General features: G+C 37.9%; 1 protein-coding gene across 2 annotated transcripts; it reads left to right on the top strand.

Annotated features, from left to right (window-relative positions):
- The first annotated feature begins 12,946 nt into the window (after positions 1-12,946).
- On the top strand, positions 12,947-44,704 carry LOC131219226 (DNA topoisomerase 1 beta-like). 2 transcript variants are annotated; one of them, XM_058214265.1, is made up of 16 exons: positions 12,947-13,128; positions 15,445-16,882; positions 17,546-17,740; positions 31,024-31,104; positions 32,341-32,400; positions 32,556-32,650; positions 32,759-32,915; positions 33,046-33,171; positions 41,812-41,892; positions 41,998-42,088; positions 42,180-42,313; positions 42,521-42,589; positions 42,702-42,791; positions 43,497-43,600; positions 44,017-44,185; positions 44,314-44,704. In XM_058214265.1, the coding sequence occupies exons 2-16, from the start codon at positions 15,473-15,475 to the stop codon at positions 44,380-44,382; spliced, it is 2,931 nt and encodes a 976-aa protein (XP_058070248.1). In that variant the 5' UTR covers positions 12,947-13,128; positions 15,445-15,472; the 3' UTR covers positions 44,383-44,704. The 2 variants fall into 2 exon arrangements, with proteins under 2 accessions (XP_058070248.1, XP_058070250.1); XM_058214267.1 differs by lacking the exon at positions 15,445-16,882 and having other exon boundaries at positions 12,950-13,128.
- Positions 44,705-72,089: the final 27,385 nt, after the last annotated feature.

Genomic DNA, 72,089 nt, shown 5'->3' with positions numbered 1-72,089 from the left:
CTAATCATGTATATAATAACATTTTTGCACTAAGTAGTTTGTGAAATAGGCGTTGAAGTCGCTTGTTGAGGGAGTGTTGATATTCTGCAAAATAGGCATTAAAGTCGCTTGTTGATGGAGTGTTGGATTGTGAGGATCATGTATCATCTTATCATAGCATTTATACACTTAACAACTAGATTAGAAAGCTATAAATATATGTATATATATATATTTGTATGTATGTATGTATGTGTGTGTGTATATATATATATATATATGTATGTTATCCTTACCTACGCTTGATTATGTTAATAACATGCGTAACTTAGGAAAATGAAACCACTAATTTAGCTACTCACTCTCACTTAAGATGGTGTTTTAAAACACCAACCATATGATATTATTGATGCAGGTACCATCGAGATCTCATATGGGCAGGCGTTGATCAACTCATTTCACTGATGTGGCCTTTTGGAGTTCGTTTTGGACATGTTTATTTTGCCTCGTGTAATGCCCATTTAGGCGAACACTACCTTTGGAATTGTACATTTTGAATATTAACCATATATTTATAGGTTTAGTTATCTTTGCTTAACTTTTAATGCTATTAATTTATATCTAATCTGATTATTGATCATAAGTGAATGTTAAGCAGATTGCACAGGCACTTAGGAACTCACTCATTGCATTTTTACTAGGTTCATACTCAAAAACTCGGGACTAGAGTTTCTCTACTCAGGTGCCGATTTTTGGGGCAAGAAAAATCCACCTTCTCTCCCTCCTCTTACTCTCTCTCTCTCTCTCTCTCTCTCTCTCTCTCTCTCTCTCTCTCTCTCTCTCTGAACAATTTAAGGCATAAATTCGTGTGTAAAAGGGAGCTACCCAATTTAGACCTTTTTAAAGAACTAGATGAGGTGTAAATGACCCTAAAGGCCATATGGTAAGTATGTTAACCCTATGAGATATTATTTCTCATCATTGGTCCCCCTGGAAGGTATAAGGGTCAATCTAAGGCATGGGATAGGTGACCCACTTGGAGATCTATGTTTGGACACAACCACCCCAATAATCAAACGCGTTGATCAATGGAGAAGGTTCCAATTTAGTTCAATGGCCACCGATCATCAATCGGGGCTATGACTATTCGGATATGCGCAGGGTAATAATGTAATTTACTGTCTTAAGTTTAATCGTGATCTTATGGTCTAAAAGTCACAACTTCAACAAAGAGTAGAGGGTGAACATTTAACTTAAGTTTAGGTTATCTCTTACGGCATTCACACATTTCACACACTTGGCTTGTGAGCCCAAGTTAAATGATTTTAGATGTGATCTTGGCTTAATATTCGCGATGGACATTAAGCCCAACAAGACGAACATTTTTCTATAGTTTCTAGTTTAGTGGACCATGAACGCACAACCAGAACTAATTCTGTTAATCGAGATATTTCTGGAATAACTTAAACTTTGGGATTTCTCGTGGATAAGGATTAGCTAAGTTCGTGATGCTACCCATTTGTGATCAGCAAAAATGAGTATTCATCTCTAATTATCATAAATATGTCAATTCTAGTGTAATTAGAGCATTTAGTTGGGCTTGTATAACCCTCTGATTGCTGTACTCGTGTATGTAATAAGGTTTCCTATATGAAATTTTATTGGACGTTACAGGGCTTGACCTGGGATATGAGATAAATGGATTGATTCACCATGTTCTATCAGTTCGAGCTTTTAGAGCAAGTAGTTAATTGTCCTACGTCAAAAGTGATATTAAAGCGGGAGGTCTCGTGCTCGAGACTCCTCACTAGGGGTGATGCAGGAGAATTTTCACATCGAGCTCAAGTGGGGTGGCCTGTGTAAAGAAGGGGCACACTCGGGGTGGGCGGCCCATGTGAACCAAGACCCATGTGAAGTGGGGCCCATGAGGGGTTGATCGAGGGCCTGACTTGGGCTATGATATAAAGGGATTGATTCACTATACTCTATTAGTTTGAGCTTTTAGAGCAAGTGTTTAGTTGTCATGCGTCAAAAGAAAGATCAAAATGAAATCCTCATAACTAATATGATTGATCAGCATGAGGAGATTATGAAGCACAAGAAATATTGTTGTCATGAGACACGTGCCATCATGCTTGGGTAAAAGTTGTTACATGACACATAGCAATATAGGAGAGGCCATACGTTCCATGATAGCCTAAAAAAGAAGTTAGACCATTGTTTTAGCTTATGATGATGTTTCTAATGACACATTGTAGAAGGCAAGTGGATGCACACACATAAAGCCAAACACGAAGAGGGAGCAGATTAGGTGTTACCCATGTATAAAGTTGTACACGAACCAAGTTAGCATGGTTAGCTCACTTGACTTGACTCGAAAAAGATCGATTCAACCAGTTCGAAACTAAGTTTGAGCCGAGTTGAGCCAATTTTTTTAGCTCGAAAAAATTTCAAGACGAGTTCGAGCTTGCTCGAGTTCGACTCGACTCAGATCAAACCCCCACTCGAATCGAACTCGGATCGAACCAGTTCGATGACTCGGTTATTTTGATATTGATGTTGCTCACCAAGTGTTTGATGAAATGACTCAACGAAGTGTCGGCTAGTGGTGAGGAAGGGTTGGATATGAATCAAATACCCTTGTATCTTGATTTTGATTTTGCCTACTGAGTGTTTGATGAAATACTTGTAAATTATTGTTATTATTTTACATATCATGAGAAATTGAAGGTGCACTCCATGTGTTTGAGAAAATGCCTCACAAGCTCGATCTTGGCTCGAACTCGGCTCGAACTGGCCTGAGTTATTGACCGAATTGAGCCGAGCTGGCCAGTCAGGCTCGAGGACCGAGACGAGCTGATTTCACGATGGGGTCAGCGTATCACCTTAATGAATATGTTGTATATCCATGCCATCCATCCATTTTCCCACTCATTTTAAGATGTGATCTTAAAAAATTAAGTAGATCCGAATCTCAAGTGGACAACATCACTAAAAACAATGAAACATTTTGTGGGCCACAAAATTTTTATATAAAGATGATCCTTGTATTTTCCCTGCATCTAGGTCTAGCTAACCTTATCAATAGGTTGGATGGCAAATAAAAATTATGATAGGCCCTAGAAAGTTTTTAATGGTGGGAGTTCAATCACCACTGTTGCTCGTGGTGTGGTCCACTTGAGATTTCGATTTGCTTAATTTTTGGGACCACGTCCTAAAATGGTCTAAAAAATAGATGGACGATATAGATATACAACAAATCATCAAGGTGAGCCCCACAGTAAGGGTAACACACGCTAAGGTGTTGCCCGAATAACACCTAATCCACTCCCAAGTTGAGAGCTCTAATACGCACAATTGGCTTTGGCAATGATCAACAAAAATATATAGTGCGATGTGATTGACCAAGTGCATCTGCAAGTAAGATTATTATTGTAATTCATGGAAGATTATCTCTACATGAAGACATGATCAACTCTGTTTACTTAACAACTGGCCAATTGAAAGAAAATCTCATGAACTCATCTTGAGTTAGAATTGTAATCGACCACATTCGTTAACTAGCCAATCAATTAAGAGAAGATCCAGAAAGGTGATTCCAATACGTGTCTCCAACAAATCACCTCATACGTTTATAAATTTAGCAGAGAATGAAGAGCTTGGGGTCTCATTCTACTCCAATATACGCAACACTACTCTTTTTAATTCAATGCTACCTATCCTTTGTCCATCGTGGACACTTATCATCATCATCATCATTATTATTATTATTATTCAATCTAACTCCTCCACTGCCAAGCCAATGTAATGCTACAAAATCAATATGAATTGAGTATATTAAAAAAAGGTAGTTATGAACCCTATATTTACGACTACGTCGTTAAACCTAAGAAGATCTCTAGGCCTTGAACAGATGGCCAATGGGGCCCTCTTGCCACATGCCTGGAGATTCCACTTGACCATCTTATAACAAAGTTCAACCTACTTACGAACAGGTTATCATTTATCTACAGCTTTCATGCTATAAAGCTCAATCAAGTGCTAAACAGACAGTCATTCCATGACAGCCTCCCCCCATAGAGTTAGGATCTGAGCAATGAATGGATAGTCGTTCCCACAAATATCTCTATCTCACCACAAAGTGAGAACCCGAACTTACAGTTATCACGCCACCTACCTTGGTTGAGTGCCAAATGGTTGATCGTCTAAACAATGATTAACATCCCCACAAAGGTCAACTATGCAAGGGTAACGAATGGATTGTCATTACCTAACAATTGTCTCATCATGAAACCAAGTTATACGACGAATATGTTGTCAAAGTTCCGCATGTCATCTGTTGCTTTGCCATAGAACCTGGTCCTACGCAACAAAGAGACAATTGCCACAACAACTGTCCAACTACGAAGCCATCCGAGAGACAAACAAACATCCACCTTTCCACGATCTATGATTGTCTCCCATAACAAAGCCCAACCTACAACTAACGGATTGTCGTTCCTAATGATTGTTTAGCTATGAAGCCAATTGAGCATGTGATCCAACCTTCATTCCTAATAATTTTCTTATCACAAACAAACAGTTGTTTCCAACAACTGTCTCATTACAAATTTACAAATATATTGTCCTTAGTTATCCTTTTTTTTATTTTCTTTTCTTTTCATTTTTTTTTTCAGCCAAGTGTATTTAAAACTCAATTACTTAATTGAGTGACTTTAGATTAGATTCACGAGCTGTTTAGCATCTCTTTTAATAAGAGCTTATCTATTTATTAAAAAATAAACTCTTATTTTGAAAATAGACTACAAAGCTCTAATTTTATCACTTAATGTTTTAGAAACTAGCAAAAAAGCAATTAAAAAATAAGTGATGGAAATGTCACTTTTTTAAGAGCTTATTTGGCTTCTGTGGTAGATATTTTTGGCTAATTTTTTAACAAATTTGTCCGTAAACTTTTTTGGTAATTTCCATCTTGCCCTATTCTCCTCTTTACAATCTCTAAGGTGAGCCCACATGATGAACAACCCATATTGAAGGTGGGGCCCACATGATGAACGACCCACATCATGGTGGGACCACATAATGCACAATCACATCAAAGGTGGGCCCCACATGATGGATGGTCCATATCAAAGTATGGCCCCACATGATGAACAATCCATATCAAGTGGGCCCTACCTAATGGACGATCCACATAAAGCTGGAACCTAAATGATGGATGGTGGACATTGAAGGTGGGACCAAAGAAGGTGGGACCACATGATGAACGACCCATATTGAAGGTTGAGCCCCACGTGATGGACGGTCCGCAGCAAAGGTGGGACCCACATAATGGCTAGTGGACATCAAAAGTTGGTCTCACATGATGTATGGCCCACATCAAAATGTGGCCCCCCATGATGGACTACCCACATCATGATGGATGGTTCACAACAAAGCTAGGACCCACATGATGGATGGTAGACATTAAAGGTAGGCTTGCATGATAAACGATTCATATTGGAGGTGGGGCCCCACATGATGGATGGTCCACATCAAAGGTGGGACACACATGATGGATGACAAACATTTATGGTGGGTCCACATGATGGATGATAGACATTTAGGTGGGTCCACATGATGGATGGTTGATATCAGAGGTGGGCCCACATGATGAACGACCCATATTGAAGGTGGGGCTCCACATAATGAATGGTCTACGTTAAGGTGGGCCCACATAATGGGCAAAGTGGGCTTCACATGATGGATGACCCACATCAAAGTGTAGCCCCTTATAATGGACAATGCACATCGAGTGGGGCCTACCTAATGGACGGTCTAGTTACAAGGTCTTGCATAATGGACAACTGACATAAGGAAGAGTATGAAACAATAAGAGAAAGATCATTGTCTTCCTCAAGTGATTAAAACCTTAAATGCACGAAGAGAGTTTTTGAGTCCACAAATAAAATGAGAGATAATTCAAATATTTTATTAAATAATGTGTGAATGATTTCTCAATCACACTACGTACCAATAAAGAAAACTCAAATCCTAATTCAAAATTATCCAAAATATCAAAACTCTTCTAAAGCTTTTTTCTCTAATTTGTTTAGAAGTTACCCGAAATAACAAAACTCTTTTAAAGCCTAATTTGCTAAAAATAGAAATGTCCAAATAATCCTTACCGGAGCATTCCTAGCATTATTACAAGTAATTAAAAAAAAAAAAACACAAAAATCCTAAAACTTTAAAAATAAGGAAATACAACAAAAATGTAAATTACTAAAAATGATAAAATTTCCTAAAATCACAATTTTGAACCGGAAGCAGCATTTTCCTACGAAATCACGACCTATTATGTAGGTTGGTTGACCATGGAACCATCATTATATAAATATCGATAGGTTATGCATTTTGTGATGATGTTTGGCTTAAAAGTTATGGTTCTTTTATGGTTTAAATGAAAATTATTCCATATTTGAAATGAATTTCTTCAAACCAGACATACTTGAGACGTAGTTATGTCATGCCCTATATAAGACTGTGTACGATTCTAATGGATTACTTTCACTTTGTCTAAATTACTTTTGGTCTAGCCGTGCTAGGAATGCATCTTTAGCACGTCCTATATCATTCTCTCCACTTAGAAAGAACTTGTCCTAGAGTTATTAATGGACTTGACTCATGATATTCATAAAGGTCTATTACATTGAAAGTCCATTAGATCTTCATGTTCGTTGGAAGATCAACAATAAAGGCATTACATTGATTTTCCTAAGTACCAGAACATGACCTATCTTCTTATTCCTTAACTTGTTATATATTCCAGTGGGAAGCATTTCCTTACACTGGTGAACAAGCGCATTATTACCCACTTCAAGTACCTTTTAACACCAATGTTTATCCGCTACTTCCTTATACTTAGCACTAGACACTTGTGACTTCTTGGGCATCAACAGGGCTAGCATAACACACAAACTCATGCTCTCCCTCACTAGACCCTTACGAATCAATTCGTCTACTTGCCCTTGCAAGATCTCGCATTTTTTCGAACTTATCTGATAATATGGGCAATTAGGTAAACTTGCCCCTTAATGAGATCAATATGGTGTTGGATAATATGCATGGGGGGCAACTCATCGGGAAGTTCATTAAGCATAATCTCCTTGAACTCTTGCAAAAATGGGTTTTAGTTCTTTGGAATGTTCATGTGTTCTACTTCTTTTCCCTTTACAAGTAATGCATTGATCTTCCCTATATCCTTAAGATTCTTTGACAAAATTTCGTCTAGTTACGAAAGACCACTCCCCCACTTTAAAAGTCTTGGGTTGGTTTTCTATTTCCATAAGGGTAAGATAATCTTTATACTATCTTTAACAAAAACAAATATATTATCCTAGACTTTATGCGTGACATCAACATCAAATTGTTATGGTTGACCAGGTGGCATGTCACAACCCTCCATATCAACTACATTGCACATTACTTTGTTCTTATAGTATTTATCAATGGAGAAGGGAATACGACATTATTCAATTACTTTTATTTCTCTGACTTTCTTGATCCATCCAATTGTATACAGAAAGGGGTGTTTCTCTATCTTCAGATGCAGCTTTTCCACCATAGTCTTCAACATGATATTTTTACCGCTCTTGCCATTTATAATTAGATTACAGATATTTTGGTTCACAATGCATTTTGTTCAAAAGATGTTGAGCCACTAAGGATCTATCTCTTCATTCAGCATGTCCCGCAATTCATCACCAGTGTCGCACTACGAACATGATGGTTGCGAGCTCCATTGTCGGTCTCATGATGCTCATTATTATGATAAGGGTTTGTCCTAAAGCTCTTGTTAAACGATCGATCACTGCCCACTGTCCTTCTATGGCTTGGAGATTCCCTCGCTGGAAAGCTCCAAATGTTGTTGCTACTGTTTTAGGATTGTTCCCTGGAGCACCGTCTGTGGGGTTGTTGCTCGAACCATTGTTAGATTCCATCGAATCGAGGAAAAGCCTCATTCTGATACCAATTAACATATGGAAGAGCAAGAAATAATAAGAGAAAGATCACTGTCTTCCTCAAGTGATTAAAACATTGAATCCACAAGTAGAGTTCTTGAGCCCATAAGAATATAAGATAGAAAGTTCAGATATTTTATTGAATAATTTGTATATGATTTCTTGATTACACCACTAATAGAGAAAATCCAAACCCTAATTCAAAATTGTCCAAAATAATAAATCTCTCATAAAGCTTAATTTCCTAATTCATTTAGAATACTTGAAATAGAAAAACTCTTCTAAAGCTTAATTGCCAAAATAGAAACGTCCAAATAAACTATACTAGAGCATTCCTAACATTATTACAAGCAATTTCCAAAAATGTTGAAAATCCTAAAACTCTAAATATAAGTAGATAAAAAAAAAGAAATTACTAAAAATAGATTTTTTTTCTAAAATCACAATTTTAAATCGGAAATGTAATTTTTCATACAAAATGGAGGCGCATGACCTACCATGCAAGTCTATTGACCTCAGAACCATCATTCCCAAAGATCGATAGGTTGTGCATTTCATGACGATGATTGGATCAAAAGTTTCAATTCTTTTATGATAAAAACTTCGAAGATAATTATTTCATATATAGAATGAATTTCTTCAAACCGAGCATGTCTATGACCTAGTAAGGTCATGCCCTATGTAAGTTTGGGTTTGATTTTGCCAGAGTACTTTTGTTTTCATTTGGGGTTCTTTTGGTTCAATTGTGCTAAGAATGCATTTGTGGCACGTTCTACATTAACAACCCATATTCGCCTAACATGATGAATGATCTACCTAGACGGTGTACCTCACACGATGGATGGTGGACATAAAAAATGGGCCCCACATGATGGACAACCTATTTAAAGGTGGGGCCTACACAATGGACACATTAAATGTGGATTCCATGTGATGGGTGTAGAACGTTGAGGGTCCCCATATACAAGACAATTAGCATTGATGACGGGCCCCACATTGGATGACTTACATCAAGGTGGGTACCATATAGACTATCAAAGTTCAGCCCCTAACAATGAATGGTCCACATCTAAGACGGGCCTCACATGATGGACGACCCACATTGAAAGTTTAGCTCACACAATGGATGGTCCACATTAAAGGTGGGCTCCATATGATGGATGATCCACATCCAATGTCTGACATATTGGATGGTCCAAATATCTTAAAACATGAAGATTGTAGCCATCCATTCTTTTGCCATTTGGGGCACGGTCCATCTATGGTGAGATCCACCAAAATAACTGTTTGGATTAATCTCATAATGGAATTGTTAAAATCTTTAAAAACGATGTCAACCACTCCTATAAAAGCTCTTATTTGAACAATTTACTAAACATGCTTATTTTAAATAGGAGATTTTTTCAGTTTTGAAAAAGTGATTTGATTAAATTAGCTTATTTAAAACAAGAGCTATAACAAAAATAAGCTTATCAAAATATCTCTTATTTGAAAAGCTTTTATTGGATTAATGCTCAATTGGGGAGTTTGCAAACAGGGGTAAATAGAAAATGGAATTGGAGGTAAATGAATTGAGAGTAAAAGTCTTACTTAGTTTTGTTTGGATGCCAGTAAATGAAATGCATTTGAAATCCAAATATTTTGTTTGAATGAAAGTAAATAGGAGGAATTGGAATATATTAAAAAATTTCAATATATTCACATGGATATACATGATATCCCAAATCAATTTTAATATATCTAATTATTGTACATAAATGATAGTTAATAAAATGATTGTAATAAGCCTATTAAAATATATTCTTTAGCCAAAAATGAAAAATTTTTAAGCCTTGGGTGGGCCACAAACATAAGGATCACAAATAAGCAGCTTGCCAATGCTTTTTAACTGCCCATTTAGATGGGCAACCCTTTAGATGGTTTGGATAATTCTGTTAGTGTGATTTTAGTGATGTGGCCGGTAATTGAATTGTTTCAGAGTATTATTAGTATGTCATGTGTATGGCGGACATGTGCATAACGCCACCTTTTTTAACTCATGTGACTCTCCAAGGGAGCTTAAAAAAGGTATTTCACTCCAATTTACTTTTAAATCCTCTCTCATACAGAGAATTTCATTTACATGCCCATTTACTCCCATTCCATTTCATTTCCATATATTTACTTCCATCTAAACACACGTTAAATATCATTTACCTTCATTTATTCCAAATTCCTCCTGTTTACCTCCATTTACTCCCATCCAAATAGCCCTAGAGTAGAGATGCCAAAGGAGCCTTTTAATCTTTTTAACTATATCTTTTTTTCTTTTTTTTTTTTTTTTTTTTTGAAATGTGTAAAGCTCGCATGATTTTGCATAATTGTTGGCTGGGTGGTCAGATTGATCTCTACATATCTTAATTTTATTATTTTGGTGCCTAAGGTCATAAGGCGTGTGGTCTAAGTTGAGCCACTATTGGCTTTGTTGTATTTTAAAATAAAAATGTGTTTAAAAATTCAAAAATATCCTTTCCCCCTTTTTATTTTTTATTTTTTATTTTTATTTGTTTTGATTTTTTAATTTTTGATTTTATTTATTTATTTATTTATTTGTCTTTTAGTATGGCTCTCTTGTCCCACATCATAAATGACTAAGAAAAACATCAAGTTTATAAGATGAACTTTTTCACCGGGCTTGAGTCCCCTCTCAAGGGGCATGTGAATTTGGTCCAATGAGGGCTATACAATTAGCTCTAAACTATGCCTTTGACTACAAGCATGCACACGTAGAGGCGGGTCATGGTTGTATGACGTGCACGCAACATGCTAGGCCGGGTCTGGATATGGGTCTATGTGCGGACTGAGAGTACACTCGCCTAATAATTTCTCCGTTAATCATTTTTCAAATTCATTCACTCAAAATCGTTTATTTCTTTCTTTGGTTCTCTGGTTTTTTTTTTTTTTTTTTTTTTTTTTTTTTTTTTTTAATTTTTAATTTTTTTACAACTGAGTTTGCCGCTAAGTAGGGGTGTATACCGAGTCAAATTGGCCTCAGCTTGACTGGGTTTGGTCAGCAGGCACCCCCAGCTTGTGTTCAGCTCGGCTGGGTGACCAAGCTATCATGTCTAGCTTAACTCGGCTAGGTCAGTAGATTGGACCAGTTCGAGCCAAGTTTGAGCTCGAGCTTTCGAGCCGAGTTCGAGTTCAAGTGCTTCATGTGGGTAGGGCAGCCAACGGCCGGACTGTCGAATGACAGCAGGAGGAGGGCGAGCAGCATGTTGCAAACGGACAGGCATTGCAGGAGGAGGATGAGCAGCAGAGCAAACAGTTGGGTACGGACCACTAAAGACCGGACAACGCAGGGTGATGGACGGGTAGGCAACCGAGTAGGGCGACGACGAAGGGTCAGTTGCCGGTTGAGCAAAGATAGAGAAGAGAGAGAGAGAGAGAGAGAGAGAGAGAGAGAGAGAGAGAGAGAGAGAGAGAGGGTCACTAGTCGGGCGGAATATTTTTTTATTTTTATTTTTTTCAAACAAAAGAGAAAGGGTCAAAGTGATTCAGGTTTTTTTTTTTTAAAAAAAATTTTAAAATTTTTTAAATACCATATGACCGAGTCGATCCGAGTCGAGCCAAGTTCGAGCTATATATCTAACCGAGTCGAGTCGAACTCGGGCGAACTCGAACTCATTTTTGAGCTCTAAAAACTACCTTGACTCAGATCGAACTCAACTTCGAACTAAGCCGAATCGAGCTTTTTCAAGCCGAGTCGAGCGAGTTGACCGAGCTACCTTGGTTCGTGTACAACTCTATCGCTGAGTCAACTCATTTTGGTCTAAGTTCTGCATGATAGTTCGAGCCTATGTATAGTGAGTGCATCGTTAGGGACAAGTCAGTGTTGTTATATCCTGAAGGCCAACCGCTGACAAATTTGATTTCAAGCCGCTCAACCACACAGATGATTACTTCATTCAATTTTTTAGTTTTTTTTCTTCAAATTTCTGAGTATTATTTTCAGCAACTATTTTCCAACAGGCTTTGGCATACCTGGCACACAACATGTGTCATCGATTGGAAATCAACTGCTTGTATTTTTTCAATTTGATCGTAAATCTTATTAATGCATGCCACATGGATAGGTGGTGATCTCAAGGTGAGAGGAATGACACGCAGGCACTTAAAAATTATATTTTGGGATACAATTAACTCGAACGAAACCGTCCACAACGATAGGTCCGATTTAGATGTACCATGATTCAGAAACCATACTTATGTTATTCTTAGAATTGTTCAACTTATCTGATATTTGGAGTCTTGAGATAGGAACGGTGGGTTCTACATTTTCATCACTTTAGCCTGTGTTGACGTATGGCACGTGTTCAACATCCGGGTGCCCGCGTACCAAGCTTCGCCTGAGTATCGTAACTCTTTTACCAATTGCTGCCTTTCCTTCAACCTTTAACGAGAGCTTCTTCACCCTGCTCTTCCAGAAACGCTTTCTTTCTCAACGTGTCACTCTTTTGGTTTTAATAATCCAATTTTGTTTTAAAGGTCTGTGGGGACATGTGTACACGTCACCATCCATCTAATTTACATGCATGTTAATCCAAACCACCCAAGTGGTGGACCCCCTGTGGATGGTGCTATATACGCTATACGCTCATATGACATCTTAACCATCAAAACACCACACGTAAATGTGAGAATGACGGGCAAAATACATTGGACAAATTAGATGGCTAGGATCGACTAATGGGTTTGATTGTCTTGGGGCATATTCCATCGAGAACGATGCCCTTGATTTGTACGGTTCAGATTTCCGGACGCGTTGGCCGTGTGTGTGCAGTGTGGATTTGTTGCTCAACCATGAGAGAATGGTGTCCGTACAAATCATGGAAATATCGGAATTGCCCTCATCCATTACATTAGAGACCAAAAGAGGTTAGGGACATTTTGGTCAATTTGCCTCTATAACATCCCCTTCCAGGCCTCAAGCCCATGGCTGCTGCTTCCTTCTTCCTCTCTCTACACTCAACCCCAGCGCCCATCGGCTTTCTTCTCCCGTTATAAGCTGAAAGCCAGCTACGTTGGAGCCATTGATCTAAAGATTCCAACGAAGGAGTGAAAGAACGATCGAGGTGCTCGTGGTTGAAGGCGCACGGAAAAACAGGTTAGGGTTTTCAGTTTTCATCGTATCTATCCAAAAGAAAAGATTAGTTTTCTTTTAATTGTGGCCCAGTTTGGATGGATGGATCGTGGTCGTTTATCATAGGATCTGGGAAAGCTAAAAACGGTAGGAAACTATCCACGGTCTGGATCGTTCGACGTTCGATCCGGAACGGAAAATGCTACACCATCTGTCCCCAATCGATGCACTAATGAATCGTGCTTCCTTCTTATTCCTTCAATGTATACTGCTGCCATTCTATGGATATTCACGTCCTGTATATTGAGTTTTATAGATTGAAGTGGTATTCTTTCTCAATTTGTTGGTATTGATTTGTTTTCTTGGATGAGAATAGCAAACATATTAGTAATGGCATTGTTATCGCACTTCCTTTTCTTTTTTTTTGGCTTTTTTTATTTAATCATTTTGCAATTACGTCTTTGTTTTGTATTTTGTTGCTGCTAGAATTTGTGCTTCCATATAAAAGGAGTATTTCGACCTTTTGGTAATGTAAGTCTTTTCCTATGAATACAGACCGTCTCCTTAATGATTCGTATCTTGTGGCACTAATTGGTAGTGTAGGATCTTCTTGTGTTGAGGATTTTGGAGGCAAACACCATCAGTTGCATATATAGTCTGACCAATGTTTTTGATTGCCAAATGACCTCAACTTGAATCGATATTGTCCCCTAAATAACAGTGAATTGATTTATTGCAGTGAACCTCAACAACGAAACCTAAATAATAAAAATAGTAGGTTCATGGTGGTGATAAACAGCGAAATGGAAACCATTGAAGAAAGGATATTTTGAAGGGGAGGACTGCCATGCAGGAACCTCAAGTTTGAAAACCCTTGTTTTTTTTTTTTTTTTTTCTTTATTAGATTGGACTAGTGGTACTTACCCAGGCAATGTCGTGGACAAATAAAAGCTTAAATTTGAGGTGAAGGAAGCCTTGATGGAAGACCCTTGGAGCTTGCTGAAGTTCTTTTGCCATGAAATTCATGATCGAATGTTTGTTGAGTGGTCGAAAGGAAAATAGAAAGGTGTTTGTTGATGAGAGTTTAAATTAGATTAGATAAGAATAAGGAGGTAAATCAGATTAGATGAGAATAAGGAGGTTTAGATTAGAATGGTGATCAATTAGAGAGAGAGAGAGAGAGAGAGAGAGAGAGAGAGAGAGAGAGAGAGATTCCAAAATGGTTATGTAATGGTCATTATGTAACAGTGAAGGTGGCAACCGCTACGCGATGCGATACGAGGTCATAACAGCCCCATGATGGTCTTGAAATGGGGCCAAAATAGTGTTTTTTTATTTTTTTATTTTTTTAAGAAGAAAAAAAAAGCTGCAACGGCCATTATGGGGCCGTAATAGCTTTTACAACTAATATCATAATGGCAATGGTGGTGGCCGTTATAACCACCATTACTGTTATGGAATACCTTGATGAAGAGACTAGAATCTTTGCAACACCTTAGAAATCATGCCACAACACCTTAGAAGTCATGGCACAACACCTAACCTCTGTGGGCCTATTGTGTTTTGTGTGTGACATCCAGTCAATTTGTTAGGTGAGGCCCCTCCTGTTTTCTGTACAGAGTAAAAGTTAGCCCGATGTCAAATTCAGGTGGACCACACCGTAGGAAACAATATACAGTTATGCTTAAAAGCTCTAAGTTCGTGCTGTATGGCTGGCTTAAGTTTTGGAGCTCCCTTTATCCTGGTGTGGCGCGCCTGGTGAGCGGTTTATATGGAATATGCTGCCTTGTTGGTGCCCCCTTTGCATTGTCTCCTTTGGTTTCTAAGCTGAGGATCGGGCCTTTTTTTAATAATCGATAACTTTATAAAGAGGCCATAAGGCACAACAAGAGAAAGAAAAAAAAAAGAAAAATACAAGTACAAAAACAACCCACCCCAACGGTCAGGACCCCCAATCCCTAAGCGACAAAAAGACCTTCCGAATCGTGGACCCCAAAGTTCCACCTCTGTCCCTGAGACATCTATCGTTTCTTTCCAACCACATCCACCACAAGACTGCCAAGTCCAAAACAGCTCTTCCATTGTCATTGAACTTCATTTTTCTTCTCCTTTTGCATTTGCATCATGTCCAAATTACTGTCCATGTTTTCTATTTTGTCCAAGCTTAATACCTGCTTCCATATACTTGAGCTTCTTTTTTTCATTTCCAGGACAAATTGTGCTAGTTATGCATTGTGTCTTAGCTTTGGAGTAACTCTGCCAATTCAAAGAAAGAAAGGTGTTACTTTGTGCTTCACTAATGCTTTGATGCTTGTTATTTTGCAGCTCTACCATTTGCAGATGATGGTATAACACACAGCAGATTGGAATGATGGCTGTTCACGGTTGTGTTAATCAAAATCTTCTTGATGATGATGATGATGATACACCTTTAGTTTTTAAAAGGAATGGCCCGGCATCCAGGCAAAATCAATTGAATTCTGCACTAAAGAAGCCATCATCTCAAAGGCATGATGGATCTTCAGGAAGGCCCATTTCTGATGCACGTGCTTCTGATCGTCAACACTCCAATTTGCCAAAGACTAAGATGGTTTCACCTGCGAAGGTATCAACAGAAAGGTCTACTGTTGCTAATGCGAAAGCTTCAATACCTGTGAAGGTATCAACGGAAAGGTCTACTGTTGCTAATTTGAAAGCTTCAATACCTGATCGGCCAAAATATTCATCAGTACCGAACTCAGCAGCTTATAATAAGGAAAAGAAGCCTCTGGATAAGTCTCCTGTTAAATCTGCCGTTGATCCTGATGAAGATTCTGATGATAATATACCATTGAGCTCTCGAATGCCTGCAGCAGGTCAAAAAAGCAATTCTTCCCATGTTTCAAGGGATCACAATTCATCTATTCCAGGTTCATCCATTCCAAGAAAGACAAAAACCATCATTAATAAATCCGCCGATGAATCAGCAGATGAGAAACCATTATCGTCCAAGATATCAAAAATCAGCATTAAGAAGTCGGTCGATGAATCAGCAGATGAAAAACCATTATCTTCCAAGATATCAAAAATCAGCATTAAGAAGTCTGCCGATGATTCAGCAGACGAGAAACCATTATCTTCCAAGATATCAAAAATCAGCATTAAGAAGTCTGACGATGATTCAGGAGATGAGAAACCATTATCTTCTAGGTTATCAAAGCCTGGTGTTGGTGCATCTACTAAAATCTCATGTGACTCGGATGACGAGAAACCTTTGTTTGCTAAGTTTCAGCAAAATGGTTACAGCAAGAGGGATTCAATTTCAAAAAACGAACAGTCTTTGAAGTCCAACACAGGGTTGAACAAGAGGCCAGCAAGTGAAATCAATACATCACCCCCATCTTCTTCTGTTAAAAAGCTAAAAATTTCTAGTTCCTCTTCATTCGCGAAAGTTAAGCAAGAACCTGAAGTGAAAAAGGAAGAAAAAATGGATGATGAAGACCACATTCCGATCGCACAGCGAATGAAAAAGTCAGTTCCCTTAGATAATCGATCATTCTCAAAGAAACCGACTAAGGTTGTTTCTTCTTCGTTCAAGAAAACAACTAAGAAATCAAAGAAAGTGATGAAGAATTCTAAATACTCCAAGTCGATGAAGGTGCCACCCGGCTCTGGTGGAGGTCAAAAATGGACAACCTTGGAGCACAATGGTGTCATTTTTCCTCCCCCATACAAGCCTCATGGGGTTAAGATGCTCTACAATGGGCAGCCGGTTGATTTAACTCCTGAACAAGAGGAGGTGAGACTCATGATCTGTAGCTTGATTTGGTCATTCATCATTTTCCTCTTGTCGTGAATTTCTTGTCATGTATATGCATGTAATATCTTATGTATATGAGACAGGCTCACGTCCAACCCATTGGGCTGCTAATTTACCATGCAACCAGCAGGAAATTTCCATTGTGTCATGTGTGCACTACATCTTCCCCGTCTGAAAGTTTGGACCCACCATGTTGATCTCTTCAAGCAAAAATCAGAACTATCCACACATTGAGTGGGCCACCTTATACGGCTTTGTTATATCTGCTTTGCTTCTATCCATTGTTTTCAATGATATGGACGACCTGATGAGTAAATTGGGGTACCTTTTTTTGCTTAAGGTGATCCTTATGCTGTGGTCAGCCTAGTTGGGATATGTGCACTGGTTGGGTGATAACTTATTGTCCAACTGATTGGTTGTTTTCAATGATATGAACTACCTGGCGAGTGAATTGGGTTACCTTTTGCTCAAGGTGATCCTTATGGTGCGGTAGGCCTAGGTGGGATATTGTGCGCTGGTTAGGTGATAACTTACTCCCTCCCCCCACTGCCAAAAAACTGGTTGTATGAGATCCTTGCATCGTTTACCATCAAATGGGAATGGTCATTTGTTTTGTATCTCATGAAGCCTTTGGTTTTGCAGGTAGCAACAATGTTTGCTGTGATGAAAGACACAGAGTATGCAACCAAGCAGACATTTATTGATAACTTCATGAATGACTGGAGAGTGATACTTGGCCGGAATCACGTAATTAAGAAATTTGAGCTCTGTGATTTCACCCTGATCTATGAGTGGCATCAGAAGGAGAAGGACAAGAAAAAACAAATGACTACAGAAGTGAGTCAAGCTGCCCTCAATCACTTTTTAAAGTAGACTTAGTAAGGGATCCATGTATCTTCATGTGATGAGTTGATTATGACACTGCTTTCTTTGGAGTATTAGTTCCTGAATTAGTAATTTAGATTAAAAGTACAGTGTTAAACTTCTGTTGATCCTATGGCATTTTATCTCAACCTGGGGCAATTATAAACTATGCCAGTAAGCAACGTGCAATGTGCTTGCACATGCTCAGAATTTCACTTAGAATGGACATGCATTCACAACTTTCTTTTTAGGTAAAATGTTTCTTAATGTGATCTGTGATTCTTTGTGATTCTTTGTTATTTGTTGCTTCTTTTGTGGCTTTTATAATTCTGGAAGAATCTTTCAGTAATATAAATGGATTACTTTGGTGCTGCAGTTCTTTACTTTTAAGTTTTTTCTGTAGGATTTCTCAGGAGCCATGGAGGGTTTAAGGCTTTGAGCCCATAGCTGAATGGTAGACAGCCCGTGTTATAACACTGAGATCTCGGTTTCAAACCTAATCAGAAAAAAAAGAAGAAAAAAAAAGAAAAAAAAAAAGAAACAGAAAAAGAAAAAGGCCCATGCTTTGCAAAGGATCTGTATTATTGCTAAAGAATCCTAGCACTAATATGAAGCCTTTTACAACTCTTCAGAGAAAAAAAAGAACCAAAGCATTTTATATCTTTGTAACTTGAATAGCCACTGGGGTGGAGAACAGAATGCAAGACACGGTAGCTTTGGAAAACTGTTATTTGGGGTCATCTAAATAGTCCCTACTGATTAATAGATTTTGAATGAATAGAAGCTTGCAGGAAAGATCATCAGGCCTGACTCCAAACCTGAGCAAAAATGATAGATGCTGGTGGAAATTCAGAGAGGATGGTTCATTCTCTGTCAAATCATTCTATAGGGTGATTAAGTGTGGTGAAAGAGTGGATTTGCCAAATCAGATTGTACTGATATAGAGATTTCTGGGGTCATCAAGAGTTGCTGTTTTTGGTTGGTTGGCCGCAAAAAGATAAGTCCTTACCATCGATCAACTTCGGAATAGAGGAATGGTTATCACAAAAGTGTGTAACTATGTATGTAAGCAGATGAGTCCAAAATCTTCTCATTCACTGCATAGTCTCTTCCATCATCTGGAGAAGGCTAATGCATATGGTTGAATAGCTTGGTGATGCTGTAATCTGTATCCTCCTTTTTCCAATCCTAGATGGGTTCGGTATTTGGAAAGAAAAAAAGGTTTATGGAGATTGGATATTCTCGCAATGGTCCGTATGGGGAGATTGAGTTGGAAAAAGCTGGGTGATGCTGGAATCCACATCCTCTTTAGTCCAAGCATAGAGGGGTTCGGTATTATGGAAGAAAGAAGGTCTTATGGTGATTGCTATTCTCTCAACATTGTGGTCCATATGGAGGGAGCACAACAACATATATTTCAACCAATAAATCAAAACAGGTGGAAATTCTATTTCAAAGAGCTAATAGGCAGAACAATGTTCTAGGTTAAGGGGTTTTCGTATTTAAGGGATTTAGTATGGAAGATATAAAGGCTTGCTTGCAGGCTAATGTCATGCCCTTAGTGGGGCAGTAAGCTAAGTCCCCATCTTTGCATATCTTTCTATATGTGATGTCTTTACTGGTTTCGGTGAAGTCAATTGCCATTCAAAAAAAAAAAAAAGGAAGAAGAAGAAGAACAAAAAAGGCATAAACTATTGAAAGTGATGTAGAGACATGTGATGGCTTAACCATAAATGCATGTATAATCAGGTTGAAGAGATTTAAATAATAAAATTAATCACTAACTATTATCAATCATGTCGATTAAGCAAATCTCAACATGGATGAAATCATTTTGTCAAGATCACGCCCCTTAGCATAAAATCACGTAAACAGTAAAAATGGAGGACCTAAGGATATGAGGATATCCGTGATTTAGCATAAACCAGTCCACAATCAAGTTTGGATCCGATTCTCTTGACTATCCATCCCTCTTTTTCGTTTAAACTAAAAAGGGATATCCAGAGATGAATGAAAGAGATGGGTTCGAGATGAAAGAGTACGAATTCTAGGGCATCAAAGAAAAGAAGACGGCTGATTCTTACCTTTTCCTGCACCTCGAAGATCTACAAAGAAGGAAAATTTGAAACTAAGGTGGAATCCTTAACACCTAAGGGCCAATCTTGAAACCCTAATATCTTTGGTAAAAGAGGAAGAAACCATACGAATTCTCATTCATTCACTAAATAAAATAGGGTTTCTCACAGTGTATATATACGCCAGGGAAAAACAAAAAAGTGTATTAAAGCCCCTGAAAACAAGAAAATAACAAAAAGACAAAAAAAAAAGTGCACTAAAGCTCCTGAAAACAAGGAAAAGAACAAAAAGACGCCTAAATAAAACACCTGCGCGACATGTGAAATCCGCCCCATGGGCCTGTGGTCAGGGTGCAGTCATGCCGCTCTTGCACTCGTAGCACGTTAGAAAATGGGTCCGATGGACCCGACGTCCATCCACATCAACTCCTCTGTTCCTGTACTTTGTCGGCGACGCCTCATCCTGTGGTATACTCTAAAGGGTGCACCACTGATGTCCGTATCAATTATCCTCGGGTAGGAAGAATTCGTCACTGGTAAAAGTGAACTTCTGTATCTCTTGAGCAAATCGGGGTTGATGTGCTGCAGCTCTGTCTTTGTGATCCAAGAGTTATTTGTAACAAGCCTATTCCATTTGAGTAGGAATTTTTGGAAACCTCTAGAGCGAGTGGAAACCGCCTTGAAGTCCAAAATTTTCTTTATGTCGTCTATTCTCGGTACAAGTGGAAGAGAAGGTAAGATGGGTACAGGAAGGTTAGGCTGTGGCCAAGGTAAGATGTTGTCTATTCTAGTTCCACATTTAATGTGCAAGATTAGGGTTTGGGAAGAAACATGAGAACCAATAATTAGAAGTGATGGCTTGTGATAGGGAACTAGATCTTCCACATTAAATGTGGAACTGATGCCCATGGTAGCAAGGATATCAACAACATAAGCATTAAACCCTAATCTTTTCACAGTTTTATGTGGGCCTATGCTACGGGCATGAAGCTTCTTCACGGATTCAGGTGGAAATCGATCAAACCTAATACAAACCATGACGTCATCTCTAGGTTGAAATTCCCGTAATCTCCTGTGAGTGTCAAAAGAAAGTTTATAATGTTCATTACTTGAATTAATTTTCCTCATGATCTTGCTATGCAATGCATGTATATATTGGGCGAAAGACTCTCCTAACTCTGAAGGACGCTACGGGGTAGCCATGGGGATCAATTCTATGAGGGCTCGGGGTCTAAGACCTAAAACAATTTTAAACGGGCTCATTCATGTGGACTTGTTCAATGAAGAATTATATGTGAACTCTGCTATGGAAAGAACAGTGTCCCAGGTCTTGTGGTGGTCTTTAACTAGACATCTCAACAAATTCCTGAGGCTACGGTTCATTGCCTCTGTTTGACCATTCGACGGGGGATGAAATGATGAAGAAAACTAGAGCCTCGTACCCAAGAGATGCTAGAGAGTCTTCCAAAAATAACTAGTGAACCTAGTATCTCTGTCAGACACGATGGATCTAGGTACTCCATGAAGTCGCACAACCACTTGAAAGAATAACTTAGCAACGTGGGAGGCATTTGAGGTCTTATAACAAGGTAGGAAATGAGTTATATTAGAATATCGATCAGCAACCACGAGTATGGAATCGTTCTTGCGAATAGTCTTGGGAAGCTCATTAGAAAACCATGGCATGTGAAACTAGTAAATGAGTATATAAACCTGTATTTTGTTTCCTCTGCTTCACTAGTTGACATGTCCGACACTGCCCTACAATCTTAGCCACATCTCGCTGGAGCTTAGGCCAATAGAAATGATCAGACACAAGGGCAACTGTTTTATCTCGACCAAAGTGACCTATCCCTCCAGCATGCAACTCCCAAACTAGACAATCACGGAGGGATATGCGTGGGATACAGAGCTTGTCCCCTCTAAAAAGATATCCATTCATAAGGACGAACTCCGCACTCCTCGAGGGCGGGTCACTAGACAATAACGCATAAATGATCCCAAAATCAGGACAGTTTGAGTACTCACCCTTAAGTTGCTCAAAGCCTATAACTTCAATGCTCATGGACCGTAGAGTCAAGACACAACAGCTAAGCGCGTCAGGAACCTTATTATCTTTTCCGGCCTTGTGCTTAAGCACAAATGTGTACTCTTGAAGAAACTGTGCCCACTTGGCATGCCTAGGGCTCAACTTCTTTTGAGAGCTCAAATATTTGAAGGCCTCATAATCAGAGAATAGGACGAATTCTTGCGGTAATAAATAATGCCGCCAATGACACAATGATTGCACAACCACATAGAACTCCTTGTCATAAATGGAGTAGCATTGTTTAGCCTCGTTCAGCTTCTCACTGAAAAATGCCATAGGATGTCCATCTTGGCTTAACACTCCGCTTATGGCAATTCCTGACGCGTCACATGTTACCTTAAAGACTTTGGTGAAGTCTGGTAGATGCATGACTAGCACTTCCGTCATCTTCTTCTTAATTTTTGAGAAAGCCTGCGTTGCGGCTTTAGTCCATTGAAACTCCCCTTTTACTCGCGCACCGCAACCCGCTTGATACCTAAGTTCTACAACCCCTTTTACTCCTGAAGCTTTCGGAATTTTCTAATGTCCAAATGAGAGGGGCGGGCGCGCAACACCCCTTTGTTTCGCGAATTCCATACCTTAGTTCGGTCCTGTTACTAACTCTTCTTTCGTTATGCTTCCTTTCCTCCCTTTGCCTCTTTCTTCAGTTGCCCAACCACGCAACTCACTATCTTGCCTGACTATGCAACACGTTCTTGTTGTGCGGATGCGTAATAAACTTTGTGCTCCAATAGTAGATGTCTTTCATCTTTATTATCCTTCTTTGAAGTTTCATTGAGCATACAATTATAGTCGTTAGGGTAGTCCTGACTTGGTTAGGACTGGAGGGGTGGAAAGGCATTTCATCTGATGAAGCCTTTAATGAGAGCTACATGACATGTTGAATTCCACTAGGGCAAAAGTTTGGGTGAATTCAAGAGATGAATTTTGAGAAATGTTTTCTTAGACAAAGCCATTGTGTTCCCAGTTTGGTTAATAATCCAATTCACCAAATCATGAAAATTCACTTTGAGTAGAATCTTTTGCACTTTGGTTCCTTCACAACCAATTTTTCTCCATGAATGTCTAGTTTCGAATTCTCAAGGATAATGCTCGGCTCTTGAGATCTCTTAGGATGGTTGAGGGCTTTATGGTTTTCTAAGACTTGTTTTATGGTTCTAACTTCTAAGACTTGAAATATTGAATGCTGAAATTCTGGTTTGTATCTTGTGCAAGTCCTCGAAGAATTTGGGAAACTGAGATGTTTTTCATTTGTAGTCTAGGTGGCATATCAGATTCGGGATTGTGTTAATTTGGGGTGGAGCTGACATGTATGCAGTGTTCGAAGTATCGGTATCTCTATGAGTTTCGCTGGTCAGGGATATGGAAGCAATATTAATATCGCTAATAAAATCGCCGATAACTGGAAATGCGGGAAAACGGTGGAAATTTTCAGTGAAACTTCGGGAGATGCCAAAATACACATATTTGCATATTTAAGAATTAACAAATTGCAAAAAGAATGCATACATAATAAGTTTCCATTTAATGAGGACCTAAAAGTATGTGTTGTCATGAGAAACCAGTCCAACCATCCCATCCATCCCATCTCCATTCAACCATCCATCTAACCATCAATCCTTTCATCCAAACATTCATTGATAGTTTATAATATCGACAACACAGGATGTTTTATTGAGAAATCGTTGACAACTGGAAAGGAAAAGAAAGATTGTAGTCTTGATATTGGCCATGCTGTGATGACGATAATTTTGTGAGATGATTAATATTATCTTTGATAGTTTGAACACTGTGCCCATAAAAAAATTGAAATGGAAATTTTTTGATAAACAAATTTTTGGCGATAGTGTTCAAAATATCGGTATTGGGTTACGTATCACACCTTTGGTATATGGATACATATCAATTATCACATGAGATATATCAGTTGTATCGCGTAATGTATCATTGTTGTTGGAAACATGGGAAAACATTGGGAAATTGGTCGAATTTTTCAATGAAACTTTCGTAATTGTTAAACCATCAATCCTTTCATCCAAACATTCATTGATAGTTTATAATATCGACAACACAGGATATTTTATTGAGAAATCGTTGACAACTGGAAAGGAAAAGAAAGATTGTAGTCTTGATATTGGCCATGCTGTGATGACGATAATTTTGTGAGATGATTAATATTATCGTTGATAGTTTGAACACTGTGCCCATAAAAAAATTGAAATGGAAATTTTTTAATAAACAAATTTTTGGCGATAGTGTTCAAAATATCGGTATTGGGTTACGTATCACACCTTTGGTATACGGATACATATCAATTATCGCATGAGATATATCAGTTGTATCGCGTAATGTATCATTGTTGTTGGAAACATGGGAAAACATTGGGAAATTGGTCGAATTTTTCAATGAAACTTCCGTAATTGTTAAACCATCAATCCTTTCATCCAAACATTCATTGATAGTTTATAATATCGACAACACAGGATATTTTATTGAGAAATCGTTGACAACTGGAAAGGAAAAGAAAGATTGTAGTCTTGATATTGGCCATGCTGTGATGACGATAATTTTGTGAGATGATTAATATTATCGTTGATAGTTTGAACACTGTGCCCATAAAAAAATTGAAATGGAAATTTTTTAATAAACAAATTTTTGGCGATAGTGTTCAAAATATCGGTATTGGGTTACGTATCACACCTTTGGTATACGGATACATATCAATTATCGCATGCGATATATCAGTTGTATCGCATAATGTATCATTGTTGTTGGAAACATGGGAAAACATTGGGAAATTGGTCGAATTTTTCAATGAAACTTTAGTAATTGTTAAAAAAGACATCAATACACACTTATAAATCAAAACATTACAAAAAGCAAGTGCACATGATATGTTTTCTTTGTATGAAGTCTTAGTCTACTCATTATTTAACTGAATTGATGTAAGTATACTAAAAGTCTATTCATATCATTTATAAATGTAAGAAGACGTGTGGAAACACAAGCAATACATTCAAAAGCGAAAGAAGAATCACTAGATCAGGTTACATACATGTTTGATTTTATGTTTGGACACAGATTGCAATTGATTTGCGAGAAATTGAAATTTATTTATTTATTTTTTTCAATTTTCCACAACTCCGCCCATCTCCTCCAATTCTTGAAATCGAAACTCCCAATCCATGATTTTTCATGCAAAACGTGAAAACCATGAATTTGTAACAATTTGACACTGATTTAACATGGTTTACAGAAAAAAGGATCAAAAATAAAAAAAATGCTCACTGTATCGAACATGTGGGATATATCCCACTACTTGTGTGTTTTGTATCATACAGGTGAGATATAAGATATATCGTGAGATGTATCCGGCCGATATCGTTGATACTTAAAACACTGTTTGGCGATAACGATGTATTGGCAATTTTATCAAATATCGCAGACAATTTTGTTAAATCAGATGTGCGATCGTGTGTGATTGCATATGCCTGTGCGCATATGCGATCGCACAATCGCATATGCGGTCGCACAATTTTTTTTCAAAACATTTTTTGAAAAATTAAAAAAAATCAGAAAAATATGGATGAATTAAGAAAAAAATGAATAAATTATTATATGTCATTGGCCCTTGCAATACATTTAATTTAAGTAAAATAAAACCAATTACATAATGAATTAAATGTTAAGTCATCATTCATCAACAATTGTACATTCTACAATATAATTAACTTAACATTTAACAAATATGAAATATCAACATTCAACATTCAACACTACATCAACAATCAACATCAACGCACTTAGTAAATAAAATAAAGAAGTTGTTTATTTATTATTCATCTAATCATATACTATATGCATTGATCTATTTGCCATTGTGGCATATCACCACCACCACCACCATCACCATCATCATCCGAGTCATCTTCTTCTTCCACATACAGTTCTTCTTCTTCCGTTTCTTCATCATCTGTATGTACTAATACTTCATTAACATCTAATGGTGGATCTTCAGCTTGATCATTATCATCATCTCCTTCCATCTCCTTAATCTTTTCAACGAGTTGACAGCTACTACTCGCCCCCTGACTCCCCCCCATCCTTCGCCTTCAAGTGGTATTACATTCACCAGGTGTCAATTCGTATGCAGCATCTTCAACTTGCACCCATGTCAGGTCCTCTCCAGCAAATACCGAGTCCTCCGTCTCTGCGAGCCACTCTTTATTTGCGTCCAACTCATCTAAGCAGATAGGGTCAAAGAAATCAGGCTTTTCTTTTCTAGTTTAGAATTGTTCTCGCAATTTTTTATTGTATTGAACGAAAATCAAGTCGTTGAACTTTTTTGGTTTAAGGCGATTCCTCTTCTTTGTATGAATCTGTATCAAAGAAAGCGCATTTGGCATTAGCTATTTAGGTAATTAATTTAGCTTAGGCCTTACACTAAAAAATTGAAGTTTACAATTACTAAATAATCTAAACTTACCGCCTTGAACGTGCTCCAATTGCGCTCGCAACCACTGGCAGAACACGTGAGTCCAAGAATCCTCATAGCCAGCTTCTTTAGAGTTGGATCCTTCCTGTTCGGGTCCACTCTATAGGCAGCCCACCAGTCAGCTGAGAAAAACAGTTTAAGTAGGTTAGAGACACTTTGTAGAAATACTATTTGTAAGACACTAAGACTGACATTCATAGTAGTACTTACTGGGTAATTTCATTGTCCGATTTCTTATTATGATATCCCTTAAGAATATCCCCTCACTTTTCGTATAGAAGTCCAACAAAGTTGTGATCTTGTCCTGTTCTTCTCTATTTGGAATCATTCTTTCCAACATCAATAAATCCAACCATATGTATAGTAAGTGCTTCTGCTGAATCAGCAAAAGCGAATAAACAGGTTGGTTTAAGGATGTAAGCAGCCGAAGACAATGGAGATGACATTTAGTTGTCCCATCTTCTATTTATAATATCTGAAATTGGCTTGTAATCACGGTTTCTATAGTTAAAATGGTCCATGATCTTATTTTTCGCCCTCTCCATTGCATCATATATGTAGCCTATTGCAGGCTTTTCATCCCCGTCTACCAATCGCAACACAGTGACTAAGGGCTCTCAGATGCTTTTAGCGCTTGTGTCCAAAAACTTTGCGAAAGGATTGTTTGTTGAACCTGTTTTCCTTCAGCCTTCTTTGACCAATGCCCACTTGTAAAATCGACCAACTCTACAAAGCTTGTAAGTTCTGATTTTTTTGCATGTAATTTTTGTAGTGTTAAAAAAGGCTGTAGCGAAACGGGTAAGTACTGGATGTAGCAAGTTACCCCCAATGTGTTTTCTTATTCGACTAAGAAGAAGGGCATGTTTGTACATAAAAATCGTGATTCTTTTAGCCATTCCAAACACACTTATAAATAACTTACCTATATCTTCTAACATAAGATCAACATAATGGGCCACACAAAGGGTCCAAAATAAACGACGCCTCTTCTCCATAAGAAGATGTCTGACCATTACATACGAGGCTGTGTTGTTTGTACTTGTATAACATATTTTTCACCTATTTCCTCAATTACATTATCTAGTAAACTAAATAAGTATTCTCCTGTGTGTGAATGACCCGATGCATCCACAGACTTTAAGAACATTGTCTCAGCTGGACAATTTACCAAAAAGTTAATAAGAGACCGATCGGATCTATCGGTCCATCCATTGGCCATTAGTGAACACCTATATATTTTCCACGATTCCCTATATTCAGTTATGAAGGATCGTGTATATTCAACTTCAATTTTCTGGCATGTCTCCATCATTTAATGATATGAAGGAGGTTTAAGCCCAGGTCAGACCTATAGCCTCAACCATTGCTTTGAAGCTTCTCGATTTAACTTGTATAACATATTTCTCACATATTTCCTCAACTACATTATCTAGTAAACTAAATAAGTATTCTCCTGTGTGTGAATGACTTGATGCATACACAGACTTCAAGAACATTGTCTCAGCTGGATAATTTACCAAAAAGTTATTAAGAGACCGACCGGATCTATCGGTCCATCCATTGGCCATTAGTGAACACCCATATGTTTTCCACGATTTCCTATATTCAGTTATGAAGGATCGTGCATATTCAACTTCAATTTTTAGGCATGTTTTCATCATTTCATGATATGAAGGAGGTTTAAGCCCAAGTCCAAATTGACCTATAGCCTCAACCATTGCTTTGAAGCTTCTCGATTTAATGGCGTTGAAAGCAATGTCGATTTGGTAAAACCACTTAACAGTATATTGAATAGTGGTTTTCCTATCTTTTTGTTTATACCGGTTCTCTAAAGTTGTTTGAGCCGACCCTTTGCCTCTATACCTTTAGTCGATCACATCCTCGGGGTGTGGTCTACACCATCTATCCATGGGCTCATGCCATCAGGCTCTTTTCGAGACCGTTGGTTGTACTTGTGGTCTAGACCGGCCTGTCGAAGTAGGGGGAGTGAGACTAACTTCATGTACATTAACTACGTTTATATCTTCATATGCATCTTGTTCTAAATATTCCTCTTGACGTAGGGCACTATCGCATCTTTTTTTTTTTTTTTTTTACCGTTTTTCCATATACTCCATGATCTCCCTTCGGATTTCTGGAGTAATTTTGTCGCATGCTTTTGCATTTGACTCCAGTAAATGTGCAAGGTGTTGCTCGTGCTTTGCAATGCCACCGGAACCCATATACCCATATAACTCACAAACTATGTGAGTCTTATCCGAAACACTACGGTAGTGCCCATACTTCTAACCCGGGTCATTCGACTTGGGTTTCAAAGATGAAGATTGAGAAGAAGACATTATGTTGGTGGTGTGTGTATTGATTGCTAGTAGCTTAGTACTAAAAAGTTAGAAAGTAAAGTAAAAAAATAAAAATTAAAGTAAAAGACTAAGAGTAAAGAGACTAAAGAGATGAGACTTGGGGGAGAGAGAGAGAGAGAGAGAGAGAGAGAGTTGAGTTACACTTGTAGAAAGGGAGAAGAAGAGGGAAAAGAAAAGGAGAAAGAGAGAGAGAGAGAGAGAGAGAGAGAGAGAGAGAGAGAGAGAGTTGAGTTACACTTGTAGACTTGTAGTAAAAGAGAGAGGAGAGAGAGATTTACACACAAACAAAATTACAATTACAAATTTAAAAGGGGGTTCCAAATTCTCCAATCTTCACTTCTTGTCTAAGTTGTCTTCACTTTTGCCTTGAGTCCTTGACCCTTGAGTCTTGATCTTGATTCTAGAATTATGTAGAATGTAGACTTGTAAAGTTGTGTTGTTGTAAGTTGTAACACCAAGTCATCAACACAACACTAACTTGTAACTTGTAACAAACTAACAAATTAAAAAAAAGAAAATGTTAGAAGTTGTTAGAAAACTTAGAACTTGGATATTATGAAACTTTAAGAGAGAATGAAATAGAAAGAGAGATAGATAATAGATTAGAAACTAGAAAAAGAGAGTGGTGGGTGTGTTGTGTTAATATTTATAACTTGAAAAAAATTAGAAACTAGAAAGAAAGTTCGATTCAATAGATGGAGAGCTTGGTTGTCTTGTAATGTCTCTTGAATCTTGATTCTTGAATCCTTGTGGATGTACGTACTTGTCCCTTGATTGAAACTTCAATCTTAAAAGAAATATGGATGCAGGAGTGGAGCTTGGGGCTTAGAATTGTGTAAGAGAGTTTAAGAGAGCAAATAGAGATAGAGAGCGTTTGAGCTTTGAGTGCAGGTAGGAGTGCTTAGAATCCCTTTTTATAGAGAAAAAATCATGATTTTTTTTTTTTTTTTTTTTTTAAAATTTAAATTTCCAACGGTCAGAAAACGGTCAGATTTCTAACCGTTGGCAATTATGCGATCGCATATGTTGTATGTGATCGCATACATCACATATCATGGCACGTGGCATATGCGATCGCATATGCCACTGTCGCATATGCGATTTGTGCACATGTGTGCCCATATGCGATCGCGTATGCGAATGTGCAATTGCACATGACATTGGCGATACACGACACCTGTAATTTACATGGCCTAAAATATTTGTGATACAAGAGACACTTGGAATTTGCACAGTAAAAAATATTGGCGATGCATTGGCGAAATCAATGCATTGTTTATACTTAGCGATACATCACCGATACGTGGAATTTCTGAGACTACCAATGTTATTGGTATCATTACCAGTGTTATAGGTATCACCGACTTGGAGGTACAAATAATATTGGGGATACTCCGAACAATGCATGTATGATAACTGCGCCTGGACTATCTTAAATAAACATAGATGTTTTTGTGTTACCTGGCTCTTTGTAGATCTAGATGCTGGCAAGCACTATAGATTTTATTTCACTCATAACTAGGGGTGGCAATGGGCTGGGTGATCGGGCCGTATCCCACTAAGAGATGCACCATGTTGCAAACAAGTGTGAGATCATGGTAGTGGTGCACGTAAGTGTGAGATCCAGTTTGTCCATCTTAATGGTCCTGCCATGTTGATGCCTTGGCTTGGAAGTTAGGCCTGCCTGCTTAAAAGGTGGCATGGTGTTAGAAACAAATGTTCATATTAGAGAAACTTGGTCAACCATCCGCTTGTTTTCTAATATGCGGCCATCTAATTAATGAATTGCTTCATCTTGGCAGCGCATCTACACTATGAGTCCCACCTGAGGTATGGCTAGGACCCTCCATCCATATGGGAGCCACCTTTTTACTCTATTTCCTTACCAGGATGGCTCTGGACTGGTCCAGGCCTCTTTAGCCCAACTAGGGCCAAGGGCTTAGGGGACCATGGCCATATGGATCTTAACCTGTTATCTGTTTTTCCCTCTTCGTTATGCTCTTATCTATTCCTGTTTACCTTTCAAATTGCATTTTGTGAATACTTTTGTTTAGAATCACTCATACTTGCCATTCTGGATTGTATGTTACTTGCAAGAAAAGAAAGTTCTTTTTTTTTTTTTGTTTTATATTGACAATTATTTGTTATTTATTCATCCCTTCTCATGTCCAGCGAGATGGATAAAATTATCTTAGTAGGTGCTTGAAAATTTGACACAATGATCATGAACTATATAGGAGAAAAAGGCTTTGAAAGAAGAAAAATTGAAGCAAGAAGATAAGTACATGTGGGCTGTTGTTGACGGCGTCAAAGAGAAGGTTAATTCTAACTGGGACTTCATTCTCTAGTTTCATGACATTGATGGCTTTTGCTTTGTCATGTTTGATCTTGTATTGTAGTTTTTGGATTATTATGTTTTATAATTTTGACATTGATGTTTCATAAAAAGAAGAAGACATTGATGTTGAAATAACTCTTATTTCTTTTATGTTACTTGTGATGCTCCTAGATAATTGTTAGTCTAAGTGATTGTCCTTATCCATACCAATGGAGTGTGATTGACATTCCATAGGTGAGAACAGTAAGAGCTGTAAAATGAATCTATATTCAAAGAAAAGCTGAAAAGGAGATGTGAATGTGATTACATTTGAATCCCATTTCCACATCCCCTCATTCATTAAGGAGACTTGTATGTAGTGGCATGCAACTCCCCCCACCCCCTTCATTGATAAAGCAAACCTTCAAGAAATTCATGACAAGAGGACAACCACTTTGTTCCCTTTCCTCCAGTCTGCTGGAAGCGGAAGGTTATAGAAGGCCTTGTAGACAACCACTTGGTAGTTGGTTCCCATTTCTCCATTCTGCTGGAAGCAGAAAGTTATAGAAGGCCTTGTAGACATTCTTAGGGAATTTTTACTGAAATTGGATTCAGATTTAGATGAAGGATGCTTTGTTAATGAAAGTTGTGTACAGTATTTGCAACTGCAACATTCTGCTTTCAGTCCTTATAACCAACTGGCACATAAGGCACATATTTGGGAGCTGAAAGACTCCTGTGTTGAAGATGATTGTACATGAGAAAGCATAGAACGGTGGAATAAAAATGGCCAACACCATAGGGAGACTCTTTATACCTGATACACAGGGCTCTAGCCCATTACCCTGCTCAAACAGCAGTGGAGCAGACAGACTATTGAAACTCCTCACTAGCTGACTCTCCAGGAATATTGTCTTCTTAAAACTCTCTAATTTTAATTCGAAATGCTTCAAAAACGTCTTGTTTGATTGATATTCATATAGTAGTTTACCATTATCTCTCTGTGTGTGTGTGCGCGCGTGTGCGTGTGTGTGTGGACACAGACAGACACACACCGTTTTGTGCTCAATCTTGATTATGCTTGTTATTGAGGTCGTAATTAAAGGTATACATGATATCTAGTTTATTGCAATTGATGAACTGATGTAAATTTTTTTTAATTTTTAATTTCTTGTTCAATGTGATATAATATTTGTTCATTTTTCTCAGATCTTTTGCTCTGATCTCTCTATTTTAGGTTGGAAACTTTAGAGTTGAACCACCTGGACTCTTTCGTGGCCGTGGGGAGCATCCCAAGGTTCTTTTGTGACTTCATTGTCTAGAATGTTTTATTTAGAACAATTAATTGTTGCATTATGAGAATTGCTTTTCCATGACTTCTAGCCTTTCTTTTCACTTTCTGTGTTTTATTTTGGATTTTCTGTTGATTATCATGGACTTCCATGGTACCAGATGGGGAAACTGAAAAGACGAATCCGCCCAAGTGATATTACAATAAACATTGGAAAGGGTGCTTCAATTCCAGAATGTCCAATCCCTGGTGAAAGGTTCTGTAACTTCTTTTCCTTTAAAAGCATGCCAACAATTTACACAAGATGGCTAGATAATCTATTGGGGTTGTTGACTGTTACAATAACTTCGTGGTCCTTTTGCAGGTGGAAAGAAATAAAGCACGACAATACTGTCACATGGTTGGCATTTTGGAATGATCCAATCAATTCAAAAGAAAGCAAGTATGTTTTTCTTGCAGCTAGCAGTTCCCTTAAAGGGCAAAGCGACAAGGAGAAATATGAGAAGGCAAGGATGTTGAAGGTAATTTTCTATGATACATCATAAGTTGTCTGTGTGAAGATTTTGTGTTTGGCCTGTGCATTTCAATTTCTGCCACATACTGGAAAATTTGCCACGCATTAATACCTTTATCCTACAATTTTGGTTGCAGAATTACATTGATGACATTAGATCAACATACACAAAGGATTTTGGGAGTAAAGACATCAGCAAGCGGCAAATAGCAGTTGCTACCTACCTTATTGATAAGCTAGCTCTTAGGGCAGGCAATGAAAAGGTAACTTCCAATGGCTTTACTTACACTGATTATAAAATTCATTCTCTTCTTTAATGTTTTTTTTTTTTGGTTTCAGAGAATAGTCACAGGCAAGCATGATTTTGGACGAGAGATTGTTATCATTGAAAATTTTCTGTCTGCATCTGAGTTGTGCGATTTTCCTTTCAAAATAAAAAATAAAAAATCTGAGTTGTGATATTTCTTTGTATCAGTTAATCAAGGCCAGAATATAGAATCTATATGTTGATTGTATGATTTTTAGCCTTTTCTAGTAGCAGCAGGTGCAGACTACAGGATGGCCAAAAAGTTAGCTGCTCATTACCACTTACCAAGAGGGCTTGTCCAGCGACATATCCAGTAGTTTCCATTCTAGCACTCCATATATATTCCACCTTATTTCCCCCAATCATGTTAGGCCTTTCCCTTTGGAGCCCATATTTGGACCCTTAATTCTTTTCTTGGTGTTTGGCTTTAGATGTTCTTTTCTTGGGGCTTGGGTGGGTCATGATTCTGAGCACATGGTATGATGACACATTCAACAGGACATTTACCACTCTTCCTGGGCATATACCTATGCCTATGCCATTTCCTTACTGTGTGGCTAGTACAGAAGCTTTCGTGCTTTTGCAAGCATTTGTCTTATACTATCATTTTTTTTTTCTAAAAATGATGTCTGATGAATTTTTGTTGACTGTTGCTATCTATGAGGCTGCTCATCACCTTTATCAATGTCAATATATTTCTCTTTCTATTTGCTTCTCCGATGATCAGTCTTTGCTTGTTATTTTGGTGCTTTACCTTTGATTGATACCTTCAAACTTTTCTGATGAAGAAAAACAAACAGGTTTATCCATCGAGCCTTGAAAGTCAAAAGAGAAGTCTTTTGCAGCCACAGGCTGCCGATGCTGCATTGATCCCATGCATGTCCATCCATTGCAATGGCATACTTAATGTTACATTTTTGCATTAAATAAGTACATAAATATTATCATATTTCAGCAATCACTCAAACAAGGGGAAACACAAGGTTACATTTCAAAAAAAAAAAAAAAAAGAAAAAAAGAAGAAGAAGAAGAAGAAGAAGAAGAAAGTAAAAAAAGGGAAACACAAGGTTGTGACCGTACCAGTGCTAGTTCATTGGATCCCATCAGAACTCTGCAGTTAAGCTTGCTTGGGCGAGATTTCTTGGAAGTCCTGCTGTTGCAGCTCTTCCTTTAAACCAGGTTATGGCCTTTTGTTGGGTGGGGGGACTTGATCAAGTGCTTATTATTGACACCTCATTCTGCTTTTTGTGCTTGAGGGGAAGCAGCATGGGGTGTGTGCAACAGGTCATCACGTGGAGCAACAGGATCAGCATGACGAGGGGGAAAAAAGGTTCAGAGAAGTCCCAGGGTGTGCAACAAAATTGAAAATATGTTGAGGATATCAGTCAGCAGAATCAGGAATTGGTGGGCCAAAATTCAGCAGTCACAGTCAGGATTCAGCCACCAGTACGGGCTGTCACACCATTGTTGGATCACAGGGAATTTAGATCAGTTTCAGATGCTTCTCTGTGGTCTGAGCCTATACATGGAATGGGGCAAGCTGGAGTGGATGCTAGAATGGCAATGGAACTTAGAGAGTTCAGTTCCAAACTAAATGAAAATCTGTGGTGATTGCCAAACAGGCAGCACTCAGAAACGCAATTGCGGGTAGGATTGATGACATATATTCTGATTCTGGGAAGGAGGAGGAAGATGAAGAAGTGGGATCTGAGAAAGTGGTCAGCAAGAGATCCAGGAGTTATTTTATGGTCATTTTGCCAAAGTGTAGCATGAAGTGAGGAGGTTGATGAACTCTAGATATTGTCAAATGGTCAGGGCGATCATATGGAATGTTAGGTGTGTGAAAATGCTCTCATGATTCGTCATATGAAGCATGATGAAGAGAAACAAGGTGTGCTTATTTAGCCATCTTGGGCTTATGATCAAGGTTGGTTAAAAGCTGGGATTTCCAAACTTTTGCTCTAACTGTGAGCGTGTGGAAAGGTTTCGGTGTTTGCTTCAGATTTGATTTAAGTGAATGTGTTGAAGATCTTGGAGCAAATTATCAATAAAAATAGATGATTTGAGGGGGTATCCGTAAAAGCGTTAATTTCGATAGTGGTTATGCAAACTGTACCAAAATGGAAATATGGAATATATGGGATCAATAATTCAGACTGCCAGGTTTGTGAATGGCTTTTGGATACCGTGGGGACTTTAATGTCATAATGAGAATTGAGGGGTCAGATCCCCCTGTCTACATACCGTAAATGAATTCCATTACTCCATTCCAGGGGTGGGATTAATGGAGGTCAGATATGGGGACAAATTCATGTGATGCAACAATCAGGAAGGAAATGGAAGAATCTGGGCTAGGCAAGATAGAGTGCCATGCAAATCCGAATGGTTAATGTAGTTCCCAAATGTCATGGTGAATCACCTTCTGAAAGCACTTTTGATTACCCCCCATTCTCTTTGTACTAAACAGTGAATCGGATAAGGTTCTGAAGCCATTCAAATTTTAAAGAATGTTGATGAAGCATGATGGTTTCTTGGATTTTTGTTATGGGAAATTTGTCAAGGCATGCGTTGGGGCCAACAGTTGTGGCTATATACTGAACACTCAAAAGGCCCTAAGAGGCCCTCAAAACTTGGAATAAGGTTTGGAAATATCTGCCAAAAATTTATAGAGGCAAAGGAAAAGGCACTTCAAGCAGAAATTGAAATGATTAAAAAGAACAATCCAGTTGTGGTAGAGGAAGCAAACATCAATCTTGCTAATGGCAACTGTTGGAAGAAATATTTTAGCAATAGATGGTGAGGAATAAGTGGCTAATGGAAGGTGATAGGAATTCAAAGTTCTTCCATGCATCTCTGTTTTGAAGAGAAGAAAATACTCATCCATAGGGAGTATTAGACTTTCTTCTAGGCTCATTGTCGGAAGATCAAGCAGAAATTGCTCAAGAAGCCATAAATCATTTTGGTTAGTTGTTTCTCTTCGGTCTGGTGCTCATCTATAGATGGCATTAAGGATTGTATCACATGTTTAATCTCAGAAGAGGATAATGTCATGCTTTTGGCTTCTCTGAGCAGGAAGTGAAGATCTTCGTATTTAGCATTATGGTTGATTGCGTACCAATGTTTTAAATAGTGGTAGTGTGTTGCGTAGCGTTCTACCCTTTGTGGCAATACTTCTATTCTATTTTTTAATTTAAAAATAGAAAAAGTATGATAAATAGTAAAAAAAAGAGCAAAAAATAGAAAAATGCCTAACAAATGATTCTCTCTCTCTCTCTCTCTCTATATATATATATATATATTCATTTTTTCAAGTATAAGCATGTTCAAACAAGTTATTAATTATCAGTTATCAGCAGCTAATCTACATATATAAGTCAAGAGTATTAAGTACAACACATATGTCATCTATACGAAGAGGGGTTTTTGAAAACCCTCTTTCAAAACATTTTCTTTTTAGTTTTAAAGGTTTTTTAGTGTGTGAGTTTTGCACCAACTTTAACAAAGGATTACCACCATTTTAAGGGAAAGTAAACATAAAAAGGTTTGGTTTAAACTTTACTTTTAAGGTTTTGTATTTTTATTGTTATTTATTATATTTATGATGTGAGTTTTACACAAATTTTAAAAAACAAAACTTAAAAAAATAAAATAAATTGTAGCATACGCTACAAATGCTACACGCTACATAGTTGTAGTGTACGCTACGACCCTTGTACTGTACATTATAGGGGACTTACACTATTTAACTATGCTACGTAGCACTACGGCAACACTATGTAGCGTACGCTACTACTACGCGACGAACGCTATTTGAAACATTGCCGCGTACTAGGTCTGGATGGGTTCTTGATATGTTTCTTTATAGAGTGTTGGAAAATCATTGAAGATAATGTGCATGTGCCCTTGATTAGGTTTTGGCATGCCCAGTGCCCCATACTATTTCTAGCTCTTTTATGAGCTTGATTCCTTAGGTTGAAACTCCTTGCTCTTTTGTGAAATTTTGGCTAATTAGCCTTTGCAACTGACTATACAAGTATTCTCCATGATAATTGCATGTAGGTTAAAGCATTATTCTTCCAAGAATCATATCAGAAAAAAGCATCATTTATTGGACAGAAATATATTGGAAAATATTTTTCTCGACCATGTGAGTTGGTTGGGCAAGTGGATTTCAAAGCTAAGGGAGTTATGTTATCATCAAGTTAGATATGGAAAAGGCATATGATATGATAGAATGTAATGGGACTTTATTTCAAATGTACTGTTGAAGTTTGGGTTTGTGAAGGATTGGGTTGGAGAAATGTTGGTCAAACTATTGATACTCAATCATTGTGAATAATCGAGTATTTGGGTACTTTAATCTTCTAGGGGTCTTCGGCAAGGAAACCCGTCCTCCCTGAGAATTTCCGTAATCACAGAGGAAGCATTGCACTGCTGGTTGGTTGATAGGTAGGAGGGTTTTGATTGTTGATAATCTGCGAAAAAGAGTTGTGATTCTTCCTAATATTTGCTTATGCTGTATGGGGGATGAGGAAACAGTGGATCATCTCTTCATCCATTGCTGCTTCATTGGTTTGATTTGGAGGGACGTATTATCTCATTTCAAAGTGGTGTGGGCATTCCCGAGGTGAGCTGGTGAGTTATTGAAAGCATGGCATGATTTGTGCTTGGGAAAAGAAAGGACAATCCTTTGGAGAATCTCCTTGCTTGCTATTTGGTGGGTGGTGAGGGAAGAAAGGAATGCGAGATGCTTTAGAGGGGTTAGTAAGGCAGTGGAGGGTGTGTCCCAAGGGGCTAAAATGTTCATTACTGAATGGGTCTCCATCATTGATAAGATCAAGTGATGTTATCTTCTTTTTTTGGGGATTTAGCTGGGTCGCCACCTCAGCGGTTCAGCGCTGTCTTTTTTGTTTTCCTTTTTCCTTAATAAAATCCTAGTATCTTTCCAAAAATAAAAAATAAAAAATCGTTGCACTGCTGGTTGAAGAAAACGTTTGTACACAGTGCATGCCATTGTTACCATCTCCATTGGGGGTATCCCACTGTCTCCCATCTTCTGTTTGCAGATGACACTATCATCTGCACCAAAATCGATGCTTCAGGTTAATCATGTTCTTGTTAGAAACTGTAAGGCTTTTGAGCAGCAAGTCAATAGCAGCAAAAGCAGTTCTATCTTCAAAAGCATCTATGGTCAGAATGAAAGTGGTTGAAGAGGTAACAAGATTAAAGAGAAGCTCCCTCACGATGACTCATCTTGGTGTTCCATTAACTAAAGCTGAAGCCTTTAGCTCTTTTCCAACTGTTACTGCAGAAATCAGCAACAGGGAGGCGGGTTTGAAATAAAATATGTTGTTCATGAGTGGGATTAATATTTGCAAACTTCTTCCGAGGAGAGCAAGAAGGAAACAGAAAATACATTGGCTGTGTTGGGAGAAAATTTGTATTCCAAAGTTTGGAGGGATGGGAGTAAGAAGATTGGCAGATAATATGAAAAGCCTCAGGGTGAAGATATGCTGAGCGATGATAAACCCCTGTGATTTATGGGGTAGATTCATTCGGGTATACATGGCCAGGAGAGCTGAACCAGTAATCAATGTGGCAGAAGATATACAATATTAGAGATAGATGAGGAGGTTAAGGACTATGTTAACCTAGATGACATAATGAAAACACACCAAAAGACTTAAGATTTGATAGCTTAAAATGAAAAAAAAAAAAAAAAACACAGTGTATGGGACTTACGCTGCACACTACATTATGCCATACACTACATATCAAGTAGTGTACACTACACAGTAGTTAAGCTGTTTACCTGCACTAAGCTATAGCTACTCTACACTACATGGCGTAAGCTACATTATGAGCTATTCAAAACACTGGTGAAGATATGATGCCCAAAATCTGCTGGTGATGCAAATTATTTTGTTCGCGCAGACTTGGATTCAGGAAATTGGAGGAATGATGAAATGTGGAAAGGAATGCCCTTACTAGAAAAATTAATGTTCAAGGTGCTGTGGTTCAAGCTAAATCCAATTTCAACAAGAAAGCCCATTATAACAAAATGGAGGAAGCTGGACAAAGGTTAGATCAAGATAAATGTGGATGGGTCGTGGCAGGGAAATTTGGGGCAAGGGGGCATGGTGGTGGATGCCACAGAAACCATTGTGGCAAACTCATTTTTGTTTTCTATCACCATTATGAGCTGGTCTCTTACATCACAATGGAAGTAAGAGTGATTGTGGATAACTTCGCTTTTGTGTTGAATTGGGGCTGAGGTTTGTGTTAATAGAAAGCGATTCAAAAAGTATTGCTGACGGGCTTAACTCAGGCTGGCATCTCCCTTGTTCAGTCTATGGGAAATAGAGTCGGGATTATATTGTCGCCGAGTTAAGCTGGGTCATGCATATAGGGAAAGCAGCAAGCTGGCAGACGCTCGAGCTAAAAGGGCCACCTTGATATGTCAAATGGGCTTTTCTCATGTACGAGGAGCTGCCGAAAGAAATTAGAGGAAAGCTCATGATTGACAAAATTGTCATAGATAATCTACTTGATGAATGATTTGATGATACTCCTATGGTTCATCTATTCATGTTTTTCTGTGTGCATGGATCTTCCTGAGGGGTAAGGTTTGGTCTGCCTAACTAGGTGTAAATTTCATATATTCATGTTTTTCCGTGTGCATGGATCTTCCTGAGGGGTAAGTTTCATAACTTATTTATTTATACACCATAGTGGTACCGGCCACCTTTGCAAGAAAAAGGTAGCGGGTCATCTCTTCGTTCAGTGACAGTTTCATAGTTTTGTTTAGGGTCTATTGTTCTGCGTGGAGCTATAGTGGGACTCTTGGAAGCTTGTAGGTATGGTGTCCTGGCAGATCCTGTGGATATGCATGCTTAGGGGCTGTCCTTATGTTTTTGTGGAAGGAATGGATTTGTCTGTTTAGGAACAATGGCGCAGGCATATCAAAGGTGGTAGAAAAGATAAGGGAGGATATCGGGCATGCTGTGGGCTGCAAAAGAATGCTCCTTGTTAGGCATGGTGATCTTAAGAATTATCCAATTGAGGCCCATTGTGAGTTGGATTATTTGGGACGATTGTGGAATTGTCACGAGGGCTTTCTCTGGCCCAAGTTTCGTGCTGAGATGTGAATGAGGTAGTGTTCACAACCATTTGGACTGATTTTAAGAACTGCGCTGTATGGTTGTGATATGTGACTTGGTGAATGTGGTAAAGCGTGCACACTCCGAGGGGTTTTTTTCTTTGGAGGCTTTCTGACTGGCTGGGGGATATCCAGTTATCTGCACAGCTATGTGGAGTTCTCTCACGTGCGTGGGGGAATACGGAGGTGGATGTATTCGCTAGAGAGGTGGTGTTTAGACAGTCTTCAGCAAGGTGTTCTGTAACGGTAATGGTGGCCGTTACGGCCACCACTGTTACCTTTACGATACGGGTCGTAACGGCCGTTATGGTCTCTTTTTTTATTGAAAAAAAAAAAAAAATAATCCCAAAAACATGTATCTGCCCTGTAATGTTGATTAAAAAGTTTGGAAAGCCTGTATATTCCTCATAACAAACAATTACGGGGTTATTATGGCCTTTATAGGAGACATAATGTGCCGTTAACGGCAATTATGGGTCATTTTTTTCCATAACGGCTATTATGGCTGTTATGACCCTGTAACGTGAAACAGTTGCCACCGTTACCTTTACGTAACGGCCTTTACGGCACACCATGGTCTTTAGTAGAAAATATTATGCCTTTGTCGTACTCACATGCACAAACACATGAAGGGATAACCAAGAAAAGCAACCCCATGCCTCGAATTACCATCCTTGGCCAATGGCAAGGAAACCAAGTCCAAAAGTTTTAACTGCCATTTCAAGCCTCTATTGCTTCCATTGTGTGAAAACCTTAACGAAAAGTTTGAATGCTGAGAATAATTCGTTGGCAGTTGCATTTTTTGCTGTATAATTGTTGTCCAAGTAATTTGAGTTTTGTATTGTTATGCATTTTATCATGCTTAATTTATGTTACATATTGTAGTCTATGGCCTTTTGGGGATATGAGGCACTTTGATTATCTTGCCTTCATATTCTGTTTGCTCAAACGTGTTACTCCTATATTATGCCTCTTGTGGCCATTACTTAATGTTGCGTTTGGTTGAATTGAGAACATTCAGTTCAATCCAGAGGAAAAACAAATCATGAGGATGCTTCCTAACATTCAAATAAGTATCCCTCAAATTGCAGTTAACCATCTTTACAAGTCAAATCTCAGATTGCACCTTGGAGCGTACTTACCATATATGCATGTTAAGGAAGATGTTTAAAATTTGGTCATTTTCATGTAACTGAACTAACTAGTACAATTCATACAAGTAGTGTGTCCAAACATAGCGCCTTATGCATGCTCTCTATTTATCTTCCTTTTAATTTTAGCACAAGTTGAAGTTAAGGCATGCAAGTGTTGTTTCTTAGTTCTGTCACCTGAACACGACAGTCATTCATTTGATAGAAGTTAAGTGCTTGTATGTACATAGAATGTGTTTGATGAGTTACCTCCACGTGCTCTTCACAATTAGTTATTCTTTCACAGGATGATGATGAGGCTGATACAGTTGGTTGCTGCACTCTTAAAGTCGAAAATGTCACACTACTTCCTCCAAATAAGTTACAGGTAACTGGGTTCTTTTTTATAATTCTTCTCTGGGTGAATGCTAGCAATTTATTTCCTTTGGTCGAAAATCATGTCATCCTTTTTTTTCCCCCCCTTGATATCCAGTTCGACTTCCTTGGTAAAGATTCCATCAGATATTTCAACACAGTTGAAGTGGAACTTCCCGTGTATAAAGCTATTTCACAGTTTCAAACTGGTGATCACATGGCCTTCTTTATATCTTTGTTGTCTTTGTTTGTTATCTCATCCAAAATGCTGGACTGATGCATTTCTTTTTCATTTAACAGGAAAAAAGGATGGTGATGATCTTTTTGACAAGCTGGATACGAGCAAACTCAATGCTCATCTGAAGGAACTGATGCCTGGCCTCACAGCCAAAGTCTTCCGTACATACAATGCTTCTATCACCTTGGATGACATGGTAAAATGGGGTGGGAATATGCCCCGAGCGAGAATATCTGAAATTAGTTCATTAGGGAGGCCTTTCAATTCGTTAAATGTGGAAATATTTGGTTCCGAATAAGCCCATAGTTGCATGGGATTCCCTCCTTTTACCTCTCTGCCTGCTAATAATACCATGCATTGTAGATGTTTTCAGCCCTCTAAATTTAATTGTGCCATTTGACAGTTGAACAAAGAAACAAAAGATGGCAATGTTGCAGAGAAGATTGCTGTGTATCAGCATGCAAACAAAGAGGTAGCCATGGGTGTTGTCTCAGCTGTTAAATGTTGCTCTTTCTGGTCACTAGTCCAGTATCCGTTCTGGATGTGATATATGTTCTCTGCTGTTGGGTTCATTTTCACTGCAGGTTGCAATCATATGCAATCATCAACGTAGTGTCTCTAAGTCCCACACTGCACAAATGTCAAGATTGAGTGAGAAGATGGCGGAGCTGAAGGTAAGTGGCCCTTTCCATCACTGGTTATAGCATTAATGTTCTTATGTAGTGTTTGGATAGTTACAATAAGGCTTAGATGATGATAAAAGTAATGATTGAATGTATATCTGAATCTGGATGCATGGGGTTTCCATAGTGTGTTCTCTTTGCGTTTCGCTTTGGGGCAACATGGTAAACGAAACCCATATGAACTTGGCTAGCTTCTGTTGTTTTTCCACCCCTAATTACAAGTGAAACAAAGAAGGGAGAGTCCTTTTTGGTTGCTCTAAACTATGATTTCACAGCAGTGCATTATGTGTTGCTGCTGTTGCCTTTGATCAAAGCATTAATATTCTGCAAATTAGTGTTGGGATAGTTGTGGTAAGGCTTAGATGATGATGATGATGTATAGCTGAATCTAGAGGATGGGGTTTCTGCAGTGTACTTTGTACGTATGGTTTTGGGACAGCATGGTAAATGGAACCCATCTGAAGATGGCTAGCATTTCCCTGCTTTTCTGCCCCTGATCAGAATTCATAAGAGCAATAAAGAGCGGAGAGTCCCATTTTGCTCTAAACCATGATTTCACAGAAGTACATTGTGCCGCGGCCCTCCCCTCTGAGAACTGTCAACATCCAAACATTCCCAGATTATAGCAAGGAAGAAAGGTCCGTATTTGTTAGATTTTTTCTGTTTGTACTGAAGGATCATTTTCATGGTGTGTAGAGTGTGCTAGAGGAACTGAAAGTGGATTTGAGTCGGGCAAAGAAAGGGAAGCCCCCACTGAGAGATGCAGATGGGAAGACAAAGAAGAACTTGTCACCAGAAGCGTAATATAACTCATGCCACTCTGAGCTTTTGAGTTGTTTTGCCTGATCTGTTCTAGCTCCCTGGATTAGGATTTCGGTCCGGATTTCCCACCACACACCAATATTACACAGGCACACAAGATCTGGGCTGTTCATGACTATGCATTCCTCAGTGGCCTGCAAATCAGACTTGTATAGCCATCAGGTTATTCCCTGTTTATGTTGAATGTGGACTGTTCAATCTTTTCTTGAATGTCCATTCCTTTTGTACATTTGAGCCCACCTGCCCAAGCGGGGACTGGTCTGGTTTTGGTCCATGGCAGATAGGTGGTGGATGGACTAGGGAGAGGACATAAAATCCTACTCTTGGGAGTAGCGGTAGCATTTATCTTGTTGTCCTGGGGCAGTGCCAGCTTTATTAATTCATTGATCTACAGGATAGAGAAGAAGATTGCTCAGACCAATGTGAAGATAGAGAAGATGGAACTTGATATGAAGATCAAAGAGGACCTGAAGACCGTAGCATTGGGCACATCAAAAATCAACTATCTTGACCCTAGGATATCAGTCGCATGGTGCAAGCGCCATGAAGTTCCCATTGAGAAGGTGAACATTTACTCCCTCCTTTTTAGTACTGTTTGAACAACAATAGGTAGCAATGCTACTGCAGCGCAATGCACAAAAAACATGGTCTGATATTATTTCCCTTTGCTGAATCTTTCGGTCCTTGTCAGATTTTCAACAAGTCCCTTCTTGCAAAGTTTGCTTGGGCAATGGATGTCGAACCCACATTCAGATTCTGATTCAGTTTTTGGGCTGTCCAGAAGGTCGACCGAGTCAGGCAAGCTGCAGCATCTCACGGCTTCATTCCATTTTTATTTCTTTTCTTATCTTTCCAAGCGGGGGAAAAAAATTTGATGTTGTATGTGCTTCTAATCCCATGGGTTCTGTTACTCCCACTTGTGTATTTGAAGGCGGTAACAAAGCCTCGGCATATGAGTCAGTCTTGAAACTTTTTTAATATATATGAACTACAACTTCTAAGACGCTGAAATTGTTTGAGCACAAGGCAATCTTTGTTTGTTTTACACACGGTTATCTAGTTACATCTCTTTTGCCGGCAAATCTTCCTTTGATGATTGTCTAATTATATTCATCTTATGGTAGCTCTCGGATCCCACTTCTCCAATTTTATCAATGGATAGGATTGTAATGAATACACGCCAATACCATTTCGATGCTATTTAGCAGTTCTCTGGTGAAAGGGAACGGAAAAAACGGATAATTTCATACATTGATTGGGGTGTGTACGTGTTGTTTTCCACCATCAAAGTGTACCACAACAAACATTAGTAGGGAGATGCTAGAACAGTTTACAGAAGGTTTTTTTTTTTTTTTTTTTTTAAATGTTTGTTGACCTTAAACAGAGGTTTTGATGACATGGTTAGAGAGAGTGGAAGGAAAGCATGTAGGAAACTTGAATCCCTGTTTCTTTCAAATATGCCAGAGGGGATTACACTGCTGATAGTCTGCAGTCTGTACCAGGCTATTGGTATCGTGACAACTGATTAGCGGACCGAAAGGGTTAAATTCAGGATGAGGATGGAAGGGCGTTGCTTTGTTGAGGTTTGGGAGACTGCAGCAAGTAGAAACGGCCGACTGGTACATGGTGGGAATTTGGGGGAAGGAGATGAAAGTAAAGAAAGGAAGGTTAGGTCTGGAAAATCCAAGAAAGAAGTTTTGAGTCAATCAGAGAAAAGTCGGGGAAAAGGGACAAATGGAATGATTTACTCAACTAAAGCCAAATGACTCTCAAGTGGAGAAGGTTTGGTGGAAGGAAAGGTAATCAAAGTTGCTTTGGGTTGAAAAGGCAATTGGAAAAAAAAAAGAGTAGGTTAAGGTGGTTCAGAGGTGTGTAGAAAATATTTCAAAGAAGCTTGCAAGGGAATTCATTGGCTTTTCGGAGATGGGGCCCAATCATGAATATAATATTTGAATTCGTAAGTCAGGGAGTTATTTGATACTCTGGCAGAGTGCAAAGAGTATACGCATGATTTGCAGGCACTTTGTTCATTATATCAAATTCGACCCACTAAATTGTGGAGACACTGATGCTAAGGTCCCATTTGGCATTGATTCTAGCTAACGGCAAAGTCTATTCTCCCAAATAAAAAATTTAAAAAATAAATCTCTGTAAGTGTTTATTTAGAGTTGCTTATGCGAAATTGGTTCCTAACAAACATGTTTGTCAAAGGTCAAGAAGGTTGGGTGGGTCACACAAGTGATTGGTTGCCCAAAACTTAAGCTTATACAACAGCTAGAGTATGGAGGTATAACAACTGAGCCAACCACCAATCACCATGCCGCCTGTTTGACATCCACTCCTTACATCTGATGTGCCCCTACATGTTCGCTGTACCAAAAAATAAAAAAGAAAAAAGAAAAGAAAAGAAAAGAAAAGAAAAGAAAAAGACTGATCCAAAACTTAGGTGGGCCACACCATGGGAATAATGTAAAGTCACTCCTAACATCTCGAAGTTCACGCGGCATGGCTGGTATGAACTTTGGATTAGGCTGATTTTTGGAGTTCCCTTTCATCCCAGTGCGACACTCATGATGAATGGGTTGGATGGAATGTACCTTCACAGTGGCCCTACACTGTTGTTCGTTGGTGTGGCCCATCACATTGCATGTGTGGCATACTGTTAAATAAAATAAAATTGCTTAAATGATGGTTTCCGTTTAGATGTATCATGAGCAAAATTTTAAATTTGTTTGATTATTTGGTTATTAAAAAATATATGAATAAAAGATTAGTTGGCATTTATTGGACGGTTTAAAATGAAAAATATCTAGTGGTCCTATATCAACAAATAAGTGTCTATGAATCAGAGATTAAAGAATAATTAACTAATCTGATTTCCCATAATTTAGACAGTTTACTCTTGAGTAATGCTTGCGTGTCAAGCATCTTCTTAGGTCAAAGGATGTGAGCTCTTGCGATAAAAAGCGTTGTGGGGCCCACTGTGATGAATGTATGACATTCATTCTGTCTATCAGTTAAGTAAGCTCATATTAACACATGAGCCCAAAAATCAGGCAAATCTTAAACTCAAGTGGGGCACACAACAGAAAACAGTGGGGATAGGCATGCACCATTGAAACCTTCTTGGGACCATCAAAATTAGGATTAGGATGATATTTGTGTTTTTCCTTCATACCTGTTGGATTCACCTTGTGGTTGGATTGCATGCTGAATAAACATCTAGTTGGGCCTAAGAAGTAAGTAGCTGTGGGCATCCCCTTTCCCAGTTTTTCTTGTGCTGTGTTTCACTTATTTATTTTTGGGCTAATGTCCAAGCATTAGATGGCACAACCGATGGATGGAGTGGATGTCTCACAAACATCACACTGGGCCATAGAGCTTTTTTGTTGCACATGCTCCTTGAAAAATTGTTTTAGGAAATTCACATCCGATTGAAATGGAGAAGGAATCTCCATTTTGGGAATGGAGAAAGTATCGAAGATTGAGTTGACAACACGTGTCAGAGATACTGGCTCATTCATTAGGAAAGGTACATTGTGAACAAGCTGTAGAACATAATGTTTGTATGTTGATTAGGCAAATCAAACTTGCAAAATACAGAGGGCTGTAAGAAAGTAGTTCAACAATATAGATTCAACGTTTGCGGCCCTGGCTCACTTGATAAAAATGCCCTCCAAAACCTCGAGAAATAACAAATTTTTATCATAAGTGGTTTTTATTATATCTGATTGAGATTCCTAAACAAACACATTTGATTTAGTAGTAGTGTTTTTGGAAATTAGAATGGCCCAAAAATGATTAAAATACCGATGCCAAATAGCCTCAAGTCGTACTCCAAATCAATGGTATTATTTGGTGTGTTGTCGTTGGCCAACCTAATGACCCGAGCTGCCTGATTTGCATATCAAATGGTCATGACTCGTTCCACTTCTTTCAAGGATTGGATGTTATACACATCACATATCACATGTGAAGGGAAAATGTGTCCACTATATCCCACCATTGCTTAATGCTGTTTTGAAATCCCCTTAACTTCTAAGGTTTGATAGAATACATCCCGGCGTTGTTATAGAATACAAACATTTAACCTTTAGATCTGAAGTCATCTTTCAGTAACCCTAATGTTTAAAAGATGGGTTTTACCTTTGATTGGGGATAGTCTATATATATATATATATATATATATCTTTTGGTCATATGACTCTTTTCCTTTAGATATGGATGGTTTTTTGTTTTTTTTTTAATAAAGATTAATAAAACGTTTTACTACGTCAATCTGAGAGTTTTTTGGGATGCCCAATCAACAGTTTTGGTCAAGGAAAAAGGCCTTGATCCAATTGAAGATTTTTACTGCTCAACCTATACATTCAAGTCCTACATGTAGTTGCTATTTTTACTCTAAAATAGGACATTTACTTAATTGTTAGTATTTAATTTTAAATAGGTTTTGTGTTTAAAGAGGTTGTAGTATTTGTGTTTAAAAATGAGATTTGCTTAGTTGTTAGAATTTGTGTTTATCTTAACAACTATGTAAGATTCCAAAGCTCTATTTACGTAGTTCCTTCAGAAAATAATAAAATATAAGATAATTTTTACCTTTAAATGTGTTTTATACAAAAGCACACCCTTCACCTCTTTCTTGTGGGCTTGATAGGGCTTGGAGCCTATCATTTGGTATCAAAGTGACCATTTATGGGACATGCCAAATAAGACACAAAGGAAGCAGATGAAGCCGAGTCTAATGGAGCAAAGTGTGGAGCACTTGGGAGAAGCATTAGATCAAATGAACACCAAGTCCGAATTGATCCAACAAATGCTAGAGCACCTCGTCTTGCTACTTCCCCCACCAATGGAGAGCACTCGAGGATCGGAGAATCCAACGTTATGAATCCAAACAGACAAAGCAACGGAAGGATTCAATTGCATTTCACTCAAGTTGATTTCCCCAGTTCGGTAGGCACAATCCATTAAAGTTCATTTACAAATCTGATCAATTTTCTTCTACCATCTACAACATAAAATGAGAATGTTCTTCTTGCCTCATTTCACATAGATGGATCACATCCACATGGTTTCAATGGTATAGTTGTGTGAACCCTGACACCTCATGGTATGCAGAGGTCATGTTGGTCTGTTTTAGGTCAACTAATTACGAGAATCTTGATGGTGTGTTGGAAAAGTTGTGGAAAGGAACATGAATCATCCAAAGCTATTAAGACAAATTTGAGCGCCTTATCAACTGCATTGAAGGATAGTCAAATTGGGCTCTGATAGACACATTCATTTAAGGGTTACATGATAAGGTTGGCAAAAAGTGTTAATATTTCAAACCTCTACTCTACAGGAGGTAATGGGGTTAACTCGTTCACCAACCCCAAGTATAGGGCTGAGATGTAGTAATAACTCGGTGAGACCAAGATCGATCCACAAGAAATGTGAAAACACAACTACAACTAGTCTAAATTAAGGTATAAGATTAGAAAAATACATTGATTAAGGGTAAAAACAATAATAAAATGACACTAAGGATCTAGCTAGGGATCTACTTTTAACAATCATAATGCCAAATTCATCGATTCATCTTCTATAATTCAATCAGAACCGAATTTCAATTTATTTTAGTTGGAAGATCAAACGGTCAAACCAATCATACACATCCAACAAGGTATTATATTAATTGAATGATTCTCTCATGAAACACTTAAATATCAATTGTTGGGAATTCAAAGTATCTATTGTGTTTTGAGCTTACAATAGATTAATAAAGTTTACAGATTGATTCATTATCTAAACAAGCATTGTAATTGCACTTCCAAGCATCTAATGTAATCGGAGTTGATAATGAATTAAAGATGAGACAACACAAAATCTTTAAAGTAAATTCAAATCAATTTCAATTAAATAATCATCAATCAATCTCAAAGTATGAATCCATAATTAGTACATTGAAATAAACTAGAATCATCACCCTTTAGACTTATCTAAGAGATTAATCTAGCATAGCTAACTAAAAAATCGAAGGAAAACTAAAAATCTACTAGAACCTGTAAAGAAATGGAAGTAGAAGGACGTTGTTCGTGCTCCACTTAAGCCTCTCACTCTCCCAAAACCTTAGAAGATACCTAAACAAGATTAGGGACCCTCTTTATATAAAATTAACTCAAATTAACCTAAGAGGCTTGTGGATTAAGCCTATTATGCAAAATTGCACAACAGAAAATCGTCGGATGTCTAGATGCCGGTGGTGGCACTGCTGACACTTATAGGGCTATTACTAAAAAATTCTAGATTTTTATCATTTTGGCTCCGAATTTATGAAATTTTACTTTTTTGACCTTAAAATTAGGATTTCTTCTTTGATCTTCATTCTTTTGATTTCTTTTTCTTTTTTTCATTCCATACTTGTTTCCTTGAACCTTCATGGCCTGACATCTTCATCATAGAGTCCTCAATTGTTCAATTATTCAATTATTCATATTTTATGAATTTGGGCTTTAAATTGTCCATTTAAGCACATATTCTTCTATGATTTCGAAATCACCTTGCATATAGAAACATATCTTATTAGCTCAATTTAACACTTGAATGCATGTGAAAATAATGCATATGAAAGAATAAATATGCAATATTGTTGTAAGACCCGTATCATAGTCTGTACTGTTTCGTAGGCTTCCGCGATCCTCCTGGTCGAATTCCTACAACCCTTGACCTGTATCCGACGTTTGTGCACAAACCTAAGTCGAGTCTTGTATACCGAAGTGGGCTCAACCCGAAACTTATACCTTAGCAACCGCGCCATCGCCGTGGTTCTAACGCCGTGACTTGTGCACCGATCCAATACCCAGATCAGAAGATGTGGGCCCGCGTTTATTTCGAAGAAACGCCGTACGTTGCGAATTTCGAGGGAATCTTTACGACATGTCCCATCAATCAATCAATTAATTAATGTCAAGTATAAGCCATACCCCAAGTACATCACCCATCCCTCCCTTTTCACAAGTCAACTCTCTCTCTCTCGTACCCATCCATCTTTTACAAGATTTCAACCCAACTCATACCTCTCCTTACAAACACCATTCCATCCATCCCTTTAATCCATCATTTCTCCTTTTCTCTCATTTCTCACAACTCAATCCCAAGCAACCAAAATTCCATACATCCAAGCTCCTCTCTCCCAAGCCAAGTGTGGCTCACCCTCTCATCTCTCATCCCCACCATCAAGACTCCATCATCCACCGTTAAACGTTGAGCATAGGTGCATAGAAGACTAAGGGACCAAGGAGAAGGCCTAGAGGTGGGTGATCCACCGTTATTTCTCATTTTTTGGGCCATATGTGATGGGACCCATTTGAAGTATGTAATGTAAGAAAGGGAGGGCCCAAAGTGGCGGGGTCCCTTCTCTCCATCACCATCTCTCTTGTTTCTCTCACTCTCTCTCTTTATCCTACCCCTAGAATGATGTGGGCCCCACCGATTTGTGTTAAGCCTACTCCATCTATCAGACGGTGTGACCCATCGCATTTCAGGAGAGATCCACCATCTATATAATATATATATATATAATATAATATTTATATTATAATAATATTATATATATATATATATGCATGGTGGGCCACGTGCATGTGGGACCCACCATGCTGCTGTGTTATTCCACACCGTCCAGCATCTCTGGACGCTGGACATGGCTCAGCAATGAAGTGTGAACTGGCATGGGTGCGGCTAACAGTGAAGTGTGAATTGACGTTGGGGTGTACTGAGCTTGGGTGTGGGCCACTCATGCAGGCCCCATCTTGATGTATGTATATAATCCACGCCTTCTATCCCATTCCCCAGTCCATTTTAGGTGTTGAGTCGAAAACTGAGGCCAATTGGACAATCAAACGGGCCATACCATAGGAAATAGTAGTATTTACCATTAAAACCTGCCTTGATGTTTTTATTCGCCAAAACATGCTGCATATTGGACTTGGTGGGTTTGTAGTAAGCCATAGAGACTGATGGTTGGGTCGGATCCACGTGATGCGGGCCCCACATGGGAAAAACTGTGAAAATTCTATTTTTTTTTAAAAATATATGTTATGTAAGAGGCAGCAGACGCTGTTGCTAGCGCTAGCGGACTCTGCATAACGTCCTGTTGCGCTCCTGCAGTGGGCGCAAATGGCCAGGGACCCACGGTCCCAGCTGTGGGCCCCATCGTGATGTGTGATGCCATCAACATCGGGCACTTGGTGGGTCCCTTAGGGTAGTGGGCTCCCCTCCCAAAAATTAGCCGTATACAATCTCAGGTGGCCTACATCATAGGGAACAGTGAGGATTAAACGTTTGCCATTAAAACCCTTTTGGGTTGCAGAAGTTTTGGATCACATATGAAATTTGTTTTACTCCTCACCCAGGTCCATGTGACCTTACCAACAGGCTGGGTGGAAAATAAACGTTATGGTGGGCCCAGGTCCATGTGACCTCATCCACAGGTTGGGTGGAAATTAAACGTTATGGTGGGCCCCAAGGTCTGTATGACCTTGTCAATAGGATGGGTGGAAAATAAACATTTTGGTGGGCCCCAGATCTGTGTGACCTTATCCATAGATTGGGTGTAAAATAAGCATTATGGTGGGCCCCACGTGGGACCCACTGATGTATGAGGTGTAGCCACACCTTTCATCAATGTGGAACCCCACCATGAGGCATGTGATTTATTTATGCCGTCCATTTCTATGGGACCCACCATGATGCATGTGTTTCATCCAAGCCATCCAATCATTTTGGAGATTATTTTAAGACCTGTCATGGAACAAAATTATATATATAAGATAGATCTAGGATCAGGTGGACCACATTATAGAAAACAGTGGGTTTGAACGTCCACCATTAAACCCTTGGGAATTCTGATGGTGAAAATCCTTATCACCACTTGTATTTGAGTGTGGCATTTGATATACATGTGGTCCATGTGGTGTGGCCCACTTACCATATTTATGGCCCATTGTTGAGGCCCACCTTGATTTGTTTGAGACCCGTTGTTGAGGCCGCCTTAATAGATATGAGGCCCATGTTATAAGGCCCATTATGACGTATGCAAGGCCCATGTGATTAGGCCCAACTTGATGTATTTGTGGCCCGCCCACTGAGGCCCACTTTGATATATGAGACCCATGGTATGAGGCCCATTTGACGTATTGGAGGCCCATGGGTCGAGGCCCAATGGGATGTACATAAGGCCCATTGTAATGTGTCTCCACCGTGGTTTATGTGATGATCTCGATGGCGGGCTACGCCTTGGGAGCAATGGTGGTTTGATGTCCACATTATATGGATAATGTTGGTTAAATGTCCGCATTATCACTCTCCCTAGGGCCCATTGATAAGCCCATACTGTAATGTGTAGGCCGTCTAGGCTCATCTTCGTTATGAACAAAGCCCAATACCACATAACTTGTTTAGTATAGATTCATGATTCATGCTCATACGCATCATATGTATACTTGATATGAGGAGTGACTGGTCATAGCATATGCCTTCGGGCAGATTGTTTATGGGCTCCCTGATAGGTGGAGTTGCCCTTCATGAGCGCGCGGTACGTGCAGGGCTATTGCATGACTGGTAGTGTGATTCATGCACTTCACATTTGTATGACATGATTACTATATGTCCTAGTGACATCGGGGTTATGACCTTCACAGACACATTGTGGATGGTAGGATCAGATACCGAAAATATTGTTACTGAGCATCGGGGCACCATAGATGTCCCTGGGTGAAAATTCCTAAACCCGATAATACCAGAGGATGACTCTAACGTCGAGATCGAGTGGATATATGAGCGCAAGAGGGCCGAATACCAGGTGGCCGTGTCTCTCACTGTGTCGTAGTCGTATATCAATGTAGATAAATTTAGAGGGTTTGTAAGTATACGGTTGAATGTTACACCTGTGCAATCCTACTGAAAACTTGGCCTAAAGCAGTCACGACTCCTATTAAAAAAGATCACACTCGAAAAGAGAAGGATAAGACGTGATCAAGTCTTTGTTATTACTGCGATGAATACTTTACATGGGGCCATCATTGTAATAAATGAGTATCTTTATGATTGAGGAACTAGAACCACCTGATTTGTTGTTAGTGAAATTTGACTTTGATTTAATAGTGAAGGATTCCAGCGTTGCCAAGTGAGAAGCTATGTTGGAACTATGGAGGGATCCTATTTTTATGCCAGGAGGACATAGGCGAGTTTTAGAGAGAAGGCAATGTTACGTGCCCAACGTATTCACGCAAGTCCTACATGTTGATCTATCTATTAATTGCTATTTTTACTCCTTTAACATAAGATATTTACTTAGTTGTTAGTATTTTTATTTAAATAGGTTGTTAGTATTTGTGTTTAAATAGGAGATTTGCTTAGTTGTTAGTATTTTTTTAATCTTTACAACTAGGTAAGAATTTATAACTCTATTTATATAGTTCATTTGAAAAATAATAAAATATCAGATGATTTTTACCTTTAACAGTGATTTACACAAGAGGATGCCCTTCCCCTCTTTCAATTAGCCTTGTTAGGGCTTGGACCCTATCAAAAATATGTATAACCGTGCTCATCCACAAGAAGGTACATGTTTGTTCAGATACAAAACATGTATGATAGATCTAGGCATTCAAAATGGTTAAAATCGCTTATTTGATCTTCTTACTAAAATATTGGCCCATTTTTCCCCTTATATGGGCCACAATTTTCGATGCGTATTGATAGCAATTTATTTGTTTTGTATGTTGTGACTCTCGATTTTGTGAAATGCCATGATTTTTAGAACATAAAAATTAAACAACATAGAGTACACAATGGAAGGGCTTTGATTTTATGCGCATTTCGTCCATATAGCTTTTTCATTGCATAATACTCCCCTCCCCCCCAGTTCTTTTTTTATTTTATTTTTTATTTTTTATTTTTTTATTTTTTTTACAAGTAGGTACACGAGTGCCCATCCACATGTATATCCTAGTATGAATTTATTTTTAAAAAAATAGAGAAAATGTTACATAGATGTGCTCGCATGTACACAAATCTATACCCTCGTACATCTCACAATGATATTCAAGTCTTATATGCTTTCATATATTTGTTTAGTCATCAAATCGCCCTTTGAATTAACCATTCATCACTAGTTGAAGCCATCTGATCGTCCACTTCTCTTTTAGAGCACTCGAATATAATTAACCTTGGGATCTATTAAGATCTATGAAGCCTGATCATCAGAGGTGTACTACTCATCCAGCGAGCACTTTTACAGGTCGAGCTTTATGCTGAGCTCATTGGGGGTTACAGGAGGGTAGCACCTCCTTGGGGGTTCGGGGGTGTATCCTTGGTTTAGAGGGTAATTTTGTAATTTCATATGGAGTTTTTTCTAATGTAAACCTGAGTTCGTTTAGGGTAATATATATTCTATTGTGAAAAATAGAGAGCCGTCATTGTATTGAGAGTTGCTTCTTTATTTTTTTTGCCTTTGAGCATGGTGGATCGGTGTGAATCTGTGAACACACTGAAAGGTAACCACATAAATCTCTGTGTTGTGGTTTACATATTCTCTCTCTCTCTCTCTCTATAAATATTATTGTGTATCATGGAGAAGGGATCTCTTCTCCCAACAACTGATATTAGAGCTCTTGGTTTGAGTGGGAGCAATGTTAGAAGAAGGAAATGTCATGATTGAAAAGTTTGATGATTTGAACTTTGGATTTTGAAAGATACAAATAGAAGATTACCTCATTAGAAGGATCTCTATCTTACTCTTGGAGGAATATCGAAGAAACCAAAAAAGATGTCTGATAGTGACTGGGAGGTGCTCGACAAAAAGGCTTTGGGAACAATTAGAATTTTCTGGTGAAATCTATTGCATTCAACATCTCGCAGGAGAAGATCACAAGGGATTTGATGACAGTCCTATAAGGATGTACGAAAAATCCTCTGCTTCCAATAAGGTTCTTCTGATAAAATGGTTGTTCAATTTGAAGATGTCTGATGATAGAAATATAGCTAGGCATCTTAATGAGTTGAATACAATCACGAGTCATTTAGAGTTCATAGACCTCAATTTTAATGACGAAATTAGAGCTCTTCTAATTTTATCAACGTTACCAGACAACTGTGATAGTTTTATGGTAACCATGAGAAATTTTACCGGATTGGCAATGTTGAAATCTGATGATGTTGTGGGCCTTGTTCTAAGTGAGGAATCTTGAAGGAAAGCCTAGGGATCTTTAGGTGAAAATTTGGAAAATGTTTTGAAAATTGAAGAAGGGGGGAGAACACAAAATAAAGGAAACACAAATCATGGTTGATTAAGATCAAGAACGAACAGATCATCTAAGACTATGTATAGAAAGTGTGATGGTTACTGGAATTGTGGTAAAAATGGGCATATGAAGTGGAATGTAAAGTTTCGAAGAAACAATAAAAAAAAATTAAGAAGGTAAAAATTCTATAAACATCTCTAAAGAAATATTTTTGATGCCACAATTCTGTCTTTTGATACTCATAATGAATCTTGGGTAATAGATTTTGGTACCTCATTTCATTCTAGTTCAGGGTAATCTTGAAAAAGTTTTTTCGAGTGATGATGAACCCTACTATATTGTTGAAAATGGGGACGTTTGATCTTAGCTACCCCAAGTGTAGCGTTGTGAAGTAGTATATACTTGGTAACATTGAGGTCGATCCACAATGACTAAATTGGATAAAAACACTATTAAAACTGGATTAAATCTAAAATTATGATATTCAACAAATAAAAGTAATTAAAAATAATAAATGACAACTAAGGATCTCTAATTAATAAATCCATAATGCCAATTTGTCAATACAATTTGATAACTTAATTGGAATTGAACAATAATTCCTTCTAATCAAGAGAAAGCAATTAAACCTATTTAGAACATCGAAACAAGGTATGAACTTCAATTGATTGATTTCTCATGATCTAATTAATTGATTGCTGGGAATTCCAAGCGTCTATTGTACCTGGAATTAACAATAGATTAAGGGATTTTACAAATCAAAACTTTCAGCAATGCTAATAATTCAATCAAAACAATATCAATTCATCATTCAAAACCATAATCCTTAATTAATAATAATTAATAATAAGAATCCATTAAAAGGTTCATCCCTTCGCCTTAGTTAAGAGATTAGCCAAGCATAGCTCATAGCTTAAAATGAAAAATAGAAAAACAAACTAGAACTGAATGATTGAAGAAGAAGAACGATGCTGACGATGTTCTGCCCAATGTTTTAAATATTGTTATCGCGTAATGTATCGCATCCTTGGGATATGGATATATATTAGTTATCGCATGTGATATATCGATTGTATCGTATAATGTTGGGAAACTTGAGAATGTTGGGAAATTGGTCAATTTTTCAATGAAACTTCAGGGATTATTGAAAAAAGACATCAATACACACTTAGAAATTATAACATTACAAGAAAGTACACATAAATAGGGATTTCCTTTGTATGGGGTCCTAATATATGTGTTTTTCAATTGAACTAATGCAAGTATATTCATAGTCTATTCATATAATTTATAAATGTAAGAAGACATGTATGGAAACACAAGAAATACATTCAAAAGAAAAAGAAGAATCACTAGATCAGGTTACATGCATGTTTAATTTTGTTCTTGGATACAAAGATTGCAACTGATTTGTGAGAAATTGAAAAATTTTGATTTTTTCCAAATTTTCACAACTTGACCCATCTCCCCAAAATCTCGAAATTGAAAATCCAAATCTATGAGTTTTCATGGTAAATATGAAAAATCATAGATTTGTAACCATTTGACACTGGTTTAACGTGACTTACAATAAAAATATGGATAAGAAATATAAAAAAAATCTCACTGGATCAAATAGGTGGGATATATCAGTACTACCTGTGCGTTTCGTATCGCACAGGTAGGATACAAGATATATCATGAGATATATTGGCTGATATCGTCGATATTTAAAACACTGGTTCTGCCCTAGCTTTCTCTCTCTCTCCAAGCCTTAATTCCTTTTCCAAACATGTTTAAAAGAGCTCCTTAAATAGGTTTTTCTTCCACCGACTATGAAATTTATGCACTTGCGTAACAGTTTCTGCATCCGATCAGTCGACCAAAAATCATCTACCAAGTCTTTATTAGTTCACTAATTTGTGCACCTATTTCTCAATTACATTAGTCCATGTGTTAGTGAGTCAGTTGAACCCTTAGAAGCTGAAGACTGAAGACACAAGAGGACTTGAAACATTAATGAGTGAAGAATAGGTAAATTAAGGTGTCTTGATGACTCTAACCTTAAACTCAAAACAACCTAGCCTTTAAATGATCCTAACCTTAATAGGTAATTGATCATCCCTTAGTCTTAAGAGCCCAATTGGAACATGATAAGATAGGCTAAAAGTAGTGCAAAGTTGTTATAAATTAAACTACCCAAAATATCAATTTTTTAGTGGTCTTTGATCTTATTAATAGGCTGTTGATAGGTCTCGATAGAACTGAAGGCCAGCTCGATGTGATTGAAAAAAAATCCAGCAACTCAACAGAAAATTCATGGGGTTTCACGATGAGATCGAGGGACAATTTGATCCTATCGAATGGCCTTTCAATCTTATCAAAAGAGCCGTTTACTAACTGTTTTATAGCCATTGCAATACAATTTTTATAAAATGAGCATTTGTTCTTAGGCATTTCTATGGGTTTTTAGTGCAATAGAAGCTTAAGTGATTCTTCACTCATATCCCTGATCTTAAGCTTTTAAACCAATGAGATTCAAGTCTTCTTCTTGAGCATTATTATTCCAATGAGGATTCTAACCTCGATTATGAGGATGGACTTGATCTCCACCCTATTTTAGAGATTAAACATGAGCCTATAGTTAAATCCTTCTCTAAGTTGCCTAGAACACCCATTTAGGCAACTAACTATTAGGAATCAACTAAAACTTTTAGTTATAAGAGATTTAACTATCCTCCTACCACATTAGTCACCTCATTGAGGCATCATAAGTAAAGTAGTTGATCATAAGAGTTGAAGCATTGACATCAACATTAAGGATCGGGGGAGTAATTAAGAAGCTGATTCAAGCACAGGAAATCATTGAAGAAGCATCTCAAGCAAGGCCCTACAAAGGGGCTCAATCTGACAAGTTGTCAATTGTAGAATCCATTCACACTCATTCCTTGTGTAGGATTGAGTGTAAATTTTATGACTCAAACTTGAATAAGTTCTTGTGTCGAATCATGGCTCTTGTGTAAGGCCAAATTCACTGGACACAGGTGTGTACATGTTAATATCCATGGAAGCCTCCGACAGGAGCATGTGTCAGTATCCATGAGAGCCTCCGGTGGAAGTATATATAGGACCTTGGATTAGGACCGCATTCACCGGACATTAATGCATACGTGTTAGTCTCATTGGGAGCCTCCAACGGGAGTATACGTAGGGCCTTAGATTAGAACCACTAGTGGTTGTTGGTTAGGCGATAGAAAACTAACTAAAGTCTCTTACGGGAGCTACAAACACGAATAAAAATGTGTTCCTCTGATATGGGAGTGTACGTGTAGGTTAGTAGTTTGCATAGTAGAGCCATTGTAAAGTTAGGGATAAACCTATTGAAAGCTCCTAAGATAGTGAATACTGGTACACTCGAGGAGAGTAAGTCTATCGGGAGTAAAGTAAGGAAATCGAAACACTATATATGCTTGTGTTTGTGATTATCATTTGAGCATAATTCAATTCATGCTAATGTATTAAATCATATGCTAGGCACTTAACTTGTAAGCACATATGAGCTCAATATCTCTGTAAGCTACTTGTTTAATTATTACATTTATTGTACTCTATGTGATTGGACCCACTTTGGCTTGGAAGCCTAAGTGTAACTTGCCTTCTTAGTTTAAATTGATAAATTACTTTTAAGTAGGCAAGAATTTTTAAGTTGTCCTATTCACCGTCCTTTAGGTCTTAGCCATAATTCTAAGCTCTACTAGGCTTTTGCATGCGCCACGGTAGATAATCGATGAAATTTCATTCTTGGTCGACTGGACCCATCCACGGTTGACTAAACTAGTCTGTCCAGCAGTTTCAAATTTTCCACAGCAAGTCGGGGTTGACTTTAAAATTATGGACTTCTTTTTCTTCATTTCTTTGTCATTAAACATATTCGATTTTTTTGATCTTTCACTTGATTTCTCCAAGGTTCCTCCATACTTGATCTTAATCTTTTGTGAGCTCTAATTCTCCTTTATTAGCTCAGATTCTTCTTGGACCTTCCATTCTTTCCTTCACATATAAAATACATCTAATCAGACCACATTATCAAAAATTTATATGGGAAAACACTACAAAATAGGGGTTAATCATACAAATTTACACAATTATTACATCCCAACCAACATTTTGCTAGTCCCGAGCAAAAAATGAGAAGAAAATTTGAAAATCCAATAAAAAAACCATTTTGAAAGATAAGTTCTGTATACTCATGTATCCTTTTGACTAACCCAAATAATAGAATTTTAAGGCATGCAGTTCTTGTGAATAAGTTGGTCTAATTCTGCCTAGATTCCAATTCACTCATTAGACAATCAAATTGAGTTCAAAACATTAATCAACCAATCGAAAAGTTTCAAACATTGAATACTATGATGCTTTGTGAATTCTAAACTTAACACCAATAGGGGTTACTTTTTCAACAGTATTGATTACATCAACAATCACCAAGAGTGAGCAAATCAACCAAAGGTACTAAATCAAAATCTGACTAATTATCCAGTAGGAATTTCTTTCTTTCTTTCTTTCTTTCTTCTTCTTCTTCTTCTTCTTTTTTTTTTTCATCACATTGACGTCTTTCACACTATCCAATCTTCTTTCTTTCAAACTTTTTTTTTTTTTTTACATATTAATATTTTTTCTTTTTGTATCCCTCTTTTTTCACACAATAATAGGTAGCCAGTTTCGATGTACTTTCAAATTTTTTTAGAGATACCAATGAATAAAATAGTCAAGGTTCAATAGGCTTGGTTTCTAACACTCTAGCAATCATCAAGTTAAAAGATACCATATCAAACTTAGACCCTAACAATGCAAACTAGATGTGAATTTTGAAATTCATGATTCATCAATGTTTTAAAATTCCATTAAAGAATTACTAAAATGAACTCATTTTCTGATCTCTACAAATATATTAGTTTATAGACTTTCAAAATTTCATATAACCAAGTGCCTTATCATTCTTATATTCAGACCACTTTATATCACATGAATACACAAATTCATACCTTGATTTTTTTTCAAAACAAAGTCCAAAGCCCAAAACAACAAAAGATTGACAATTTGAAAGAACTTTCCACAAGAAATACCACCCCCAACCTAAATGATACATTGTCCTCAATGTTGAAAAAGATGGATGCATAAAAATCAAAGCAACATGAGAGCAACTGAAGGTAATAAGTAGATGGTAGAGAGGACCTGAAATGATGAATACTCATAAGTGCTGAAAATGTCTAAGTTAGTAGAAAAGCAAAAACAAAAGAAAAACTACTCAAACAAAATAACCTAATCCACTATTGAAATGAATATTCATCAGACTAGGAAATCAATCTTGGTAAACATGATCTTCCAGAAGGATAAACATCTCCTTTGTGATAAATTTACCAAGGAATTGCTTCAACTGGCATCCAATAAATTGATGGCTCAATAGTCTAAAAGCTTAATAATCAAAATTATAATATGAAGCATCATATTTCTCTCATGAGAATGACAAGGGGAGGTAACATTGGGTTGCTCATTTTCCGGAACACACCTCCTTATAATTTGGTTAGGCACTTCATTTTCTATTTCATTACCATCTTGTATCTCAGGATTAGACTTCTGTGCCTCAACACTTTCTATTTCCATACTCGATAGTAGGGGCTTTGAATCTCTCAAGGAATTCACTGTCCAAAATCTTATTATCCCTAGAATCAACAAAGTGAGCCAAACAAACTTCTAAAGGATTTGAACACAACACATTAAAGACATTCAAATCCAATGTCATGTTGCCAAAGGATAATTTATGACTCCATTCCTGCAACTAATCATGGCATTTGAGGTTGCCAAGAATAGACGTCCAAGGAATGACAAGAATTTGAGTGCTAACAGTCATAAGCTGTTGGGTATCCAAGACAATAAAGTTTATTGGGAAGTAGAATTTTTCGACTTGCACCAACACATTACCTCATTGACATCCTCACGAATCAATCAACAAATTGGAAAGTTGTTTTGGTGGGTTTTAATTTACTAAGTCCTATCTATTCCTATACCAAATAGGGTATGAGATTACCACTAGCTCCCAAGTCGAGAAGTGCTTTTTCAATCCGGGAGTTCCCTGTGATGCGAGAAATAATAGGGCTACTTGGATCTTTGTATTTTGGGAGAGTATTTTGTTTGATAATAACACTCACTTGTTTCATTAAAAGGGCCTTCTTTTATATGTTAAACTTTCACTTCACCGTGTAAAGATCCTTAAGAAACTTAATGTATGACGATATTTGTTTAATGACATCTAATAAAGATATGTTCATTTTTGCTTGTTTAAAAACCTCCAAAAATGTCTTGATTATTAACCAAAGGTTGTTAATGCACTTATTTGTGCATATTATTTGTCAATCACGTGAGTCCGTGTATCATGTAGTCAGTTGAGCTCTTGTAAATTGAAGACCGAAGACATAAGTGGACATGGAGCAAAGAAGTGAAGAACAGGTAAATAAGGTACCTCGATGACCCCAATCCTTAGACCTAAAATAGCTATAGCCTTTAAATGATTCTAACCTTAATAGGTAAACCTTGATTGATCATCAATAGCCTTAGGAGCCCAAATTGGAACATGATAACTAAGGCTATAAGAGGTGTAAAGTTGCTGTAAAATATACTATCCAAAATAACAGTTTTCGAGTGGTCTTCGTTCCCATCGACAATTTATTGATAGGTCTTAATGGCATCAAAGATCACTCGATGGCATCGAGTAGATGCATAAAAACTATCTAGTAATATTTCAGCTGGAAATTCAGAATTTCTTAATCCCATTGAGGACTAGTTTAATTCTATCGAAGGGCTTTTCGATCTTATCAACAGAACCATTAAATTACCAATTTTATAGCAGTTGGAACATATTTTTTATATATAAAAGAGGCATTCAGTTCTTGGGCAACAGATGATTTTTGAGTGAGTAAACACAAGCTCTTAGGAAGTTTGGATCTCAAACTCCAATACAAAGTCCTACATAAGGACGACGAACGTACTCTCCCATTGGAGGCTTACACAACGACTTGTCGAGTTTAGTATTTAAAACTCGAAACCCAATCCTATACAAGGAATGGTTCACAGACACAATGGACTCACATATACTTTCTTACATAAAGTGGATGAGCACCATTAAAGCACCTTATTAAATATCTTCCTAAATCATGAAGCATCTTCAGCTTTCTTGTACCGCAATCGTATTGATGATATGCCTTTAAAGATGTCAAGATTTGGGTTAAGAGTTTGGTGAATAACTTAAGAATGATGGGTCATTATGGTTAGGATTAGGATTCCCAAGGTTAAGCATTCAATACTATCTAGCATAAAGTATTTTCCAATAAATATGGTTGCTAGAGCATTAATGAATGTTGGAGTTCATTATTCAATCCGAGCATTGAATTCTCAATGAATATCTTTAGCACAATGATTGAATGATAAACTCTATGAGGAAAGAGAGCTTGGAAAAATGGGTTTGAGCTAGGGTTACATACACAAGTGTCTCTCTATTTCTCACCATCTTGTAAAGAAACTCCTCTTTCGTATTAGTGGAGAATATTTGCAACGGTAATAAAATGGGCAGAAATTTGTCAGATTTGATGTCATCAATTGGTTATCGATGCCATCGAAGTATCCCTTCGATGTTATCGAGAAAATCAGGAATTCTTCTATTAAGTTGCTTGATAGTTTTAGAGCATCTTGTCGATGTCATCGAGTGGCCTTCGATACCATTGAAGTGTCCTTTTGATGCCATCGAAGGACCTTCAACTCCATTGAGAAAATCTAGATTTTGAACTTGAGGTTGATGGACATTTTGATTCGTTTTCTCGATGTCATCGAATGGGCTTCGATGCCATCGAAGAGGCCCTTCAATGTCATCAAAAAAATCCAGATTTGTGACTTATGGTTTCTCGACATTTTGTTCTGTTTGTTCGATACCATCGAACTGTCTTCAAAAGGTAGTCGATGGGATCGAAAGTTAACTATTTTTGAGTTTTTCTTTTTAACCAATTTTCTTCCCATGACCACTTACTAGCCCATATTAAATGGGTTTTTCTTGTGGGGTTTTGGCTAGATGAAAGATCAAGTTTTATTAGGTGGGTATATGTTTTTGAATAGGTCTTGGTACGCCTTCGATCTTCGAGTCTTTAGTCTTGAATATTCTCTGGGGCTCTCCAGACTCTGTGCCTCATCACTTACACTAATTGACAAAATAAGGCACTTACATTTATGTCATAAATGATATGCTTGTTGTAGGGTCAAGCATGCATGGAATTTCAGATATTAAAGAATAGTTGTTTAAGGAGTTTGCAATAAAGGATTTATGTGCTTTAAAACAAATTCTTGGTATGAGAATCAACAGATATAGAAGAAATGCGAAGATGAAATTGTTATAGGCTGAATATGTAGTAAAAGTATTCAAGCGATTTAACATGGAAGGTGTAGTACATCCTTTGTAAGCCACTTCAAACTCTTAAAGGAACAGAGTGCAACAACACATAAAGAGCATGACTACATGGCTAAGATTTAATATGCCTTGCCCATTTTCAATTTAATGTACACTATAGTCTACACAAGACTAGATGTTGCTCATGTAGTGGGAGTGTCAATAGGTTTATGAACAACCATGGAAAGGAGCAGTGGAAAGCTATCAAATGGATTCTTAGATACTTAGAGGTACTATTGATGCATGGAACGTTGAGCTATGGAGGGTCAGAAATAAGTTCGCAAGGATATGTTAATTCGGATATGGCAGGAGATATTGATATTAGAAAGAGCATTGCAGGGTATGTGTTCACTTTGGGTAGTGCATCAGTTAGTTGGGTCATAGAGTTTCAGAAGATTGTTACCATCTTGATGACAGAAGTGGAGTATGTTGTTGTAATAAAGGCTTGCAAAGAAATGGTATGGTTACATGGTCTTATGAAAGAGTTGGTATGAAGCAAGAAAATTGTAAGTTGTACAATGACAGTCGGAGTGCAATTTATCCAATAAAGAATTTAACCTTTTATTCAAGAAGCAAACATATAGATATCAATTATTATTTCATGGGATCCCTTTTGGAGGATGGAAATTTTACTTTAGAGAAAATTCATACAAGTTAGATCCCTACAGATATGTTGACTAAGGTGGTTATCATAGAGAAACTGAAGTCATGTTCATTTTCTGTTGGTTTTCAAGCTTGAAGACCATGAGGAGATTTACATCAAGTTCTTTATAAAGACATGACTTTTACAGTAACAGATTTAGTGAGAGTTACCTACGATTAGTCTTTAAGTAGGAGATTGTTAGGATTTATGGAGCTTGATCATAAGGGTTGTGTTGCGCAGCATGCTAATAACGCAGTGAACCGAGATCCAATCTCCGGTCTCACCCATAAACGATAAACAGAAAGAAATATAATCCAGAAGTAGAATCAAAACATACAAACAAACCACAAGACAAGATATACATGGAAAAACCCTAAACAAGGGTAAAAAAATTATGGGCGCAAACTTCCCCTATGAAGAAAACGAGATTACAAGCAATATACTAACCTTTTTCCTTAGATGTATAGAGAAAACCCTTTGCCCACACTTTAGAATAACTCCCATAACCCTAGAAAAACCCTAGGGACCCCTATTTATAGTTTAGGCAACTTTCCTTTCTCACCTCTGCGAAAACCAACTCAAAAATCCACAGTCTGTGCAAAATTTGGAAATGAATCTACGTAACCTCGATTGGTCAGGTAGGCGACTCGACTGATTGAGCAGGGGCTTTGACCAGTCGAGCACCTCGGACTCCAAAAATCATAGCTCGCTAGACTTTGAGTTGAGCCAGCCCTTGACTGGTCGACTGGGCCACTCAACCGGTCGAGTAGCCCTGTCCAGATGTGACTCCACATCTCAACAATCTCCCACTTGTAGACACATCACCATAAACCTTCGTCTTCTATATCTAGAGTGCACCACATCCTCGTCTTCAACCCTGAAGACCAATCAAAGTTAAACAGAGCTTCAACTTCTCTTGTGTGACCGCCTTGATTAACATATCCGAAGGATTCTCACTTGTATAAATCTTCTCTAAAGCAATCAATCCATCTTCCAGTAATGAACGTATGAAGTGATATCTGATGTCAATATGCTTAGTCCTTGTTTGAAAGGCTAAATTCTTAGCCAAGTGTATTACACTCTGACTATCACTGTATAGCTTACAATCTGCTTGCTTCTTTCCATGAAACCTTGCATCCACACCATCTCCTTGCACGCTTCTGTAGCTACAACATATTCTTCTTCCGTTATATTGATAGATACTATCTTCTGTAACTGAGAGACCCAACTGATTGCAGCACTACCCAGAGTAAAGACATAACCTATAGTGCTTCTTCTGCTATCGATATCTCCTGCCATATCTGAATCTACGTAGCCTTATAGCTTGATTTTCGATCTACCATAGCACAACCCTATATCTACAGTACTTCCCAAGTATCTGAGGATCCACTTCACAGCTTCCAAATGTTCCTTCCCGGGGTTGTTTATGAACCTGCTAACAACTCCCACTGCCTGAGCAATGTCTGGCCTTGTGCTCACCATAGCATACATGAGACTCCCAATAGCTGACATGTATGGGACTTTAGCCATGTAGTCCCATTCCTCCTTTGTCTTTGCACCTTACTCCTTAGAAAGCTTGAAGTGGTTGGCTAATGGAGTACTAACTTCCTTAGCACCTCCCATATTAAATCGATCAAGTACCTTGACTATGTACTCTGCCCATGACAAAACCAGTTTCTTATTTTCCTTGTCATGCTTTATCCACATCCCTAGGATTTGTTTTGCAGCTCCTAAATCCTTAATGGCAAATTCTGTAGACAATTGTCTTTTGAGATCTGAGATGTCCTTCATGATTGAACCGACTACAAGCAAATCATCAACATACAGAAGAAGGATGATGTACGACGTATCAAACTTCCTCAAATAGCAACAGTGGTTTGTATGACATCTCCTAAAACTGTTTCCTGACATGAAACTGTTGAACTTCTTGTACCACTACCTCGGGGCCTGCTTCAGGCCATATAGACTCTTCTTCAGTCTACACACCTTGTTCTCCTTTTCTGGTGTAACGTATCATGTTGGTTGATGCATGTATATTTATTCTTCAATGTCCCCATGAAGAAAGGTTGTCTTAACATCTAGCTGCTCTAGATGTAAGTCCTCTGTAGCCACTATACTTAAAACCATGTGAATCATAGACATTTTCACTACAGGTGAAAATATTTTAGTGAAGTCAATACCTACCTTTTGTTGGAACCCTTTCACAACCAATCTAGCCTTATACCGTTTCGAACCATCGTGCTCCTCCTTCAGTCTATAAATGTACTTGTTATGAAGCGCTTTCTTACCCTTAGGTAGAGTGACTAACTCCCATGTACAATTTGACCCAAGAGAGTCCATCTCATCATCCATGGCCTGCTCCCACTTAACCCATGTATCTGACTGTAATGCCTATTCAAAACACTCTGGTTCACCATTATCTGTTAGTAGTAGATAATGTAAGGAGGGTGAGTATCGGATCGTGGGTCTCCTCTCCCGAGTAGACTTCCTCACAACTGGTGTCTATAGCTCTGCCTCATAATGCTCCTGTATATGATCATCCTATGGCGCTGTAACACCCGTGTCCAGTAACCCTTTCAACTCTACGAATTCTTTCTCCTCGGCCTTATTTTCCTACACACTGTCCTTATGCATCATTTTTCATTGAAAACTACATCTTTACTTCTGATGATTTTCTTATTTTCTATATCCTAAAACCTGTAGTGAAAATCATGCTGCTTCTAGCCTATAAACGTGCACCTCTTGGACTTCGCATCCAACTTGTTATTGTGCACTGCATCAATGTGAACATATGAAGTGCAACCAAACACTCTAAGATGTGCAAGGTTCACTTCTTTCCCAATCTACGTTTCTTTTGGTAGCCAACCATCTAATGGTGCTGAGGGACTTCTATTAATGAGATATGTAGTAGTGTTCATAGCATCTGCCCAAAACGTCTTAGGCAACCTTGCATGTAGTCTCATGCTCTTGGCGAGCTTAAGGATGGTCTTGTTAATGCTCTTAGCCACACCGTTCTACTGCGGTGTCCCTAGAATCATTTTCTGATGTTTGATTCCATTTACTACACAATACTCCTCAAACCTCTTATTACAGTATTTTCTGTCATTATCTGATCTAAGACATTTTACTATTTTACCTTTTTCATTTTTTACCATAACTTTTCACTTCTTAAATACATCAAATACATCAGATTTGTGCTTTAAGAAATAAACTCACAATTTTTTACTAGCATCATCAATAAAAGAAACAAAACAATGTGAGCCACTAAGAGATGATACCTGTGCCGGTCCACAAACATCATGTGTACAAGCTCCAACAGATGTGTCTTTGGAGCGTGTCCTATTTTCTTAAAACTTATCCTCTTCTACTTGCCATACATGCAATCTTCGTAGAATTTCAAGTCAATAGACTTTAGGTTTGGTAGCTTCTTTTGTGATAATAGTACTTTCATCCCTTTCTCACTCATATGTCCCAGCCTCTAATGCCATAATTGCTTATTCACTCCATTTGATGTGACTGCGAGTGAACTATATGATCCTGAAGTCACGTAAAAAGTACCTTCCTTTTTGCCTCGAGATATCACCAAGGCACCTTTTGTGATCTTCCAGGAATCACTAGTGAAGGTTGTCATATATCCGGTATTGGCCAACTGCCCCACTGAGATCAAGTTCCGTTTCAAACTTAGTACATGTTTGACATCCTTCAGTTTTAACGCCATTCCATCTTTCTAATTTATATGAATGTCTCCCTTTTCAACAATAGTGTACGTCTCATCATCACCCAGGTCGACTTTCCCAAAGTCACCTGACACATAATCATGCAGAACTTCCTTACACGAAGTGGCATGAAATGAAGCACTCGAGTCTATGACTCAAGACTCATTCCTCGCATTAAGAGACAAGATCAACGCCTCTATGTTACTTTCCTCAGATAGATTTACTAAATCCTTCCTGCCTTGAGAGCTTCCTTCTTGTTTCTTAAGCGCCCTGCAATCACGTTTCATGTTCACCTTCTTGTCGCAATGCTAACACCCGTCTTTGTCTTTCGGTCCCTTAGACTTCTTCCTTGACTTAGAATGTCCGTGTTTATTGTCTCCTTTGTTTAGTGATCTTCCTCGTCTCCTTTGTTTAGTGATCTTCCTCTTCCTTCAATGTTTAGAGCATTCCCTGAATCCCCTGAAACTCCTGATGCCTTTCTTCTAAATTCTTCGCTGAGAATTAGATGACCACATCATCAAATTTTAGCTTTGTCGACCCTGAAGAATTGCTCACAGCAATCACCAAACCATCCCAACCGTCTGACAAACTAGACAAGATCAATAACACCTTGACTTCGTCCTCAAAAATAATGCCAATGGATTCCAATTGGGTCGTGACTATATTGAACTCGTTTGCATGTTCAGCCACGCTCCCACCATCTGACATCTTCATGTTGAATAGCTGTTTCATGAGATGAACCTTGTTGGATGCTAAAGGTTTCTCATACATCATAGCTAGGTCTTCTATTAATTCTTTTGTGTTTTTCACCTTGAATATATTGAAGGTGATGCTCTTAGACAATGAGAATTGGATTATTCCTAAAGTCTTCCAATCTAATAAAAATTATTCATCATCTGTCATCTTTTCTAGTTTCTTCTCTTTTCCTCCTAAAGGAATATAGAAGTCATTCTGATACAGATAATCCTCCATCTGTATCTTCCAGAAGGCAAAATTTAAACTATCAAACTTCTTAATTCTGGTCTTCACTTCTTCCGTCATCGCTCCCAATAGAACTAAACCAATAGTTCTGATACCAGTTGTTGCGCAGCACACCAACAACACAATGAACCGAGATCCAATCTCCGGTCTCACCCACAAACGATAAACAGAAACAAAAATAATCCACAAGTAGAATCAAAGCATACCAAGCAAACCACATGACAAGATATACGTGAAAAAACTCCAAACAAGGGTAAAAAACACGGGTACAAACTTTCACTATGAAGAAAATGAGATTACAAGCAATATACTAACCTTTTCCCTTGGATGTATAGAGAAAACCCTTTTCCCACACTTTAGAATAACTCTCACAACCCTAGAAAAGCCCTAGGGACCCCTATTTATAGTTTAGGCAACTTTCCTTTCGTACCTCTGCGAAAACTGACTCAAAAATCTGCAGTCCGTGCAAAATCTGGAAATGAATCTGCGTAACCTCGACTGGTTGAGCGGGCTGCTCGATTGGTCGAGTGAACCCTCGATTGGTCGAGCAGGGTCCTCGACCAATCAGCACCTTGGACCCCAAAAATCATAGCTTGCTGGACTTTGAGTCGAGCCAGCCGTCGACTGGTCGAGTGGGCCAGTCGACCTGTCGAGCAGGGCACTCGACTAGTCGAGTAGCCCTGTCCAGATGTGACTCCACATCTCAACAGGTTGTACTGTTCATTCATCCCGTTTAGAGAGAAATTTTGTAATTTCATATGGAGTTTTTTTTTAAAAAAAATATAAATCGAGTTCGTTTGGGGTTATATATATATATATCTATATATATATATATTTCGTTATGAGAGAGAGAGAGAGAGAGCGAGAGAGAGAGAGTCATCATTGTATAAAGAGCTGCTTCTTCATTTTTTTCCCTTTGAGCATAATGGATCAATGTGAATATGTGGTCGTATCGAAAGGGAACCACATAAATCTCTAAGTTATGATTTACATATTATTATTATTATTATTATTATTATTATTATTAATTATATCGATGTTATTGTGTGTGTGGTCGAGAAGAGATCTCTTCTCCCAATAGGATTATCATATCCATCCATATACACACCCATTTGCGATTATGATCTATTCATCTTATCATTGCCCATGTATAAGCTTAACCCATCATCAAAATTATGATTTAATAACTCCACTCACAGATACATATGCATATACACCTTTTCATATATTCTGAGCTTATACACCATCACACACTTGATCTATTATTGATCTAAACTATTGTGAATATTCTTTACTGACTGATTAAGCTATCTAACCATCCAATTTCAATATGGACCATTACAACATCATAAAATTGATAAAGATATAATTTGAGCCCTTTACATATAATCATCCATGATTCTAAATCTTTCATTCTTATCTTGATATACTAAAAGGTGATTTACACCATTAAAATCCAATTACAACAGCTACAAACACCCCATTAATCATTTAACATTTTCTACAGTGTACGTAATCCTACCCTATACTATTCATTAAAAAGCCTACTCATATAAGTCTGATCGCCTTGGAAATTTAACGAATGATCAATTAACCCAATTGAATCATACACTTTTAATCTCGATATCCAATTCACAAGATCTACTATCTATTGGAACTCTCATAGATATATTGGATGACCCATTCAAAAATCAAATAAAGACCATCCTTATGATTTATGAATGACCCCCAGTGAATATACAGGTTTATATTTTATATCGAGAGATGTCTGAGCCTATTTCCAAATATTTCAAATTATCCAAGGAGAGCCTTATGCATCTTGCAGTTTCTAAAAAAAAAGGATTTGGTGATCTTGTATACATGTTGTACCATGCACCTTCACTCAATAAGATCATGATTTGACTATTAATCTAAGTGAATTACCATCCATCTATGCTTAGGCATCTTGAAAACCTTACGAAACACTTGATTGACAATTTTAAAGGAGATCGTACCATTAATTTTGAGTTTAACTACTCCTGACCACTCAATTAAGGATGACTAATCAGAATTGATTTCTAATGATTTGAAAACATGCACTAAGTGGGCCATTGAATATTCTGAACTACGATCAAACCATGAGCCACCTCGACTATTTCTGCTTGTGAAATTGAGTCCACGAGCGCACGTGAAAGGACATGCCAAACCAAAACAATAATCCGAATGAAACAACAAACTCTTTTCATTTTCCCCTTACATTTGGAAGTGATTTACCTGTGATTCATGAAAAGTTTTCTCCAATAATAAAAGCCATCCATTAAGATGATCTTGGTCATTTAATTTTGAGAGCACAAACACCATTCATCGTAATTATTGAAGAAATGCAGT

This window comes from Magnolia sinica, chromosome 11, assembly GCF_029962835.1.
Source record: "Magnolia sinica isolate HGM2019 chromosome 11, MsV1, whole genome shotgun sequence".
Taxonomy (NCBI): domain Eukaryota; kingdom Viridiplantae; phylum Streptophyta; class Magnoliopsida; order Magnoliales; family Magnoliaceae; genus Magnolia; species Magnolia sinica.
The sequence above is the reverse complement of the archived record's forward strand: the minus strand, read 5'-3'. Positions and strand labels throughout refer to the sequence as shown.

Excerpts from the sequence above, each read along its gene's own strand:
- LOC131219226 (XM_058214265.1), top strand. The coding sequence starts at position 15,473 with ATGATGGCTGTTCACGGTTGTGTTAATCAAAATCTTCTTGATGATGAT. Across the intron at positions 32,401-32,555 it reads GCCGTGGGGAGCATCCCAAG|ATGGGGAAACTGAAAAGACG; the intron begins GTTCTTTTGTGA and ends CCATGGTACCAG. Across the intron at positions 33,172-41,811 it reads TTAGGGCAGGCAATGAAAAG|GATGATGATGAGGCTGATAC; the intron begins GTAACTTCCAAT and ends ATTCTTTCACAG.